At 42.1% G+C, this 60,948-nt stretch overlaps 3 protein-coding genes and 1 long non-coding RNA gene across 6 annotated transcripts in view; 1 reads left to right on the top strand and 3 right to left on the bottom strand.

The window, feature by feature from the left end:
- Positions 1-4,358, top strand: part of rabgap1l (RAB GTPase activating protein 1-like) — a 167,370-nt gene extending 163,012 nt beyond the window's left edge. For both annotated transcript variants that reach the window (XM_078285512.1, XM_078285513.1), the window contains 2 exons: positions 877-1,077; positions 2,237-4,358. In XM_078285512.1, coding sequence (XP_078141638.1) covers positions 877-1,077; positions 2,237-2,401 — 366 coding nt within the window. In that variant the 3' untranslated portion in view covers positions 2,402-4,358. The remainder of the gene's footprint in view (positions 1-876; positions 1,078-2,236) is intronic.
- Positions 4,359-7,311: 2,953 nt separating this feature from the next.
- LOC139928868 (interferon-induced protein 44-like) lies at positions 7,312-24,416 on the bottom strand. 2 transcript variants are annotated; one of them, XM_071921569.2, is made up of 8 exons: positions 24,316-24,416; positions 21,281-21,830; positions 20,661-20,709; positions 19,891-20,086; positions 11,093-11,245; positions 10,788-10,959; positions 9,368-9,468; positions 7,312-8,565 (listed from the first exon to the last, which is right to left on the bottom strand). In XM_071921569.2, exons 2-8 carry the CDS (start codon positions 21,753-21,755, stop codon positions 8,371-8,373), a joined length of 1,341 nt encoding a protein of 446 aa, XP_071777670.1. In that variant the 5' UTR covers positions 21,756-21,830; positions 24,316-24,416; the 3' UTR covers positions 7,312-8,370. The 2 variants fall into 2 exon arrangements, with proteins under 2 accessions (XP_071777670.1, XP_071777671.1); XM_071921570.2 differs by lacking the exon at positions 21,281-21,830 and having other exon boundaries at positions 24,316-24,331.
- A 3,483-nt stretch (positions 24,417-27,899) lies between these two features.
- On the bottom strand, positions 27,900-60,580 carry LOC139928865 (interferon-induced protein 44-like). The gene is made up of 8 exons (XM_071921553.2): positions 60,554-60,580; positions 56,375-56,921; positions 49,352-49,424; positions 35,944-36,139; positions 32,170-32,322; positions 31,631-31,802; positions 30,509-30,609; positions 27,900-28,732 (listed from the first exon to the last, which is right to left on the bottom strand). Exons 2-8 carry the CDS (start codon positions 56,844-56,846, stop codon positions 28,526-28,528), a joined length of 1,374 nt encoding a protein of 457 aa, XP_071777654.1. The 5' UTR covers positions 56,847-56,921; positions 60,554-60,580; the 3' UTR covers positions 27,900-28,525.
- On the bottom strand, positions 44,273-48,296 carry LOC144539656 (uncharacterized). The gene is made up of 4 exons (XR_013505079.1): positions 48,232-48,296; positions 44,734-44,827; positions 44,587-44,628; positions 44,273-44,359 (listed from the first exon to the last, which is right to left on the bottom strand). It is a non-coding gene; the product is annotated as an uncharacterized LOC144539656 (long non-coding RNA).
- Positions 60,581-60,948: the final 368 nt, after the last annotated feature.

The following is a 60,948-nucleotide window of genomic DNA, read 5'->3' on the forward strand; positions in this document are numbered from 1 at the left end:
CAGCAGTATGGTAGTTGTAGTTTGGACTGGAGCAGCAGCGCCACCTGCAGCATCAGAGCAGCATTAACACTGAAAGAGTTCAGTCTGCTGAGGCTGAAAATGAAGGAAGCTGTTCTGTTTGCAGGCAGGTCAAACATGTTGCTGTCTGTGTGGCACACTGAGGAGTCTGTGTGTCTGAGTGAGACAGATGTGGGTTTGCCGACATATTGAGCCAATATTGACCTTTTATTAAAAAACTATCAGCCAGTCAGTGTCGTCCACCTCTGACAGGATGGATCAGCAGTCAGTCTGTAAATCCTCATCCTGCCTGAATGAATTTCATTAGTCTGGGTTTATTTATTAGTTGATTGATTAGTGCTGAAACTATTAGTCGAATAATTGTTTAATTGATTACTAGATCGACAGAAAATTAATAGATTATAATTTTGATTAAGTTTCATCTCATTATAAAATGAATGCTTTGGTTTTTTTGGCTGCTGGTCAGACTGAGGAAGAAATTTGAAGAATCACTTTGGCCTCTGTAACTTGTGATGGCCATTTGTCATTATTTTTCACATTTTATAGACTAAATTATTAATCGATTAATTGAAAAGATAATCGATAGGTAATCAATAATGATAATCAATAATCGTTAGTTGCTAGTTTGGTAGTTTCAGTTTTAGTGTCCCATGGTGGTCTAAATGTTTCAGAGGCTTTTCCACCCTGACAAGTAGAACATTCTGGAGGAAACACTGGATTAAAAAAAAATAAAATGTACATGAAAATGTTGAATTTGAAGATATTGAGTATCACCACTAAATATCAGCTATCGGTAGCTTAAGTGCCGATACTCACACATGCATGCTTGTGTGTGTGTGTGTGTGTGTGTGTGTGCAGAGTAAGGTGCTGGGCTGTGAGCGCTGCAGGGGGGTGTTCAGCACCCAGGGGTCCCTCCAGGCGGCGTCCCCCAGCAGGGAGAATCCGGACGCCGGGCCGCTGGACGAGGAGAAGGACGGGCTGCAGGAGCAGCTGAGGGAGCTGGAGCTGGAGCTGGCCCAGACCAAGCTGCAGCTGGTGGAGGCCAAGTGCCGCATCCAGGTCAGCAGCACCAGATCATATTCAGAATAATAATAATAACTGCTAGCAGGATCCAGATAATATTCAGAACAATAATAATAATAACTGCTAGCAGGATCCAGATAATATTCAGAACAATAATAATAACTGCTAGCAGGATCCAGATAATATTCAGAACAATAATAATAATAACTGCTAGCAGGATCCAGATAATATTCAGAACAATAATAATAATAACTGCTAGCAGGATCCAGATAATATTCAGAACAATAATAATAATAACTGCTAGCAGGATCCAGGTCAGCAGCACCAGATAATATTCAGAATAATAATAATAACTGCTAGCAGGATCCAGATAATATTCAGAACAATAATAATAATAACTGCTAGCAGGATCCAGATAATATTCAGAACAATAATAATAATAACTGCTAGCAGGATCCAGATAATATTCAGAACAATAATAATAATAACTGCTAGCAGGATCCAGATAATATTCAGAACAATAATAATAACTGCTAGCAGGATCCAGATAATATTCAGAACAATAATAATAACTGCTAGCAGGATCCAGCAGCACCAGCATAATATTCAGAATAATAATAATAACTAGCAAGATCCAGGTCAGTATCACTAGGAATAATAATCATAATCATACTCGTAACTACTGCCAAGTTAAATATTATTAATAATGACAATAACAAGATCCAGATCAGTAGGAGTATCACTAGGAAATATTATTAATATTAATAATAACCACTAGCAGGATTCAGGTCAGTATCTCTAGGAACATTTGAATATTATGTAACATTTGCCAATAATTTGCCTCTGACTCTCCTCTCTCCTCTCTCTCCTGCTCTCCTCTCCTCTCTCCTCTCCTCCTCTCTTCTCTCTCCTCTCCTCTCTTCTCTCCTCTCTCCTCTCCTCCTCTCTTCTCCTCTCTCCTCTCTCCTCTATCCTCTCTTCTCCTCTCCTCTCTCCTCCTCTCTCCTCTCCTCTCTCCTCTCCTCTCCTCTCCTCTCCTCTCCTCTCTTCTCTCCTCTCTCCTCTCTCCTCTATCCTCTCTTCTCCTCTCCTCTCTCCTCTCCTCTCCTATCCTCCTCTCTCCTCTATCCTCTCTTCTCCTCCTTTCTCCTATCCTCTCCTCTCTCCTCTCTCCTCTCTCCTCTCCTCTCTTCAGGAGCTGGAACATCAGAGAGGAGTCCTGATGAACGAGATCCAGGCGGCCAAGAACTCCTGGTTCAGTAAGACCCTGGGCTCGCTGAAGAGCTCCACCTCCTCCTCCTCCTCCTCCTCCGGCTCCCAGTCCCAGACCCCCTCCTCCCCCAAGGAAGGCCCCGCCTAGACGACCCCCCACCCCCACCCCCCCAAACACCTGCTGGAGGATGCACTTTCCCCTGCAGGATGCACACTAGAGCTGAGGAACAAGCTGAAGAAAACAAGCAGCAGAGTAATGCAGTATTCCTTTTCCAGTCGGTGTAGAGGAGGGCGAGGGCGGGGCTTAACGGCTTCCTGGGCTGTGAATGGCTGAAAAGATGAGGAAATAAAAGCAGGCGGGGCTTCTGTTCCACCGCCTCCTCTGTCCTCTACATACCGTCCACTGGATCAGCCACCTGTCAATCACTTGTCTCTAAGTTTGATTGGACTAAAATGTGTCTTGTGACCTGCTCTGCTCCACAGGTGATGAACAGGTGAGAGGAAAGCGTCATGGAGTTGATTTGATGGTTCAGAGGTTTTCATTCACGCTGTTGGCTGAGCTAGATATCTCAAACCTCATGATAAGAAAGCTGAATTCATTGATTCAGCTCCACCTTGTGGTCAGACATTGCTATTGCCGAGTTATAGCCAGTTAGCTGTGTGGCTGGGAGATTATGCTATTATGTAGCTGAGAACAAAGTTAAACCTGCATTCATATTCCTCACAATTTGGATGTGATGTGCAAGGATAGAGATACTGCTACTGTTCAATTTAACATCACATTGGGTTATAAGTTTACTGTTTAGAAATGCATTGAGCTACAGCAAGCGTCTTCAGCATAGCCACAGCGCTCTGAAAAGGGATACTGCATTCAGAATCTGAAAAAAAAAGACAAATTTAAAAGACAAAACTTGTATTTCTTTATGGTAATATTAAGTAAACAATGTTGTCATATAAATATGTATAACTAATTATTGATTTTTTAAAATCTTGTACAGTTCTTTAAGAGAAAAAAAAGAAGGAAAAGTTCTTTGTTAAATTTCTTTTTTACCGTTTGGAATTTGAATGTCATCTCTCTAGATGTTGACGTAACTAAGCACAGTGTGTGAGCGGTCCGGTCGGGTCCAAACGCTGAAAAGCCAAAGCGACACCCGTCCTGTCGTCCGCTAAATGACACCGGTATTCTGCTCCGAGTAAGCAGCAGTCAAAGCATCCGTACCGGCCTACAGAAAACGTTTTTCCTGATTTAACTTCATGCCATCATAAAAACCCCACATTAGAAACACAGCAGCTCCCAAGAATGAACTGCAACCGCTGTTTTCTTTTTCTTTCTACCTGTGGTCGCAGTCCATTCTTGGGATTTGTTTGTTCTCCTATGAGAGATTTTTATACAGATTTGATCATTTTTGACAGACCGTTCCGTCCCAATAAAAGCAGTTTTTGTTGCGCCGGCACATCACTTATCAAAAGTAACTTCATACCAGTTAGTGTCGTCCTAAATTCACTGCAGATACTTGCGAGTCAGTGCAGATAATAGTTTGATAGTTTCTACTAAGGTGACGCTGTCGGCTCTACAGTGTCTGTTGAATAGCACAACTCACTCCTAAAAAATCGCACACGGTGAATGATAAGTAAGATACATTTTCACTATTCCATCTCGATCGCCATGCAGCTCTGAGGCCATTTGCACAGCTGTGCCATTACCTTGTTTACCCCCTTCATGTTAAAGGAATACATCAAGTTTTTGGTAGATTGTCCCGTTGGTTAACTTAACTGATGAGAACATAGCCATCAAAATCATCCAAGTGTCCCCGGTAGATCGTTGGCTGTGGTGCTTCATGCTAACACTTTAGCATAAACTCTGTTGAGTGACATTATCTAAAAAATGAGAATTTGAAGTAGCGATAAAGCTAACTGCTAAGTGATCTCAAGTGACATGTGGCTAAATCTGGCAGTTTTGTGTTGAAGATTAGTCAAATTTACAGGAAATATGCTAGAAAAATAACATACTAGCAGGGACTATTTTCCCTGTTTCCATCAGAAGTGAAGGTGGTGGGTGATGGGAGACTGTGCAGTGGATGAATACATGCTGGCTCATCTGAAATGGTTCCAAAAATAAACCCGGCTACATCAGCTGTATCGACTTAATGATGTTTCGTTTTTTAAAATTGATTACTCTACAGGCTATAATAAAAAACAATCACAGCTATTATTACTAACAGGTCACTCTTCTTTCTTTGGATGTTGATATGTTAAAGTGTTAGCATGGAGCCTACTATCACTCAACATAGTGTATGCTAAAGTGTTAGCATGGAGCCTACTGTCACTCAACATACCGTATTTCCCCTAATAGTGGCCGGTAGTCAATTAAAAGCCGGGTCTCCGATAATGGCCGGAGCCGTGGCCGACACGAACAAATAAAGGCCGGCCTCAAATACAGGCCGGGGAAAAAAACAAAGGAAACAAGACTAGGTCAAAACCTAGTATATGGCTGGACCGTGTCCGTCTCCTCTCTCCGCCGCTGCCTCTCCACCGCGCCCACGGCCCGTACCTATCGGGGACACCCGGTGACGCATCGGCGTGGGGACCCCGCCGAAATCACGGCCGGATCACCGGGGACAAATCGGCGAACAGCTATCGGCACTGGCCGGAATCGTGCCCCCGGGAAACTCGAAGCGTCGGCAGTAAGCCCTCGGCGCAGCGAAACCTCCATGCCACCGACAGAACAGAGGGCTGTCAGGTGGACTGAGCTCGCGCATCGAAATAAACGGCGATATGATATAATTGTATAGATTGTACTTTAGCTTCAGTTAGCTTCAGTTAGCTTCAGTTAGCTTCAGCGTACATGCAAACAACGGTGGATACCGGTAAACTCCTGGTGCCTGTTTGTAATTGTAGTTTGTAGTAACGTACAAGTGCCACAGGCCGGCGGAAGTCTCTGGAGCGTGCCGTCGTCGATTACCGTAATTATCGTAATGCATTGCAGTAACAAAAAAATGGCTACCTAACGTACCCCAACAGAAGCAGATCAGAAAATCAAACTTCATACTAAAATATGAGCAAATATACTTATCAAACAGAGGGAATTAGAAATAAAGGCCTGTCTCTAATATAAGCCTGCTTCCAATAAAGGCCTGGTACCCTCTGCAGTTGAGGTAAATAAAGGCCCGGGCCAATATTAGAGGAAATACGGTAGTGTTTGTTAAAGTGTTAGCATGGAGCTACTATCACTCAACATAGTGTATGCTAAAGTGTTAGCATGGAGCTACTATCACTCAACATAGTGTACGCTAAAGTGTTAGCATGGAGCAGTAACCAGTGATCTGCCAGGGACACATGGATGATTTTGGCGTCTATGATGTCATCACTTAACGTAAGTTGGCCAATGGGACAATCTACCAAAAACTCTCTGTATTCCTTTAATATTCATGCATGTTAGCGCTGTGATAGCAGGCCGGGGCAGAGAGCTGCAATAGTGCCAAGAACCTGCTTTGTCCTGCACTGCGGTAGAGCTGGAATCAGCCTTTAGACTTTGACCGAGACCATGTGTACTTGTATGTGTGTGTGTGTGTGTGTGTTTGGATGTATGTATGTGTGTGTGTTCTGCACTGTAAGTCCAGTGGTTCAAGTTAAAATGGTTTCTTCTTCACGTGGCTGCCTTTGCTTTTGTTGTTGGCTGAAGCCGTTGGCTGTTGAGAGGGAAGCCATGTGACTGTTGAAATGCCACAGAGCGTTAGCTGTGCCATAAGTTCCCCTCCGCTCCTTTCTTCCTCACCGACAACCACGGGATCTGATTTTATTTAAACCTTTATTTAACCAGGGAAGATCTGCGACGCCCTGTTTTACATTCACACAGTCCCACACATTCACACTGGGAGCTGCCCAGTACAACCAGTAGGGATGGGACGATCTGTTTATCTCAAAATACGATTTGATACGCGATCTGGGGTTCAGGATTCATTACAACCACGATACGATGTAATAAATAAAAGTTCAGTGACAACAAAGTCTGACTGCAGAATTATTTCTGAGGCACAAATCTTTTTAGAAATGACATTGTCTCGCTAAAATGTAAACAACAATTTAAAAATGTCATTACAAAGTGCAAATAATATAATTCTGCCCCACGATACGTATTGTCACATTTTTGCATCGCGATAAATTGAATTTCGATATATCGTCCCGTCCCTAACAACCAGTCTTCTGCTGGTGGCCACTGAGCAGCTCCACTGGAGGAAAGACATCAATCCAATGGAAAGGGAGGAACAAAGGAAGCCGATTGGCTGAATATCATTGAATTCCAGGTGTGTTTTGTATTTGTTTCCAGGACATTCCTTTATTCGTTTATCGCATATCATTCTCATTCTTGTCCTTTCAAAGTCCTGCAGCCGGTGTCATGTGAACCCGAGCTCCCCCTGTCTTTTATGTGCACTAACACAGCGTCGATATTTTAAACACTATTTCAAGATGTTTGTTTGTATCACAAGTTATCCTGAGCGCAGAGCAGAATTATTTTTTAACCGCTGATTATTGTCGTTGAGAGGACGGCTGCCAAATTCTAATCCGCTCTAATCCACGCTTGGTTTCATGGATGCAGAAGCAGGTGAGGTGAGCCGGACCAGGAGTGTGATGTGTGTTGTGTAGTGTACAGTACGCTGTAATACCACAGTCCTGTTGCACAGGGAGGGACCCAGTCCAGCCCTGGTTTCTGTACAGTAACTGTCTGACCTGCATTAATAAATTTCAGTTTCTCTGTTCACTGATACTTTGTTGTTGCTTTTATTGAATAGCAGCATTTGGGTTGTAGTCACTCGACATGGAATATTAAAGGGCCTGTATTGTAGGAATTCAGATTTTCCTCTGTGTTCATAAATGGTCGAATATGTTTAATGAAGACGTTGTTAAAATTTGATTTTGTTTCAGTGTTTAACTGTAAAGTTGCATTTTCAAAAAATCCATCCTTTTTTCCAGGCAGTTTCAGGCCAGTGAACGCATCACAGCTGGACTCGGTCCTGATTGGCTTCCTCACTTAAGAATGACTGAAATCCGTCCAATAGTTAGTCTATAATTCAGTGCTTGGCAATTTTAGTCTAGAATCACATTTGTTGCACTGATTCTCACCGTGTTAAAATCAGCAATTATGTACAGGAGGAAGGACAAGAATGTTTTATTATCGATATTGTTGACATATTGCAAATCCACTTTCCCAAAGTTTACATGGTGAAACCAAAGCTGAACAGCAAGAGCCTTCATTGCTATTGACAGAACTTGAAGAACAAGATGAAGGTAGGTAATATAATTCAAATAACCCTGATCATTAATATCATGCCATTACAGACAACTGAGAAAGTGGGAAGTTGTTTTCCTGGCAGAACAGAACAATCACACAGCAACAACTGAGCTTTAAGATAAGAGCTTGTTACTATATATAACCCTTATTTATAACCCTTCAAACCTGCAGTCAAGACATTCTAACATGATGCACAGATACAGTTTGACCTCAGTAAGCATGGGTAACACAAGTATGAAATGTGGCATATTTGTGTAATGCTTTACAGCAGCCAGAAAATCTCAGTTCCAGGCTAAACAAGGTAAAGTTTAGATATATTCTACTATATATATATATTTCTGATGTCAACCATTTGAGGGTCAGTTTGCATAATCTTTAAGGAAAATAAGAAAAGCAAAACCTAGAGATTATAGGAAAAATTAATTTGGCAGCGTAAATTACACGACAGGATACAAAATGATCTAACCCCTATTGCTAAAAGGTTATTTCTCTAACAATCTGTTGCGTAGTCCTGCTGCAGTAAAGAATAACCCTGCATCCTCATAGTAACTGATAATGCAATAAATGTAGCATAATGTAATAACTTCTCAATTTGTAATAAAATGCACCACTAAATGTGTAAAAAAATGTAAGAAAACCTGTTAATGGAATAAATTGCCAGATAATGTATTAACATCTGATATTGTAATAAAAGTTACACCCCTTGTAAAGTAATAATTGCCAGTTAATGTAAAAAAGTATTACATTATCAGGAAAAAAAAAATCATAATCATGACTTTATTACATTTTTGACTCAGAGGGTTAGTTATCAGTTGCTAGAAGCCTTCCTATTCTTTTGTCTCCAGGTTGCTGAATCGGTCACTGAGGTCATCAAAGTAGTTGTCGACGAAGCGAAGCATCTGGAGGACGGCGCTGAGCAGCAGGATGTCACAGTTCAGGTCCAACTCCAACTCCTCGCAGTAGTTCTTCACCGGAACAACGCAGGACATCGGCACACCGAGCCGAGAGCTGACCTCCTGCACCTGGAACACAAAACCACAAAACCACCGCCTGGACATTTAGGTTAGGGCAGTTTATGTTGGGGGGCGGGGGGTTTAGTCTATTTATTTGCACATGTAAAATGATAATACACAGGAGGAAGAGAAAAAAAATCCAGTTTGTGCAAATTAAATGGAAAAAAACAAGTTCAGAACTGAATTACATACTAAAATAACGAAAATAACTGACAGGGAAATCAATTCAAACAGAAGTGCCAAGTGCTGAAAAATATCACAAGCTTAGTAAACTGCATCTACAAGGTGCTTTTTGAGAAAAATACTGAAATTGTCAAATTCGGAAGAGAGCCATACAAGGCTTACTTCAGGCACTCCAGCCTGACCAGCAAGGCTTGAATTTATTTAGATAAATTCAAACAGACTTGATGCAGAAAATTAAGTCAATCAAGGAATCAAATATCTCAACAGAGTTTTAAGTGCTGACAGTTCTAATGTCTAGTAATGCCATCCATCTTCAGGTTGGATTATGACTTGCAAAATTATCTTTTAAATTGACAAAACATCATATGTGTAATTCATGGCACAATTCAAACGGGATCAAACAATTATTTGTCTCTCGCCGTTGACTACCGTACATATTTTTTCCGAAATAAGGTCCCATGGTGGTCCACTGGAAGGGGAGGGACTTAGGCTCTCTATATCCCTCCATCAGTGCTTGAACTAATAACACAAAAATCATCAAACAACTGAGATGAACTTTGGGAAATTTAGGGAAAAGGTCTACTTTTTCAGAATAAAATCCTGAAGGTGAATTTGAAGTAGATCTCACCCTGTCCCTAATGTATCGGCTCTTATAAATGTTCCTCAGGTCCTCTGCCACAACAGAGCAGGCTTCATCCACTTTAGTCAGCAGGACCAGCTGGGAAATCCCTGGAAAACAACACCAGAACACAAAGAGTTAATTTCCAAAACACTAAAAAATGCATTACCTTAAGAACATCTTTCTCTATCTTGAAAATGCAGTGTATCTAGTTTGTAGAGGTTATGATTGTCGTGGTGGGTGGTGTTCCCGGTGGGATACAGTTTTGGAGTCAACACTGGTGTTGTTAGCCCCACACCGGGAATACCCTTATTTTGTAATCCAAAAAATAAAAGCACATATTCAGAGCATGTTCAAGTTAGGCTACTAAATGATAAATGGACATACTAACAACATACTGATCACTAATATCTGATCACTAATATGATGGATTAGGATGAATAGGATTCATTCATTGTCCTTGCCTACAGTGACTGTAGTGTTTCCAGTAGAATCCAATGGTAAACAAGGGCAATATGCCAGAATCTGCTCTGCACTCCCGTTAACTAAGAGTGTTGAGCAGTGTTACAAATCTCTGATTAAAAAGTGTTTACAAATACCGTTACCAACACGTGAGTTTGGAGCAAATTGTAGAATTTTAAGTTTGACTTTCGTTTTCGTGACTCTGACTTTGATAGCGCTTAGACCGAAAAGATGAAAAGGCGGTATAACCAGTGCTGAGGAGGGAAGCAACACCGGTGTAAAAATGACAACTCTAGTAGAAGTATTACCATTCTGTCAACCAAGGACTTAAGTTAGCTACTGTCCTTTGTTTGTACCATCATTTGTTTTCTATTGTACACACATACACATTGTGCATCCTACTATAGAATGAGGAAATCTCTGTCCGTCCGTCTGTCTGTCTGCATCCATTTTACTCCTCAACGGGTTGGCCAATCAATCTGAAACTGCACATGGGCATTGAGCATTGGCATAGGCAGGGACTGACGGAGCTGATTTTTCCATTTTCCCACATTTACACTGTTTATGCGCCTTTTTGGCAAGTCTGTGCAGAGTTGTGGCGCACGCATCCCCGGTTATCTGCGCGGAGTTGTGGCACGCGCAACCCCAGGTATCGACTAGTATAGTACTTAAGAGATTCTGATTAGATTAGATTAGCCATTATTGTCTCCCTTAGGAGAAATTTGTCTTGGGCATTCGAGAGAACACAGGTGACATAGCAGCTCACAGCCTCTCCATATACACACACAATTTATCCGTATACATGTACAATCAAACTACAGTTAACATTCAGTAACACACACAGATCCATATACACCAGAACATACACACCAAGAATATTGCCTGATGCCCTACACCAAGATGTTGCACATTCCCCCAATAAAAGCCACAACGTTTCACCCCTGGTCCTTTGGTATGACTGACTGACCCATTAAGTTGACCTTCCTGCGGACAGCAGCCAGCTTCTCCTCCAGCTTAGCGGGCATGATGGAGACCTTGCAGGCGTCGATGACGTAGACCACACAGTGGATCCTGTCCTTAAGGCCTGGAGACTTGCGATAGCTGTGGGCTTCCGGATGCAGAGGGGCAGAGGGGTTGAACTGAGCCGTACACGGGAAAGACAAAGACAATTTATTTCATAGAAACAAACAAGAGCAAATCACCTGCCACATGTTAATAGTCTACTGAAAGCAAGGAAAAGCTTTAATAGAGAAATGTCAGAGGAATTTCTACCTGATAGGTGTTTGGAATGTGACCTTTCAGGATGCTGCTGATGTCATCCACATCAAGCCCCGCCCCCGTGCTTTCCTCCAATCCCATGGAGTCGCACAAGATGATTGGCAGGGGTTTTCCTTCTCGTCCAGCTTTCACAGAGTAGGTGCGAAACTGTGGGGTGCAAAGTGGTGAAGTTTATCAGTATCACAGTGCTGTTGAAAAGGTTTCTGGGGCAGCAGAAGCCCAGAGGTTAGAGAGGTGGCTTGTGGCTGGAAGGTCGCTGGTTTTTCATACCTCTGTAACGTCTGTGTCATTTGCGTTGTGTGTAGGGTTAAGTACACTAGATGGTGTTGTTGGACAAGGTCCATAAATTGTATTTAAATAACAGAGAAAAACATAGTCCACATGAGCCTGACTACTATGAGAATGACTGCATACAGACGTTTGGAGGAGATTGAGGAGGAGGAGCAGGAGGAGGGGGAGCTTCTGCTGATGTTGCCAAATACATATGACGAATCAGGTTCTGGTAGCAGAAAAAAGGGGAAAACTGTGTATGGCAAAAAGTAATCTGATATATAAAACCGTGTGTACGCCGTGCATAAGTTTCCCTTTATAAATCCCAATCAACTATAATTTTTTTTATTTTTTATATTTTTATTGGGATTTTCCATAATACAGTGCAGAAAACAGACTCATATCAGAAAACAAAAACAAACAAAGTAGAAACGAAGGACAAAAAAGAAACAGGGCATATTTAAAGAAAATAATGAATTACACTGCTGCATCATTAGCACAACACGTCTTAGCACAAGTATTCAATGAAAGAGGTGGACGGCACACTATGGATTTTGTTGCTGGTCAGGTTCAGTGTCATATTGAGCAAGGTGATCCAGAAATGTCTGCCATACATCAGAAAATTTATTAAGACTGTCCATCATGCCATATCAAACTTTCTCCATATGTAATATACCAGTGAGCTCAGTTAACCAGGTCTTAAACTGAGGCACAGTATCTGACTTCCAGAGCCTTAAAATTACTTTCTTTGCGATTACCATTCCATACATAATAGTGCTTTGCACGGAAACACTGGTTTAGTAGGGAAAGGGAAAACCCAAATAGTGCAATCTCTGGATCAGGTTCAAACACACAGCCGTACATGTCAGAGAACCACTTGAATATGTCACACCAAAAATTATAGTTTTGGGCATGTCCAGAAAAGGTGGGTCAGAGAGCCTTCTGCAGATTTACATCGATCACATTGAGAGGAAATGGTAGGAAAGATTCTGTGCAATTTAGTTTTTGAATAATGAAGCCTGTGCATCACCTTAAATTGGATTAATTGATGTCTGGCATTAATAGAACAAGATCGGGTCCTTCTAAGGCCCTCCTCCCCAACATCATCCTCAATCTGTATTCCTAGTTCCTCCTCCCAGGCATTTTTCAGAGAGTGTGTGGCGTAATTCACAAGTCTGAGACCAGTTTTTTGGATTCAGGTGGGCCCAACAAAAACTTATAAATCATTCTTCCTTCAGGGAGAGACTCAAAATTAGGCACACACTGACGGACATAGTTCCTAATCTGCAAGTATCGGAAGAAATGTGTTGTGGGAAGAGAGAACTTGTTTTTTAACTGAGTAAATGAGGCAAATTGCTTGTTAATATACAAATCTTCCAAAGTGACTATACCTTTTAGCCTCCAACTGTCAAAAGACACATCTGAGAGGGATGGGGGGAATGCATGATTGCGATATACTGGGGTATGAATAGAAGCGTCTGGTAATCTGCAGCCCTTCTTAATTTGCTGCCATATTTTCAAGCAATTCGAAATTATTAAGTTATCCACCTTAGTATTTGCAGGGGATCTGGGTGCTGAGAAAAGAGCTGTTTTTGACATCACTCTTTTCAATGGCAACCCAAGGGGGAGTCTCGGTGGATACTTCCATTCTGTAACCTTCCTGCCAATAGACAAGGGCCCTTGCATTCGCTGCCCAGTAATAATGCAGGAAGTACGGTAGTCCTAGTCCACCCATCTCTCTTGGTTTATGTAAATGAGTTTTTGATATTCTGTGAGCTTTAAAGCCCCAGATAAAAGGCATAACTATTGAGTCTAATGATTTGAAAAAAGACCTTGTCACAAAAATGGGTAGATTTTGAAAGAGATACAAGAATCTCGGCAGGGAGACCATTTTGATGGCATTTATACGGCCCACCATAGAAAGAGGAAGGGTCCTCCATTTTTCAATGTCCCCCCTCAGTTTTTCCATTTTCTCAAGGAAGTTCATCTTAAAAATTAGTTTAGGGTCTTTTGGTAGAACTACTCCAAGATACTTCAGTTTATCTGTAATTTTCAAAGGGAGATTATGCAGAAATTCAGCACCCAGTGACATAAATTCACTCTTCTGCGAATTAATTGTATATCCTGAAACTTCACCAAATGACCTTATAAGATCTAGCAAAATGGGAACAGACTGCTCAGGTTGTGATAGGAAGAGAACAACATCATCTGCGTATAGGGAAATGTGATGATCCACATTCCCCAATCGGATGGGTTCAATAGAAGGATGATTCCTAATAGTAATCGAGAGGCTCAATAGCAACTGCAAAGAGCAACGGGCTGAGGGGACAGCCCTGGCATGTCCCGCGATGTAATGAGAACAGCGCTGATCTTTCTTGGTTTGTGAGGATGGAGGAAGATGGGTGAGCATACAATGTCATAATCCACGAGACAAATTGACTACCAAACCCAAATTCCTCCAGTACCTTCACCATATAGGCCCATTCCACCTGATCAAATGCCTTCTCCGCGTCTAGGCAGAGGGCAGCCACCTTAGAACCCTTCCTATACCTATGGTACATTATGTTCATTAGTCTTCTGACGTTAAAAAACGAAAACCTATTGGGGACAAAGCCAGTTTGATCAGCATGTATGATGGATAAAATATATTTATTTAACCTGTTTGCTAATAACTTCGTAAAAAAATTTGTGTCCGAGTTCAGTAATGCAATAGGATGAAAAGACTAAGGCTCAGTCTCATCCCTAGCCTCTTTTAGTATTAATGAAATATTGGCTTCATATAATGTGCAGGGGAATTTCCGAATTTCAAATGAATGGGGTAACATCCTCAAAAGAAGGGGAGCCACCTTCCCAGAATATTTTTTATACAGTTCAATGCCAAAACCATCTGGGCCAGTGGCCTTGCCATTGGGGAATGATTTTATAGCATCCAAAATCTCTTGGGTGGTGATATCAGAATTTAAAGCCTCTCGAGCAGCATCGTTCAACTTAGGGAGATTCAGACGCCCCAGCCAATCAAAAATGTCCCCTTTTGCTTTTGACATGTATAACTGCGCATAATATTCCCTAAAACAATCATTTATACCTTTAGGATCTATAACCATTTCCCCAGATTTTGATCTAATTTTGTGTATGGCTCTACTAGCTTGTAAGCCTGTTAGCTGTCGGGCCAGTAATTTATGGGGTTTATCCCCCAACTCAAAATGTTTCTGTCTGATCTTAAACAATTGGTCACACACCTGACCAGATAGGATGGTATTATATTCATATTTCAATTTAAGAATATTTTGTAAGGTGGAAGGGCTGGAGGAAGCTCTATAGATAAGTTCCAATTGTGATAGTTCAGTTTCAATTTCTAAGAGGCGTTTTCGCCTTTCCTTTTTCAGCGAAGATTCAAAAGAAATTATATGGCCCCTAATCACAACTTTAAAAGTTTCCCATAAAGTAGAGTCTGTGACATCCAAATTGTCATAGTTTCCAGGAATTCTGAAATCTTAGTAGATATGAATTGACAGAATGATGCGTCAGAGAGTGGTGATGGGTGAAGGTGCCAGTTATACTGCTGCTTCTTATGATTAAGGTCAAGAACCAAAGTCGGAGAATGGTCAGAAATTAAAATATTGTGATATTTTGAAGCAATCATATTTGATATCAATTTAGAGTCAAGTAAGAAATAATCTATTCTTGAAAAGGACTTGTGCATTTGTGAAAAAAAAGAATAACCTCTGTCCATAGTCTCCAAATAATCAACTAGATTCGTGGAAGTCATTAAGTTATTCAAAGCCGTGGAGGAGGTAGGCGATTGGCTTGTTTGGGCCGACCTGTCCAAACGATTATCAAGCACACAGTTGAAATCGCCACCTATAATCACATGTGTATCAGAAAGATCGGGCAGTAAACTAAATATCTTACGGAAGAAGGCTGGATCATCAAAATTCGGACCATATACATTAAGGAGTGTAACATGAAATGAGTAAATGTAGCCAGTTACCAAAATATATCGGCCGTTTGGATCACTCACAGTAGACACATGTCTAAATGGAACAGTCTTGCGAATCAAAATTGCCACTCCCCGGGCTTTACTGGAAAACGTGGACTGAAAAATCTGGTTGGCCCAGCTACATCTAAGCAACTTTTCTTTTGTGGGTCTAATGTGTGTTTCTTGTAAAGATATGACATCAGCGGACAGAGATTTTAAATGAGAAAACACTTAAGCTCGTTTGAGCACATGTCCCAATACACGCACATTCCAGCTAGTAAAAGTAATGCTGCCACCTTGCGAAGGTAAACTAGGATGCATATCGAGTTTGCATAGTAGCAGTGTACACACATAATGCCCTAGTAAAACATTGATAAGAATAAAAGTAAAACATAAAAAAGAACATCACCCCCCTCCCCCCGTCCCACTTTCCCAAACAAAGTGAGAGTATAAACCCCACATATTCACTTAAGGGTTGCTGGACCATGTAGGAACAACTAAACAGCAGCTAGGTTAACACAGGGGCCCCTCCGCTCCCTCTCCAATAATGTGGACAAATGCTTGTGAACAAAAAAGCGGTTATGAAAATGTCCCGGTTTGAGTGATTACAAAATAAAAGTCGCATACCAAAATATGCCATGTCGGCGAATGGGTGATTAGTGTTCAAGCCAAAGTCCCTGCAAAAGCCTCAGCATCCCGTGGGGAAGAGAACACCTTGTCGGAGGTGCCATGGGTGACACGCAGCCGTGCCGGGTAAATGAAACTGTTCCTCACGCCAGCATCCCGGAGCTGCTTTCGGATGTCATCAAAAGCCTGGCGTTGCTTCATCACCTCCGCCGGGTAGTCGGGAAAGAAGTGAATCGCTTTGCTGTTGTAGCGCAGAGGAAACTGCTGGCGGGCCGGTCGTAATATTTTCTCCTTCGTTTGGAAATGATGAATCCGTGCTATCATTACACGCGGCCGCGTGTCCTCTTCGGGGAGCTGCCTTCCCAGCCGGTGTGCTCGATCCACTTCCAGCGGCTTGGAGAAGTTGTCAGGGATGAACTTCGTCAAAAACTCCGTCGGACGTCCGTTCTCGATCTTCTCAGGTAGGCCGACGATTTTAATATTCTGCCGCCTGGAGCGAGCCTTGAGGTCGATCACTTTCAGGTGAAGTGTTTCGTTCTCCGGCTGCATTTTCGTGCACGTCTGCTCAACGATCGAGAGGCGGCGGTCATAGTCGGAGTTAGCATTTTCCACCTCCTTTATTCGGTTACCGAGACTCACCAAAGATGCCTGGGTAGTTGCCAGAGATGCCCCTAAATCGTTAAATCGGTCGGTCATCGTCTTGCTCATACATCGTATTACAGAGAGGATGTTTGTGGACTCTGCGTCAGGTTCGTTACCCGACTCCGGGGCTGCAGCGGCTAGCTCAGCTAGCTAGCTAGAAAGTGGTTGATCATCAGTCTCATTTGGGGCTTTATCCTGCTTCTTCCCCCTTTCGGCTTTCGGTTTTTTCATCCTGAGGCTATTAGACGAAGGAAATTATGAGGTAAAACCGGCAAATGAAACTAAATATTGGGTGAATGACTGAATTATTTCGAATATGGAGAGGAGCCCTGGAAAAACACGTCTAGGCCTACTCCATACGGTGCTCACTAGCGCCCCCAATCAACTATAATTTTGCGTAGTGCATATACATATCATGAATATTCATGTAAATGTGCTTGTCATTCTATTTATTGTATTTAATTCCATTTATATCCATTCGTTCTTTGGCCAAGTCAGAGCGCAAGACCAAAAAGATAAATTTGAGGCTGAAATTGAGGCGCTTGTTGTGAGGTATTGTTTGGTGGGCTTAGTTCAGGTATCACCAACCATAAAATGTTCGTTGAGTGCCAATATGTCACAGCAGCAGTTAATGCTGCCAGCTCTGAGAGCTGGACTTTCGGAAACAAAAAGAAATGGTTCGATATAAAGTTGGACAATTCCAGCGTGATTTGAGTTTTTGCTAACTTCCTGCATTCCCTTATTGTTTTACATCACCGTAGATGGTTTTCCAGTGTTTTTATCATGTTATGAGATATTTGCTATTTTTTCTAAATTTTTGTGTTTTTCAAAGTAAATATTTTGAAACAAACAATGGTTAAAATTACAAGTTGCCCCAGACTATAGCTGGCGGAAGCGTCTTGCTTCGATTTGTCTGTGGGCTTGAATGGGTTGTGATTGACAGGAGGCTGGCCCTAACATAACCGCAGAGAACGTTAGCCATTGGTTGAAAGTTTTATTTTGGAGAGGAAAAGATGGAAATCAGAGAAGCAGGAAGTGGAACACCCCCTCCTGGCTGTCTCAGCTCTTGCGGTTTTCCCAAATATACCTCTTGCTACCAAGCGCCCCCTAGCGGTAACGCTGGCGTGACAGAAGTTACTAATTAATGATATTTAACTAATTTAATAATACTAGTCCATACCCGGGGAGGCGCGCGCCACAACTCTGCGCAGACACCCGGGGAGGCGCGCACCACAAATCCGCGCAGACTTGCCAAAAAGGCGCATAAACAATGTAAATTTGGGAAAATGGAAAAATCAGCTCCGTCAGTCCCTGCCTATGCCAATGCTCAATGCCCATGTGCAGTTTCAGATTGATTGGCCAACCCGTTAAGGAGCAAAATGGATGCGGACGGAGAGACGGACGGAGTTTTCCTCATTTTATAGTAGGATGTATCCATAGATCACATCAATATTTTAATGAAATATCTCTTTGATTAATGTATTCTTTCTGTCAAAGTTGAGGCCAAAATTTCAAGTTATAGCTTTTTATTTAATACGAAATGGTGAACAGAACTTCTTTCAAAATGCAAAAGTTGATAGCCTGATATTAGTATTCTGCTGCAACTTTGCACAACACAATTGTTGGCTTCTCATTCACAGTGATGCATTACCTTTACCAACCAAATTAGAAGTGTTGGGAGATTAATTCTATGCAAAACTTTAAAATATCTTGAATTGTGGTGCATGCATGTAAAAACAGGCAGAATTAACATTAAGGGGATGAAAATCCTCAAATAAATCACAGGAACTGTCCTTTAAGGCCTGGATGGTCCTCTAGGACATTATTATTAGAAGTCTGTGTAATTTTATATGGAGCATAAATAACTATTTGAACGGTCATTGCAACATTTTTAACCTGTTGCTTTCAGCTGTGGGTTATATGTATAGGTGGAGAGAGAGTGACAGTGATGGCGTTAGTGATAGCATAGTATGAGCAAGAGAGCAAGTTTTTCCAGTTGAGAAAAAGTGAGAGTCACCCTTACTCAAAACGCAACATGTCTCTCTGCTGCAGTGCATTCTGGTCTCTCTCCTGCTCCTGTGGTGGAGAAACTGGTCTCTCTCCTCTTCTACGATGGATTTCTCCCTGTATGATTGTTGAACGTCTCTTGGTGCAAAATGGCGGCTCTAGAAAGAAGCCCTTGCTCTTTGATTCTGAGGGACTGACACCAAAAACCTGATGTTTATTGACAATGTTTTAGATCGCTAAAACATTTTCTGCTATCAAACTTTTGTAGTTGTGCTGGAAATATCTGGACATGATGTCATGTCGTCTACGTTTGGCCAGTTATCCACGGGGATAAGAAAAATATACCACCAAACAATAAAATGGTAGAAATGCAAAGGTTTTAGGGTGGATTTTTCCTTAAAGGTGTATCTTGACTAGTAGAGCGTAAAGGCACCACAAACCAAAATATTGCTGCAGACGGTGACGTTTTCACCTTCTGTTACATCTAGTAAAATGTATTAGGATTCATTTGTAGTTTGTCTCCCGATGGATGGATGGATGGATGGATGGATGGATGCATGGATAGATAGATATTTGGATGGATATTTGTTAAAGGACCAAGAGACTGCTTTATTTGTCTAGAGATGCAATCAGAGCCAATAACGAGAACTCCAGTTTAACAGAAGTTTAACTGCAGAAAGTTCTGAGACATCCTGATCAGCTAAACAGTGATGTAATATGGCTAATCTACTTAAATCATTGGATTTTACTGTGAGATACAGGTGAGAATCGTCGGCATAGCAGTGGATGGCAATGCCATGCAAGCAGATGAGGAGGCCAAGTGTAGCCATGTAAACTGAGAATAAAACTGGACCTAGCACTGAGTCTTGATGGAGATAGATAGATAGATTGATTGATTTACAGTTTGGCTCTTCATCAGTTCAGTGATCTACTTTTATGGTGCCAACATAAACCGTGCTTTATTTGTTACAGGTCCTTCAGCAAGTTTTCGCATCTTCGGATTTTCGCTGAATATTTTATCCATAGTAGGATGTCGGTTTTAAGTTTTAACTTATGTGTATGTTGCAACTAGTTCAGTTGGAACAAACTTTAAAAATTAAAATTTTAGCAATGTGTAAACTTGGACTTGAAGAACTGACATTCAAACTAGCCTATGTTTGAACTTACATGTAACTGGTGCAACAGGCTGCAGGTTTTTCAGATGTCTGGACCCCTTTTTTTGGATACAAACTCCTCAAATGGAAGTCAGTAAGAAGCAGGAACTGACCTGAGTGGTGAGGCTGGTGCCAGAGCTGCCGGCGATGGCCTGGCTGGTGACGTGGCCTCTGAACACAGAGTTGATGGAGTTGAAGAAGCTGGACTTCCCAGCTCCCACCGGTCCGATGAGCAGGACCCGAGCCTGGGACACAGAACTGTGTGTGGGCTTGTACAGTTTAATACTGTCCATCAGCTCCTTCCTCTTCCTGTTGGAACAAGAGCAGATAAATAAACCTGTTCAAGTTGTTGTAAATATACTTATGTCATAACAGGACTCTCAGTCCTGGTCCTCAGGACCCAGAGCCCTGCAGGTTTTCATTTGTGCCGTATTATCAGTGACTGATTTATACCTGGGATGCCAGGTGAATGCAATTAACTAACTGGTTAGATAACAGGATAGAAAACCAGCAGGACTCTGAACCACTGATATATAATACAGACTTTAGATAGATGACATATTCATTTAATATCCGGAGAGAAAACCGCAACTGTCAACTTTCAATCTATGTAGGTTATGTAGGCTATGTACATCCAAGTAGACTATAATAAACAATAACGGATACATTCATTTCATTATAACCGACTGACCGGCCGACAATGCCATCCATAAAAATAGTAGTGTAGATCTCATTCATTATATCATAATCTATTACCATATACTGTAGTATAGTACAGTATTATTTTGTATCACTGTATCGTATAGTATGGTGTAGTGTAGTAAGGTGTACTATGCAAAGCATAACATAATATTGCACAGAGTGGTACATCTATCCAGCTTACTCAGATTCCCAGACTACGGTCCTCCATGGCTTCTCTAGGTCTGTGCATTCTGTTGAAGAGTAAAAACAACTTTATAAAATATAGATTTTACCCAATTTGTCAAAAACATCTAGCTATAAAACTTTATTTGTGTAGGGTTTATATGGAACATTCATAAAAAAATCAGGACATGTTTCATAATATTCATGAATGAGCACTCAGGCATTTGTAACAGTTATGTTTTGTTGTGTTGAAAGGACGTATTTTAATGGCACATTGGATTCAGATTACTGTTGGCCCTGTGTACATATGTGTGTTGGGACAGCAGCGCTCCCGGTGACATGGAGGTATGAATGCTCTACAGTGAAGTGATGAAATTTTCAACACAATCGATGGCAAAAACTAGGAAAATAACCTGAATTATCCTTTAATGTCATCAAGACATTCTTTAGGAGTCACAAGGTTGTCTGAATTTTTGGATTTATTGCCATAAATGTAGTTGGTGGCTTCAAAATATGGTTTCTGTTTAAAGTGATATGTACGGTATGTTTTCCTAATAAATGCAGTACATGTCATATTTATATTGACATGTGGCTAGGAATGACTAAGCATCAAAATTCAGTTGTTTACACTGAACTCACCTTCAACTTGATAGACTTCACACTCAGTTAGCTGGAGGTCGTTGCCATGCATTTCTGCAGCAGTGAAGTTGTAAAACTTTCCTGGATTGCTATAGACTACTGTTGGTTGGCTTCCATGAACAAGAACAAATGCTTCTCCAAAATAAGGACCACAGTTACTTATCATTTTCACTGCATAAGTAGAATTGCTGACTGGATATTTGAGAACATTTGCTCCTTTGAAGGTGAAAAGAAAAGCCCGGTCATCTTGCATGTACTGTCCAGACTGATTAAAAGGTTTACTGGTGTAGCCTCCAAAGACGTAGCCAGAGGCATTATAGCCCACCGACACTGTGGGACTCTTGTTGTCACATCGCTGGTGGAAGGCTGCGCCGGTGAAACCATGGATGCTGGCCTTGTATAGCAGCTGCAGCTTGACATGTCCCAGCTGGGAGCAGAGCGCTGTCTGCTGGCTCTTGGTTAGACTGGGGTTCATGGTGGATGGTTGGTCTGCTAAGGTTCGTAAGGATCCTGACTGTCTGGAGCCTCTGAAGTTCACTCACTGTGGTCTCTGAATCCAAAACAAACAGAGTTGCATTAGAGAGAAATACTGGTTCAGCTTTCATTGCTAACATTGATTCATTCATTCATTCACTCAGGGTTAGCCTATCTGCCCCCTTGTGGCCGTTAGGAGGCTTGGCAATGTCTACAGATGGCACACTGAACCAGGATCAGACACTTGCCTTCTTTCTGCAATACTGCTGAACTGTTTAGTTTACTTCGCTCTGTGACACTGTGTGTCCTTGTTTTTAGATTAAGTGATCACTAAGTAAGTATTGTTTTAAGTGTATTTGGACTCTAGAAAAGTTGGTAAGTGTGTCTTTGTTGGTTTGTTATATCTTATTGCTTTAGAAATGCTGATGGTATTTGCTACACTGTTGGCTTAGGCCTGTGCAGTCACTGTGGCAGTCATCGTTCTTTGTTCTTTAAATGCATGCATGTTACTCAGCTGTGATGCCTGCCTTTACTTATCAGTTTAAACGCATGTTAATTTACTGTTCACTACCTCTTTTTCTTATCTCACAGAACCACATAGAACTTCTAGTCTGGCATTAACCCTCAACTGAAATCCTTTTTCTCATAATTGAGTTTCTTGGATTCTACATTAAACTGTGTCAACCTGTTTGTCTCATCTGGGGTGTGACTTGGTATATTTCTTTTTATCTTGACCCTCCCCGGAGCTACAAATATTTTTCCTCGAGCCTCCCTGAGTGACTGGGGGAAAATGCATGACCCTCCCTCCACCATAAATAACCATATTTTATTATATTCACACCAAAGGTATTGGAGAAAATAAAAAGCAAAGGCTGACCTTTTCCAACCATTACGTTTAATAGCGAACCGTGACTCTTAAACCTTGGCCCTCTGACCCCGCTTCCCTCGTCGGGAAAAAAAGCAAACTACCAGCCCAACTTACTGTGTCCTCTCCTATAGTACTGCGAAAGTTACCTATGACAATTCCAGCTCTGAAACAAAAATAAGACGCTAGTCCAGCCTTAGCAATACAACGAGCCAACAGCACGGAGGGAGTGAGAGTTATCAAAACAAACAGCTACTTTCTTAAGCAAAATGCAAATCCTCCTTACAAATAATCGCATCATCACACAAGCTGTGTGCACTTCAGCAGAATATGGGTGCATGTCAGCCACCCCTCCTCCCACACAAAACCAACAAAATGTAATAAGCCTACACATCACACATTAAATTTTCCTTTGTTCCAAGTGCAATAAATGCGCTTAATTTGCACTAAACCTTGACTGCACTTTATTATAGCTACCATTCCAATGGTTTGATACTTTTAACGGACTGATTCATTTTTTTTAATTTTTTTTTTGGTTGTTTGCTGTAACTGTTGTGATTAATGTACCATGTCCTCTTGTATGTTGTGTTTGTGTTTTTGCCCTCTACTGCAAATCAAATTTCCCCTCGAGGGACAATAAAGATCTGAACCGAACTGAACTGAACTGAACACACATTACAGGGCGCACACAGCCAACATTAGCGACATGTGCATATTAATGACCATTTTCCCAAATAAACCGTAACAGTCCCGTTGGACGATATGGAGCAGGACACTTTGCATGGAAGCTGTGCCATCATTCAGCACTAGGAGCTGCTCACCTGCATGCAGGTTGAACAGCACCACAGGTATGCCGTCCATCAAAACATCCCGGAACCACATTCTTGGTGGAAGCGCGATGAAAAGGGACGAGGATAGTTCAAAGGCATATTCATAGTCCAGCCATCCACTCGGCTTCCTCTCGCCCTCTGGCCCAGAGTCTGGCAGCAGTTTTAGATCGTCTCTCAGAAAACGCCATGATATTTCAATATATACGGAGTTCGCGTCCAATGGGCGGTTAAGGTGGGCCGTGAGGTCCAAAGTTAAATAGAACCTCCTTGGTCCAATCATGGATGTATTAAACTAGGGTCCAATGAGGTTAAGGTAGGGGTGGGAGATACCAAGTTTAGTGAGTCCCGTCACCATACAGCGGTAAAACACGTATTTTGAAAAGAAAAAACGTATTTAAAATAAATACAAAATACAACCATTTAAAGTTGTATGTCCCTCCCTTAAAGCCAAAATAAAAAAACATAAGTCCCTCCCCAGTGCTTAAAAAAATATTTGACGTGCCTCCCCCGTTTTGCACCACACCCCCTCTCATGAATAATGAACAGTCCCTAAATAAGACTTGATCAACTGGTTTTTAGGTTGTAGGCTTGTCTGAAAGATCCCAGCGGGACTGACTGGTTTCTCTTTCGTTTTTGACAAGATTTATCGATGAAAAATTAATATAGTTATTTCAAAAAACTCTATAGGCTAAAGCCAAGAGTTACGTGGCTGTTTTAGAAATGTAGAGAAGTACAAAGTAAAGATAATCGATTTGAAATGTAGTAAAGTTAAAGTTGAAAGTCTCATAAAATATAAATCTTCAAGTACTTGAAAAGTAAGTGGTCTCCAGATGTAGTCTACATGTGAGAGCAGCATCAATACTCACACTCAAACCGGTTTCTGATAGTTGAGTTGAGGATGAAAGCAGGGAAACAGCAGCAGGTTCATCAGCAGCTTCTTCCAACATGGATCAGATCTGGAGCTGATGTGAAGCAAATGAGGAAACTAGGAAACATGAAGCCTCTGACTGTCAGGATCCTCCCCCTGTTATAATGAGGAGTTCAGTCTGAGTTTTGTTTCAGTTCAGGTTTCTTGCTTTAGTTTCTGTCTTTCAGAAATGTTTCACTTTTAGCAGCCTATTATGACTGTCATAAGCACTTTTCATGTATCCAGTGTTAAAATCAGCACAGATCCTGTACAGGCCCATACACGGTGAGTGTGTTCAATTCATTAAATAATTCCACTATACTTAAATACCACAAGGTAATAATGTTACATACGTCCAAGGCAAATTTTCCCACGGGGACAATAAAGTATATCGTATTGTAAGTTACTATAAGGAAGTCTTACATTCAGTCTTACATTCTGACAGCCACAAAGCACTGTTTCAACAACAGTGATCAATATGTTGGAAATGTGATGCAGGTTGGTTGTATCAATTCTTTTCTATTCTTCTTCTCTCTGTCATATTGATGCTACTTCAGCATTACCTCTCAATAAAGACTTAAAGCAAAGTACTGTCTCTTTCTATTTACTGATCACATCACTGTTGTACTGCTGTTACACTCATCTCTCAGTTTGGCTCAACCGCTACCGGCTGGTTCAAAACTAGCTATACAATTAATACTAATGAAGAACAAAGTTGTATAATTTAATTTAAAGAAAATAATTCAACATTCAATTGATAATAATAATAAACATTTAAGCATTTATTCATACTACAAATTGAACTTATCCACTGCCTACTTGAAACTAGAAACAGGCTGTATTATCAACACAGTGATGAATCTCTAATAAAATTAATTTATTCTGATTTATCACAGATATCACAATGCATAAACATAATGCCAAGGTAAATTGGCATTTTAAACCCTCACACTGACAGCAGCATCTTCACACACAGGAGTGAATCAGTGGAGTACATGACAGTTTCATGTAACATGTAAGCACCAGTGCAGTTACAGTGACTGATCTGGCTTTATTGAGCGAGAAAACATGTTCTCCACCTCAGAGGCCTTGATGAGCTTTGTGTCAGTCTTGCATCTCCAGCAGATACAAGCGTGTCATATGAGGATGCTGATGAGCAGCAGGTCCTGCAAGCCATGTACAAAACTGTTGTCTGGAGCCTCAGTCGCCTCCCGCAACCCTTCACCTTTCTGCAGGCTCAGAGACAGATCTGACACTTCTCTACTGCAGTGAAAGCCTTTTTACAGGGTTTGACTTCTGCACTCACGGACCGTCCCAATGTCTCATTTAGTCCTAGGAACTCAGGAAATTCAAACTACAACAATTCCCTTGAGCAGTGTCTATTCTAGGACTTTTTAAATAGGGGGACCAGTGGGGGGGGGCATCACTAACTTATGGGGTCCAAGAACCATAATGAACTGATAAAAAATGAACTATGCAATGTAGTTTGTTTTTAATCTATTGTGTGTATTCAAGATTCAGCAAATAGGTTTAAATATGCTCAGAAACAAAATATTAAACAAATTACCTGCAGGACAAAGTTTCTATCACTGCATGGACTCATTTTACTTGTATTGTCCAATGAGGTGAAAAACAGACTCTGGACTGGACTGTTAAAGTGAAGCCTTAGTAACTTCAAAGAATGCAATCTCATCAGAGTTAAACAGCCAATGAAGTACAAGAAAAGTCAGATTTCTTTTTTTTTAAAGATTTACTACCGGCTGACAACGTTGGCAAATCAACAAAAGCCGTCTTAGATGCCTTTAAGAGAGTCAATTGACTCTAAAATATATTTCTAATGAATAAATTTTGTATATTTTTTTTAAATCTGTGTGCTAAATTGTAAATTTTAAGAACCAAATACCGATTACGCACAATGCGACCTTCATGGGAAAAAAACGACACGAAGAAGACCAACTTCCGCTGCTGAGGTCACGTGATTTCCTGTCAACTGCGGAGGTGCCTCTTGCGGAGGTCCAAGATGTCTGCCTCCGTGTCCGCCATTTTGTCTGCAGCCAGGTACTCTCATTTCACGTGTTTGTGTGAGATCATGTTGGATCAGTCTGGTTGTGGAGGTGTGGACAGGACAGGCTCTGACTTCCGGACAGGACGGACCTCAGTTTCAGAGTAAAAGCGTTAAAAGCGTGTTTGTCTGTTTGAACCAAGTTATTATAAGAAGGGAGGGAAATCAAACATACATCTCTTTATGTTGGTGTTTTTTTTAACTAATCGACTAGCAACACCTAGTCGACAATCTGAGTTTCAGCAGTTCGAAATGGCGAACAGCCTTTTGACAGTAGGCCTAATTACAATAAAGCCCCAAACGCAAAAATAAACGGGTTGTATAAGATTCCGTTGTTGGCACCGAGTTTCTTCAAATATCCATTTCGGTAAAACATTCAGAGTCTATTTCCTATATTATAACTACTGACAAGGAACATCTGAAGTCAAATCCAGAGAAGGGCTGACTGCAACACCACTGGCAAAGTCAGAGTCACATCAGCGTCATTTCAATTCACTAATATCTAATCAATATCAACAGTAAATCTGATGAAGGCAGAGGAATTCACACACTTATGCCGCAGCATTTCTGTGTTGCTCTGAGTTCCAGCTCGTTGGAGCGGGGACTCGAACCGGCGGCCTTCAGCTTACTGTCATCTAATGCAGTGGTTCTCAACATGGGGTCTGGGGAGCACCAGCGGTCCTTGATGGACAAGAATGTTTTATTATCGATATTGTTTGACATATTGCAAATCCACTTTCCCAAAGTTTACATGATGAAACCAAAGCTGAACAGCAAAAGTCTTCATTGCTATTGACAGAACTTGAAGAACAAGATGAAGGTAGGTAATATAATTAGAATAACCCTGATCATTAATATCATGCCATTACAGACAACTGAGAAAGTGGGAAGTTGTTTTCCTGGCAGAACAGAACAATCACACAGCAACAATAAACAACTGAGCTTTATGATAAGAGCTTGTTACTAAACAGCAAAACAGGACATGAAATGATTTATCTCAAAAATCCATGAATATCTTCAGCTAACAATAGTACGGATGGCAGCAAAACATGCTACACGTATGTAAATAACTGTATTATAACCCTTCAAACCTGCAGTCAAGACATTCTAACATGATGCACAGATACAGTTTGACCTCAGTAAGCATGGGTAACACAAGTATGAAATGTGGCATATTTGTGTAATGCTTTACAGCAGCCAGAAAATCTCAGTTCCAGGCTAAACAAGGTAAAGTTTAGATATAGTCTACTATATACACTACCAGTCAAAAGTTTTGACACCAAATTTTTCTTTATTTTTTACTATTTTCCACATTTTAGAATAATAGTAAAGACATCAAAACTGTGAAATAACACAAATGGAATTATGCAGAGACCAAAAAAGTGTTAAACAAATCAAAACTATCTTATATTTTAGATTCTTTGCCTTGATGGAAAGGCAAAGGCTTTGGAAAGAAATTCATACATAGGATCAACTTCACTATTTGTCTAAGAAACTAATTTCAAGCATTTAAGCAGAAGCCTTTAGATCAAAATGACTTTAAGAGAATAAAAAACATAGAACATTCAGTCAGGTGGGTCCAAACTTTTGACTGGTAGTGTAACTATTTCTGATGTCAACCATTTGAGAGTCAGTTTGCATAATCTTTAAGGAAAATAAGTAAAGCAAAACCTAGAGATTATAGGAAAAAACTAATTCTCCTAATTGAAAGGTATTTGGCAGCCTAAATTATACATGATAGGATACAAAATGATCTAAGCCCTACTGCCAAAAGGTTATTTCTCTAACAAGCTGTTGCGTAGTCATGCTGCAGTAAAGAATAACCCTGCATCCTCATAGTAACTGATAATGCAATAAATGTAGCATAATGTAATAACTTCTCAATTTGTAATAAAATGCATCACTAAATGTGTAAAATGTAAGCAAGCCTGTTAATGGAATAAATTGCCAGATAATGTATTAACATCTGATATTGTAATAAAAGTTACACCCCTTGTAAAGTAATAATTGCCAGTTAATGTAAAAAGTATTACATTATCAGGAAAAAAAAATCATGACAACATCTGGCTTTATTACATTTTTGACTCAGAGGGTTAGTTATCAGTTGCTAGAAGCCTTCCTGTTCTTTTGTCTCCAGGTTGCTGAATCGGTCACTGATGTCATCAAAGTAGTTGTCGACGAAGCGAAGCATCTGGAGGACGGCGCTGAGCAGCAGGATGTCACAGTTCAGGTCCAACTCCAACTCCTCGCAGTAGTTCTTCACCGGAACAACGCAGGACAGCGGCACGCCGAGCCGAGCGCTGACCTCCTGCACCTGGAACACAAAACCACAAAACCACCGCCTGGACATTTAGGTTAGGGCAGTTTATGTTAAGTCATTAATATTCAAGCAGTATTTCAGTCCAGGACTCAAGTACTACAACACTGCTTACTGTAGCTTAGTTTAGCTTAGTTTAGTTTGGCTTAGTCTATTTATTTGCACATCTGAAATTATAATACACAGGAGGAAGAGAAAAAAATCCAGTTTGTGCAAATGAAATGGAAAAAAATAAGGAAACAAACACAAACAAGCACAGATCCTGTACAGACCCACGGCGCGTGTGTTCAATTCTCTGCACTGAAGCACTGCGACACGGTTCAATTACCTAATTCCACTAACATTACTTAAATACCACAAGATAATAATGTTACCTACCGTTAAAGTTTGTAGGGCAGCAGAAGACGTGTTACACAGGTGAGTTTGGAGCAAATTGTGGAATGTTAAACGTAATGAGACGTAATGATATAAACAAATAGCCACACACGGGCCAGCTGTGTTGTTGTTTTCACCTCTTTTCTAAAGCTTGTTGTCAAACTCGGACCGACTCGAAGCTCCTCCCGACCCATTCAGCAGCTTTTCATTTTTTAAAAACTAGCTCTCCTCCCTCGCTGTTTAAAAGCGGCGCTCTCCCCCTCCCATTCCTGAAAAAAATTCTCGTTCATGGCAGAATCGATGAAGCGAGGGAGTAAACTTGTTCAACTAGTAAACTTGCTACCTGCCTCTTCACTTGTCATTGTGGGACATGTGACCTTCAGCGGGAGGAAAATCTGGCAAAGCGAGACTGGTAACCGGTGACAAGTCTCCGTAGGTACATTTATTTTAGCTATTAGCCTTTATGCACGGTCCTTTGCTAGGTTTGTCTTTTGGGGCTTCTGTAGTCCAGCAGCTTTGCTGTGGGTTAGGTACAAATGTGTAGCACCCTCTAGTGGTCGGAAAATCGCTTAGTGTAGCTTTAAGTTTCACTGTTGTTTTCACACTGGAGACTCTGTGGATTGAGTTCAGTGCTGCAGGTCTGCTGTCTGTGCATCTCCAAATGACAAACATGAGGTGATGCGACATCAGGCGCATTAGCGATCGATTTAGATCCATTTCTATACACTGACCAACTTTTGATTTTGTGCCTCTGTATGGGAAACACTGCATCTCACAGTAAAAGACGCCCTCTGGAGGCCATCTGAGGAAGCGCATCATCTCACAAAGCGACAGGTGTCTGTCTGACTGACTGACTGACTGACTGACTGTCTGACTGACTGACTGACTGACTGACTGACTGTCTGACTGACTGATCTGAATTGCCTCGTGTTGCCCTCGGCTGCGCTGTGGGAAAACCTAGTTCAGAGCTGAATTGCATAGATAACAGAAAATAACTGACAGGGAAATCAATTCAAACAGAATAAAACAAACAGAAGTGCCATGTGCTGAAAAATATCACAAACATAGTAGACTCTAGTAGACTCCAGGTACAAGGTGCTTTTTGAGAAAAATACTGAAATTGTCAAAATAGGAAGAGAGCCATGCAAGGCTTACTTCAGGCACTGAAAATGAAGTTTATCAAGGAATCAAATATCTCAGAGAGTTAAGTGCTGACAGTTCTAGTGTCTAGTGATGACAGCTAGCTTCAGGTTGGATTATGTCTACCTATCGCTTCATCAGTGCCAGAACTAATAACACAAAAATCATCAAACAACTGAGATGAACTTTGGGAAATTTAGGGTAAAGATTTACTTTTTCAGAATAAAACCCTGAAGGTAAATTTGAAATAAATCTCACCATGTCCTTAATGTACTGGCTCTTATAAATGTTCTTCAGGTCCTCTGCCACATCAGGACAGGCTACTTCTACTTTAGTCAGCAGGACCAGCTGGGGAATCCCTGGAAACAACACCAGAACACAAAGAGTTAATTTCCAAAACACTAAAAAAATAATTACCTGAAGAACATCTTTCTCTGAAAAAACAGTGTATCTAGTTATGTAGAATTATTACCATTCTGTCAACCAAGGACTTAAGTTAGCTACTATCCTTTGAAGTGTAACATCATTTGTTTGTTTTCTATCGTAGACATATACATACTGTGCATGTATTGTACTTAAGAGATTCTGATTCTGACAACATACAGACTCATTCTGATATTTTGTAAGAGTATACATATATGTCTTTTGTAAAAGTATGTGGGACTTTTTTCAATTGTTTTTTAATGATTTAAACATAAAAACAAGGATCAACAGAACAGTTCTGTTTGGTATACCTTAGTACATAGCCGTAGACATTACACCTTCCCCAATATACACCATATATTACTTTCCTCCAGCATTATTCAAGGTGATAGTATGCAATATTCAAGATATACATACATTAAACAAAGCAACAAAAAACAAAATATATATGAACTACACTGTCTGCAACAATGCGTTATGGAGATGTAATCTATGGACATATATGAATGTGATACATGCTGGTATGTGTATATGATTTATTATCATTACACCCAGTAAAGAAATGAAATACAAATTTGATCACAAAAAACAATAAACAAAATATTAGTGAGGCAAGACTAAAGAAAAAGACAGATGAGAAGAGCTAACATAGGGGAGTGTTTCTAGCTGTGTGCCATTTATTTAAAATTTTTATTTCTTGGCATACCGAGCGCCATACCGCAAGCGTGTTGTAGACGATGGGCCCGAACTTAACCAATAATATAGTTGGAAGTTTGGTACCCCTTGGCCCCCTGATGTCTTTAACCTCTGTAAAGTAGAAATTTTGATTTGTGGCCGCTTCTGCTGCCAAATAAATGTGTTTACAACTGCATGCAACTTCTTCCAATATCCAGAGACTTTTTTTTCAAATGTTGACCGAACTCTGTGGACTGTGGTCCTTTGGTATGACTGACTGACCCATTAAGTTGACCTTTCTGCGGACAGCAACCAGCTTCTCCTCCAGCTTAGCGGGCAAGATGGAGACCTTGCAGGTGTCGATGACGTAGACCACACAGTGGATCTTGTCCTTAAGGCCTGGAGACTTGCGATAGGCGTGGGCTTCCGGATGCAGAGGGGCAGAGGGGTTGAACTGAGCCGTACACGGGAAAGACGAAGACAATTTATTTCATAGAAACAAACAAGATGATTTCTGTGAGCAAATCAACTGCCACATGCGTAGGATAAGCAAATAATCAGTGAGTTGAAGGAAGTCGCCCGCACACTGACAAAAAATACAGAAGAGGCTCCTTAGATGCAAAAAAAAGGAAAATATTTATTTACATAGTGCCCAACAAAAAAGTGGCAAAAGTTTGACTGCACTTGTGCACTTTTTTTTTGCCACTTTTTTGCCTCTTCTGTATTTTTTGTCAGTGTGCAGGCTGCTTCCTTCAACCCACTGAATATTCTGTTGAAAGCAAGGAAAAGCTTTAATAGAGAAATGTAAGAGGAACTTCTACCTGATAACTGTCTGGAATGTGACCTTTCAGGATGCTGCTGATGTCATCCACATCAAGCCCCGCCCCCGTGCTTTCCTCCAATCCCATGGAGTCGCACAAGATGATTGGCAGAGGTTGTCCTTCTCGTCCAGCTTTCACTGAGTAGGTGCGAAACTGTGGGGTGCAAAGTGGTGAAGTTTATCAGTATCACAGTGCTGTTGAAAAGTTTTTTGGGGCAGCAGAAGCGGAGAGGTTAGAGTGGCGGGTTCGTGGCTGGAAGGTCGCTGGTGAATCTCTGGTTTGTGGGTGGGGAAAGTGAATGAGTAAGGCCTCTTTTTATAACTCTGTAACGTGTGATTTGATTTCATTTTTTTAAAACTAGCTTGTCTCCTCCCTTGCTGTTTAAAAGCGGCGCTCTCCCCCTCCCATTCCTAAAAAAAATTCTTGTAATGGCAGAATCGATGAAGCGAGGGAGTAAACTTGTTAAACTAGTAAACTTGCTACTTGCCTCTTCACTTGTCATTGTGGGACATGTGACCTTCAGCGGGAGGAAAATCTGTCGAAGCGAGACTGGTAACTGGTGACAAGTCTCCGTAGGTACGTTTACTTTAGCTATTGGCCTTTATGCACGGTCCTTCACTAGGTTTGTCTTTTGGGGCTTCCGTAGTCCAGCAGCTTTGCTGTGGGCTTATTTACAAATGTGTTGTGGTTTCTGTCACCCTCTAGTGGTCAGAAAACCGCTTAGTGTAGCTTTAAAGTACAAAATGCACATAACTTGTCCAGAGCACGTAAATCACGTTTCAGATTTCTTCCTTGCTCATTTCACAATTTTTTATGAGATCATGTTGGGTGGGTTGCACAGAGCACATTTTGATGTTGAACAAGGTCCATAAATTGTATTTTAACCACAGAGGAAAACAAAGTCTTCATGAGCCTGACTGCTATGAGAATGGCTGCATACAGCCTGTTGGGAGGTGGAGGCGAGGTGAGAGATATTGTTTGGTGGCCTTAGTTCAGGTATCACCAACCATAAAAAGGTTGTTAAGTGGCAACATGTCACCGCAGCAATGCTGCCAGCTCTAAGAGCCAGACCTTTCAGAAACAAAAAGAATTGGTCTGATGAGGTTGATGCCAAGAAGCACAATGCTGCAGTGCCAGTGTCAGTGCCAGTGTCAGTGTCAGTGCCAGTGTCAGTGTCAGTGTCAGTGTCAGTGTCAGTGTCAGTGTCAGTGCCACTGGCAGGGGCAAGGGGACACCGGAGCTCTCTCCCCTTGACAGATGTCGAGAAAACATCTAGAAAAGTATATAAGGCATTATAGCAGTCGAGTTGAGAGGATATAACAGCATGTATAATTTTCTTTGTCACTGACAGAAAGGACTGATCTAATTTTGGCAATATGACTTAGCCTAACATGACTGAATTAACTGTTTGGAATTTTGCTTAAGGTTTAAACTTGGATTGAAAAATTGAAATGAAAGTTTTTAGATGCAGCCTTGATGTTATTTGTTAAAGAGATGCATTCAGGGCCAATAACAAGAACTTCAGTTTTGTCAGTTTACCAGCAGAACGTTCTGAGGCATCCAGTCCTGTATATCAGCTAAACAGTGATATAATATGGCTAATTTATTTAAGTCATTGGGTTTTATTGACAGATAAAGTAGACTATCGGCGGTGTAGCGGTGGAAGGCAATGCCATGCAAGCGGATGAGGAGGCCAAGTGTTACCATGTAAACTGAGAATAAAATGACCTAGATTTTAGCCTTGATGGACATAGATAGATAGATAGATAGATAGATAGATAGATAGTATTTAGGTTCTTTATCAGTTCAGTGATCTACTTTCATGGTGCCAACACAAACCGTGCTTTATTTGTTCCTCTGTGTCCTTCAGGTTTTCCCATCTATCAAATCAACTTTGCTAATGGCTACTTTACAGAAGACTTTACAATTAGGTTCACTACATGGCCAAAAGTATGTGGACACCTGCTCGTCAAACATCTCATTCCAAAATCATGGGCATTAATATGGAGCTGGTCCCCCCTTTACTGCTATAACAGCTCCACTCTTCTGGGAAGGCTTTCCACTAGATGCTGGAACATTGCTGCAGGGATTTGCTTCCATTCAGTACGGCCCATTCTACTGCCAGTGTTTGTCTATGGAGACTGCATGGCTGTGTGCTTGATTTTATATACCTGTCAGCAATGGGTGTGGCTGAAATAGCTGAATCCACTAATTAGAAGGGATGTGCGCATACTTTTGGCCATGTAGTGTAAGTGTAAGTTTTATGTTGTAACTATTTCAGTTGATGCAACTATTCAAATTTTAGTAAGGTGTAAATTTAGGAAGAATTTACGTTCAAACCAGACTATAGCCATCTTCAGATGGGATTAGTTTCTGTAGGGGAGGTCAGGTAATTTATTGTAACCTTACCCAAACACCTGCTGTGTCTTGATGAACTCAAGGGTGCTCTGATCATTTTAGTCCCGTCTGGATAGACATCTTTGTGATATTACAGACTGTTAAAGCAATATTTGGTCTCTTTGGTCATACAATGTTTATTTAAAATGCCACAAACCCTGATTTTCAGTATTCATTCATGCCAATTTACAGCCCAAATGCTTCATAACCAGGCAGAAAGCGAGAAAATTGTGTTTTTGCCGGGCCTTTGGGACCAGTGGCGTCAAGACCTACACAGTTGTGGTGGTATACGTGATATTGCGTTGTTTGCACTGTTAGTGTTACAATAAAGTTGAATTGAATTGAATATCAAAATGTTTGTTTACACGCACTCAGGAACCCTTAAAATTGTACACAGTGCCACTTATATGTGTGGTGGTCTGGGAAAACCAAGGAGGTTGAGAACCCATCGGATGTCGCCACACATTGTTGGCAATGAGCCAAAATAGATCAAAAATGAGTTTTGCAGGCATTTTGAGATTTTGAGTGATTTTGTTACTTTTATCCCTGTATTACATCATGGTGAATAATTATTATCAGACAACAAAAAGGTAAGTATTTATTTTTGTGGTTTTGTGATGGGTACTGTCTGTCCCTCGTTCTGATTCTGACTGCTGACCGCATCACACCAGGGCATGAGAGGAGTGGACTTAATGTTACTAACTAAAAAACACAGGCTGCCAAACAGACTACAAAATGACTCATTAGGAGTGTTAGCTAACAAGCAGTAAGACAGAGTGAAGCTACAGGTAGCTGCTGATCGTGTCAGATATCCATCAGTCATGTGCACAGACAGATGATCGCTACATCCACTCACATTATTCCCCAGTTACTGATGTCAACAACTTATTGCAAAAACTAATGAAAAGCTTTACTACAAGGCACAGATAACTGATCCCTTTTCATTTCAACATAATTCACTTTGACTTTATAGATAGCCGCACTTGTTATTCCATTCTATTTTTGCCTTCTTCCTGTTTACCTTCTCACCACTAAAGCAAATATAGATAAGTGTCCGATAGGTGTGAAGGACATCCACAGACGCACACTTAAGACAATCCTATGATTTCAGATGCTGTAAGGAAGCCACCACACTTATAGTATATCACTACAATGCAGAGGGCAGTACAGAACATGTAGGGCCTATTATACTATGGTGTGAAAGCCAAGAGGAGGCCAGACATCAGTGGTCACCTTGCACTAGGTCTACCTAATCTTGTTCATTGAAATGGACATTTAAGTTTAACTGGTGCAACAGGCTGCAGGTTTTTGAGATGGTGAATTCTCATTTTGAAACCAAACTCCTCAAATGGAAGTCAGTAAGAAGCAGGAACTGACCTGAGTGGTGAGGCTGGTGCCAGAGCTGCCGGCGATGGCCTGGCTGGTGACGTGGCCTCTGAACACAGAGTTGATGGAGTTGAAGAAGCTGGACTTCCCAGCTCCCACCGGTCCGATGAGCAGGACCCGAGCCTGGGACACAGAACTGACTGGGGGCTTGTACAGTTTAATACTGTCCATCAGCTCCTTCCTCTTGCTGTTGGAACAAGAGTAGATAAATAAACCTTTTCAGCTAATATAGACTTATGTCATATGTGGTTCAATCCTGGTCCTCGGACCCAGAGCCCTGCTGGTTTTCATTTAAGCCATCTAATAAGTGTCACGATGAGGTGTGGTGAGGACCCAAATGCAGGACAGCGAGGCAGGTAGTGATCAAACCCCAAGACTCAGTGTTTAATATAACGGGTGCAGGAAACAACAGGTAAACAGAGACGGGAGCACTTAACAGACACATAACAGAAAATAATGAACCGACAGAGACTGACTGGGGAACAAGACTAATACCGTATTTCCTCTAATATTGGCCCGGGCCTTTATTTACCTCAACTGCAGAGGGTACCAGGCCTTTATTGGAAGCAGGCTTATATTAGAGACAGGCCTTTATTTCTAATTCCCTCTGTTTGATAAGTATATTTGCTCATATTTTAGTACGAAGCTTCCTTGTTTTCTGATCTGCTTCTGTTGGGGTACGTTAGGTAGACGTTTTTTTGTTACTGCGATGCATTACGATAATTACGGTAATCGACGACGGCACGCTCCAGAGACTTCCGCCGGCCGAGCCGTCTTGTGGCACTTGTACGTTACTACAAACTACAGTTACAAACAGGCACCAGGAGTTTACCGGTATCCACCGTTGTTTGCATGTAAGCTGAAGCTAACTGAAGCTAACTGAAGCTGGGCGCCGATGTGTTCCCGGTGATCCGGCCGAGATTTCGGCGGGGGTCCCGATGCTGATGCGTCACCGGGCGTCCGGGGCTTGGACCGGGAGGATCAATGCGGGCCGTGGGCACGGTGGAGAGGACAGCGGCGGAGAGAGGAGATGGACACGGTCCAGCCATACACTAGGTTTTGACCTAGTCTTTTTCCTTTGTTTTTTCCCCAGGCCTGTATTTGAGGCCGGCCATTATTTGTTCGTGTCGACGACGGCCCCGGCCATTATCGGAGACCCGGCTTTTAATTGACTACAGGCCACTATTAGAGGAAATATGGTATACACATGAGGGGAACTAAAAGAACTAGACAGGGAAACAATACACAAAGAAATACAAAACCTAGACAATGAACAAAGGGACTGAAAGACAATAAGAGGCCGATTTACACCTGGGACGCCAGGTGAATGTGTGGCCCATAAGGGGTTTCAACCCCCCCCCCCCCCCCCATTTCAAAACGTATAGCCTAGACATTGTGAGGATTTATTGTCATTTGCGCCAGTGGCAGAAAAAAGACTATTATATGTGTCTGTGCTAGGACAGTAAAAGGGCAGCAGAGGGCGCTCTGAGTTTAGCCGTTAGCACGCATCGCTTTCGCGGCATACAGAGTTCAGAGGTCAGAGATAGAGCTAATGCCACGAAGAGATGATGAGCATTGCTGACCACTTTGTTAAATGTTTTGCACAGGTAAGAACTGCTATGGTGACAAAAGTAAACTCTTAAGTGTTATGGACATTGGATTGGGGTCGGATACAAAAGGAATTTGAATGTGTGGGGCCGGGATGTGAGTATGTGCGGAAAGTATAAGTGAATCGCGCTAGCGATTAACATTAGCAACTCGCGCTAGCGGTTAGCATTAGCGATTCACGGGCTAATATTAGCATTGACGATTAGCAGGGTTAGCGCTAGCAGCCATTTTGATTCGGTAAAGTCTGTGAAATGTTCATGTGTTTTGTTAATAGCATTTTACTGTGTCTTGTAGATGTTATTTGTGTTCAGAGTGTTTAAAAGTAAGAATATTGCTAGAATACAGGCAGTTAGCCAGCCAAGTCAGACCTGTAATGTTAAGCCTGTAGAAACATAGGTTGGAAAGCTAGGTTTACTGTATTTCCCTGCCAGCAGATATAATGGGTAGCAGGGCTAGTTAGACTGGCTAGGTCATCCTGTAAATAGAGGTTAATGTGTAATGTGATGTTTTGAATTAGTTAACTGAGCAAGATACATTTATGGAACTTAAAATGTGTTTATTGATATATATGTTCAGTGTTGTTTCTGAGTTATGTAGAAGATGTCAAGGTGCAGCCTAAACATGTAAATGTTGGTAGCATGGCGTACTAGATGGCTAAAATAACTGAAGTCCATTGAGTGTATGTGTAAAGCAAGACTCTAAGCTCAAGTATATACAGGGAAGTTCAGAGGTCAGAGATAGAGCTAGTGCCACGAAGAGATGATGAGCATTGCTGACCACTGTGTTAAATGTTTTGCACAGGTAACCCCCCTATAAATAAATGTGTTGCACCAGTTTGGGCCCAGTGCTTCATTCAGGACCTGTAACAAATGCAATTAATTTGCTGGTAGGATAAAAAAAACAGCAGTACTCTTGGCCTCAAGGATCAGGTTTGAGAACTACTGATATATAATACAGAGGTTAGAAAAAAAAGTAGGCTACTGCTTCATTTAATTTCTGAAGAGAAAACTGCAATTGTCAACTTTCAAACTATGTAGATAACATACATACATCAAAGTAGGCTATTGCATACTATAATAGACGCACATTCATTTCATTATAATCTAAACTAAGCTAGGCTTGGCTTTCAGGTGACGTAACCTCAAAACTGAAAGCTGTTGGATGTTATCTCCGGGGCGCTCGCATACAGGTGCAACTCGGGGCAGCTCGCTAAGTTGTTTGTTTGTTGCGTTCGCGATCGTTAACATTTTCTTTAACATTCTTTCGGGAAGCTTTCGGCAGCGTATTGATGTCACAGTGAAAAAAAAAATCGTCTCAGTATCTCGTTATAACAAGATTTTTTTCTCGTTATAACAAGATCTTTTTCTCGTTATGACAAGATATTTTCACATTATAATGACATCTTTTCTCGTTATTACGACATACCAACTTATCTCATTATAACAAGAAACGTTTCTCGTTATAATGGGATACCAAGAATCTTTCAAATGTTGTTATAATGAGAAAAAGATCTATAGCCTAATGAGAAAACAGCCTATGGACATAGGAGAAATTGAGAATGGCTCATTTACACGATTTAATCAAGTTGACTCAGACTCATGGAATGAGACAACTCAGCAACAATCAGACTCACTCAACTCATCCTGACTCAGACACAATCAATATCTCGTTATAACGAGAAAAGTTGACATCTCGTTATAACGAGAAAAGTTTCTTGTTATAACGAGATATGTTGGTATGTCATTATAACGAGAAACGTTTCTGGTTATAATGAGATAAGTTGGTATGTCGTAATAACAAGAAAATATGTCATTATAACATGAAAATATCTTGTTATAACGAGAAAAAGATCTCGTCATAACGAGAAAAGTTTCTCGTTATGACGAGATACTGAGCCTATATTTTGCTCCCACTGTGACATCAATCCGCTGCATCAAGACTTGCCTTCTTGATTTCACGGAGACGTGGCTGCGTCAAGTGGACCAATATGGGGATTTATTCGTTAGTAATTTTGGCCACCCTATTCGGATGGACCGGTCTCCTCTCATCACAAACAAATCCACTGGAGGCGGGTGTGTTTTTATTAGGGGTGTCATGATTCTCCAAATACACGATTCGATTTGACTTTCGATTTTAAGGTCACGATTCGATTTTCGATTTAAACATTTTTTTTTTAGCACTGACAGCCATGCCATTGTTAGACTATCGAGTCTTGATTCGTAAAGATCAACAGATCATTGGTTTTATGCCCTGACAAATGTCATTTACATTTTCAAATTCTTCTTTAAAAAGATGGTATCAAGTGTGATATAACTGCCATATTTTTATTTTATTTTTTTTAATGTACCACACTAAGGCCAAATGTTTTCAAAGTTTTTCCGTTTAAAAAACACAACTTTCCCTTTAATTTGGTACCAAATACATGGCAAGGCGATTCAGGGCGTCTCCTCACTTCAGTGTCAACATTCACAGTATGACAACAAAACAGATCCTTCCTATCTTGGCTAACGATAAGCTTTCAAAATGCATACAAAACCTCCAGCGCTTCAGCCCACACAGTAATAAGATCAGACAGTAATAGTCGCCAAACAAATATGGAAAAAGTCGCCAAACTTATATGGATAAAAGTCGCAGCAACCCGGCCAGTCCTCCTACCGACTCTTCGGCACTCTGCCTCCTGGAAAACAGCGTCCGTCTCCAGCGGTGAGAGCAGGTAGGTCCCGCTGTTTAGTGAAGGTGATCTTGTGTCTTGTTTTATCGAGCAAGAACAAGCGATTTCCATCAAAAGACTTCCGACTCACAATGTCTTCGTAACTTTCCACTACATACGGCGGGTCAGGTTCTGTCTCACAGCACAATCTGACAGCTTCCAGAAGGTTTTAAAAGCGTGACGCTTAGCTGGCGAAGCCATTTTTAGATCTAACGTTACCGGTGGAGGACGACTAAACCCGGGGAAATCAAACGTCTCAGTGTCACCGGATATACAGTATTTTCCGGTTCCGGTTCATCGATGACAACTTGAAGTATATATAAAACAAAGCTGATAACTTGATTTTCAGTTTTTGGTACATTTTAAACGATTTAAAAATGACGGGCGCTCTTGGGCGCTATAGTGAAATATAGAACGGGCGCTCTCTAGCAGCTACGCTGTGCCGTCATTGAAGTGTTGTTTTTTTTTCTTCAGACGCATGCAAGTAGGCAGGGGTGGAGAGAAAAAAAATACTGGGAGAATCGCGAACCTGCTTGTGATTTTGAAGGTCGAAATCGAACGCTCATTTCGATAGATTTTCGATTTAGAATCGAAATCGTGACACCCCTAGTTTTTATGTTAATCAAAGGTACTGTAACACCGTTGTGGTCCGAGAAAGGATATGTACCACCGATCTCGAATTACTGTCCATTTCGCCCCTTTTATTTGCCCAGGGAATTTCCCCAGCTTTTTTTTTTGATTGTTTATATTCACCCACGGGCCAACATTACCACAGCCACACAGCTGATCGCGGATGTGACGCATAGCCGGACTCACTCTCTCCCGAAGCTCCTAAGTTTATTCTCGGCGATTTTAATCATTGTCAACTAGATAAGACATTGAAAACATATGAACAGTATGTAACCTGTGCCACAACACAAAGGAATACGAGGATTGATGTATGCTATGGTATGGTGACTGGCGCTTATAAGTCTGTTCCCAGCCCTTCATTCGGAGCATCTTACCACTATAGCATATTCCTTCTGCCCTCCTACAAGACTATCTGCAAGTGCCTTGAGCGCACTGTAAAGACAGTCAAGTGCTGGACAGACAATAGTATCAGCAGATTGCAGTCTTGCTTTGAGTGCACGGACTGGAGCGTTTTTTATGGTGCATGTAATGACTTGAATGATCTGACTGAAGTGATGTCTTCCTATATTTCTTTTTGTGTAGACACTATTATTCCTTGTAAAGAGATTGTTGTTTTTCCCAACATTATGATTATGAGATTATGATTAGGGTTGGGCATCGAGAACCGGTTCCAAATTAGAACCGGTTCCAAATTTCTGATTCCAAAGGAATCATTAAGACATTTTAATTGCGATTCTGCTGATCGGTTCCTAAACAAATTTCACTCGCGCTAGTTTCAGTTTCCGTTTCCGTAGTGGCGGCATGCACCTTTGGTTTGTAGTCCGCCAGTAAAACCAACGAAGAAGAAGAAGATTCCTGTTTCTTAGTTATGCTAAGTTTAGTTTAGTTATGCTAAAAGCGTTAGCAATCTAAAAGTCCGCTAGCCGTGATGCTGATTTTCGCTATGTTCAGCTCCATTGAGTTATGCTAAAAGCGTTAGCAATCTAAAAGTCTGCTAGCTGCAATCGAGTTTTTACTAAAAGTATTAGCTCTCTGAACTAATTATTTTGGTTGGTTATGAATGAAATTGTGATTGTGAAACTTAAGTGAACTGCCTATGTTGTACAACAGAAGTTTGTGAATTGGAGCATTAAGTTGATTTCGTAAGCTTTACTCTATGATCAGGAACGCTCAAAGAATTAGCATAAAGGTAATTTTATCTTGACGTTATTCATAGGTCAGGTTTTTTGAGTTGGAGTCAGAGATTCCAGAGAAACCCTTTTCCAGTACTGGATGGCGAGCCCAGCCCACAAGATACAGAACCTGTTGCCTGCAGTAAGAAGACTGTGAACTAAGGGACACTCACGTATTCCACACCTACTTCAAGTGCAGTAGGATTGAACTGTACACACACATACAGCTCCAGAGACAGACAACATACGTACCTTTCTTCATACTGGCCATACCGGAGTCGGAGTGAGAACTGTGACTCTTACAAAGACTGAAAAATACCCGGGTCTTTATTGTTTTTTTTTATGTGCGCACAACTTAGAAGTTTCTGAATATGACTTGTGTAAAGGTTTTTAAAAATAAAAGTTTTTTCTGTGAAATAAGCATGTGACCTGTTTTGACCCCGCCCGTCAAAGAATCGTAATCGAGAATCGTTAAGAACCGGAATCGATAAGCAGAATCGGAATCAGAATCGTTAAAATCCAAACGATACCCAACCCTAATTAGGATATCAGAGGACTGTGTAATAAGGTTGTTGAAGGGCATCAGTGTAAGGCCTGATGGCATTTGTGGCCGTATATTGCACTACTGTGCTGAACAGCTTGGTAGTGTCCAGTGTTGGAAATTAACTTTTTCTTCCACCAGCCAAAGTGGCTGGTGGATTCTAAATTCTACCAGCCACTCATATTTTTTACCAGCCACCATTTTGTAATCGCACTTTTGTGTGTAACTAACTTTTGTGTAACGTTTGTCTTGCTTTGAAAAAAAACAACATAAAAAGTATTAATTTAATATATATTCACCTATGGTTAAACATTTTTAATTCTCTCTCTCCCTCACACTACACACACACTTCAAATGCACAAAAACAAAATAGACACCCAAACAGCGGTGCACTGTAGATCCATTTTAATAATCCATTTTTTTTTTTAAGTCAGAACCTTAACAGTCTTTTAACATCAAACTTTAACAAACTCATAACAATCTACCACACACACACACACACACACACACATTAGTTTGAGCCCCAGTGGCCTGACTTCGCCCACAATGCTGACAGACTGGCCACAATGTGACTCAGGCTGGTTCAGACAGGTAGACTAGAGACAGACTGCTGTGGTCTGCTTAGGCACATGGAGCCTTTTAATCTGAATAGTAGCCCAATCAGAATAAAAATGCCTCATATAAACGCCTCAATCAGAATAAACTGGCCGATCCGAATGAAATTTCATTCCGCTTGAGAGGGGTGGTTTAACCCTTTCATAATCCGTTCGAAAAATTTCGTCATGTAAACACTCATTCCAATCACTTTCTTTATCTCGCCACATGCTCGTGCATTTAATGCAAGTAACGTCAATTACATTACCCTGTTTTTTCCGGGAGGATTCGAATGGATGTGCTTGTTATTAACCCCGGGGCGCTCGGGCTTGATGTAGGCGGTGCAGCCCGTTTTTATATCAAGTCCTGACTCCGCCTCTCCGGGCCAGTTTCGGTTTACAGCGGTGAAAATTACAAATGGACACAATCACTGCGGGGGCAAAACAAAACGTCTTTTTCTGACACTTATGGAGCTAATACATCCATGTTATGGAGTCGTATGTTTTGATAAAAACTGTTGCTTCATCAGAAAGAACAGCAGTAAAGAAATAACCAACGCAGGGCACTCGAGGTAGATGCAGTAGACTGTCCAGGACTTGAGGTAGATGCAATGGACTGTTCAGGAATTGAGGCGGATTCAGTGGACTGTTCAGGCTCAGTAAGGTTGGTTTGTATGGGAGGTTCGATCATGTTCTGAAAGAAGAAAAAAAAAAAAATGAGAAACCTGCCTGACTCTGGTCAGGTACATAGGAACACCCGCACACTGCAATTTATAGGAAAAAATTCCTTAACCGAGTGTCCTGTCACACAGAAATGGCACACCTCTAACCTGCAGGTCCACTAAAACTGAAGCTTTGACTTTTTTGACATCTATGCACATGCTACCTATTGCATGAAGGACTGAGAAATACAGGCGCAATAGTATCTTTGGACTAAACCTGCCTGACTGAAATGTGATTGTTGCTTTCCTGCTAAACTTACCATAAGTAGTGTTGTTGCATCGGTATTTGCAACAAAAGATGCCACCAAAACAGGAGGCTCAATTGAAGGTCTGGCACCCAAAACCTCATGCATATCTGCATAAAACTGCCAGGTGGCAGCTGTGACCTCTCCATTTTCTGTTCCTGAGCCAGTCTTGGGAGTTTTCAGCTCCTGCAATAAAAATCACACAAACGCGCGCGCACACACACACACATACATACACACACAACTGAATATTACAAAAATGTAGTAATGATGACAACACCATTACTTTAGAACAGAAGGAAGATGTTTTACATACATTACTTTTTTTTTATGCAGCAGCTCTTTCCCTAGAGACAACATTGTCCTCTGATTACCTTATATTTCTTTTTTAAGTTCTCCCACTTTTTGGATACCTGTTGTGGAGTCACCTCACGCTCAGTTGTTTGATCAGTGTCCTGTAACAGATAACAAACAGTGATGAAGATAAGTAACGTCATGGTTAAGAGAATTATCACAGATATTTATACATTGGCAAGCAAATAAACAGTCAGGTCACTCACCCCCACAGCTGTTTGGCGGCATATTTCTTCTTGGTAAATTGTTCCTCGTTTTCTGCTCGAAATGTGATTAGTTGCCTGGTTTGCTCAGGAGTCCCTGGAATGTTACATGATTATAACATTATAGTACTATAGTACTACACATTTTATATTAAAGCCTGTTGCTTGCTACCATTATCAACTAGTGACAAATCTGACCAAATTAGCAGGACAGAACAAGAATAGGCGAAAATAACACATTACTGCATGCAAAAAACTGCATGGTTTTTGCCCAAAACTGCATGGGATTAACGTTAGCATAAATGGGTGAATAGCACGTGAATAGCGATTTTTCTGAAATGCGTGTTATAACGATCCAATTACATATTCCTTTGCATCTACAGTAAGGTTTATTTTGTATATACTTTGTTGTATCCATTGTTTATTTTATACATTATTCAGTTATGTTTGGCTGTGATGCAATACTTTTTGTGCACAAAATAAGACAGACACAGAATTAACATAAGTAGGAAAACAAGGATGCGGTGTGACCCTCCTGAGGGAGTCGGGGCAGGAGGCTGAACATATGATGTTCAGATTTGTGTTGTACTAATGTGTTTTCACTTTAAAGCACTTTAGAGCAATAGGGCTACATTTTAACCTCAGAGCCCCGCTATCCATTATTGTTTATTTAGTTTTAATGTTGAAAATAAAAGTCAACATGACCACTGTCTTTGACTGCATTAAATGTGGAAACTGGGCTAGATCATTAGAATTTCAGATGACTTGACTTGTGACTTGCTTGACATTTAGCTCGACTCGACTTGACTTGCTTGATTCTAAACACTGTAACTTGGGACTTGACTCGAGACTTGAAGGTTAAGACTTGAGACTTGCACATGTGTGACTTACTCCCACCTCTGCGGCTAGCACAGCATGTTTATCGGTTAAATTACCTATTCCACCAACGTCATATACCATAGGTAATAACGTTACCTACTGTTAAGGTTTGCAGGACAGAAGAAGATGTGGATGTCTGTAAATAGATTGCGAAGACTGGCTCTGTGTGAGATCCAATATGGCATTATCAGTGTGGGACTGAATGTGGAATTTAGCACATAGGCGAGAGGCCATCTCTTAGTCAAAGACGCCCTCTAGAGGTCATCTCATGAAGCAACATCTCACTAAGCGTTACCTGACTGACTGACTGGCTGACTGAATGCATGACCTGAATTTGCCTCATGATGCCCTCGGCTGCGCCGTGGGAAAAACAGCATACAAACATCAACATCATCATGATGATTACATGACAGGGTGAAAACAGCTTCATTTGTGAAGAACTGGCTCAGGGGCGTGGATTGGGTATGGCAGTGTATGGCAGTTGCCATACCTTGGCTTTATGGAGTCATTCAGAAAAAATTCTATAGTAATTAAAGCTGCAAGCAGCGATGATCGGGCCCTCGCACTTTGCGCATGTAGGGATGTGCTGCAGCCGCCGCATCGTTACTGGGCACTGACCGATGGACGCGGCTCAGAATTTTCACTATAGAACGTGTCATTTCCTGTGTTGCCAGTAGGTGGCGCTATGACTATAACTGAATATTGGCATGTAGGTGTCTTCAGGCCGGGACTGTCATCAAACATGTGAAGTTTGGGGCAGATTTGACCACGCACAGCCGAGTTACAAACCACTTCCTGTGTTGGCAGTAGGTGGCGCTATGACTATAACTGAATATTGGCATGTAGATGTCTTCAGGCCGGGACTATCATCAAACATGTGAAGTTTGGGGCAGATTTGACCATGTACAGTTGAGTTACAAACCACTTCCTGTGTTGCCAGTAGGTGGCGCTATGACCATAAGTAAATATTGGCCTGTAGTTGTGTTCAGGCCGGGACTGGCATCAAACATGTGACGTTTGGGGCAGATTTGACCACGTACAGCCGAGTTACAAACCAGTTCCTGTTTTGCCAGTAGGTGGCGCTATGACTGTAACGGAATATTGGCCTGTAGATGTGCTCAGGCCGGGACACTTATCAAACATGTGAAGTTTGGGGCAGATGTGACCATGTACAGCCGAGTTCCAAACCACTTCCTGTGTTGCCAGTAGGTGGCGCTATGACTGTAACGGAATATTGGCATGTCGATGTGCTCAGGCCGGGACTCTCATCAAACATGTGAAGTTTGGGGCAGATGTAACCATGTACAGTGGAGTTACAAACCACTTCCTGTGTTGCCAGTAGGTGGCGCTATGACTATAACTGAATATTGCCATGTCGATGTCTTGAGGCCATGACACTTATCAAACATGTGAAGTTTGGGGCAGATTTGACCATGTACAGTCGAGTTCCATAGCACTTCCTGTTTCATGGCGAAACATGGAAATTCGACGCCTCGCCACGCCCACGCCGTTGGACGAAAACTCAAGCTTATATTAACTTTTAATCGTCAAGGTCTGTTATATACGCTGAGCAAGTTTGAGGTGGATCCGATTAACCTCCTAGGAGGAGTTCGTTAAAGTATGACCCCTGTAAATGGCCAAAAATGCCACAATAAATGCAAAATGGCTGACTTCCTGTTGGGTTTAGGTCATGGCACCCATTGACCTTTTTTTTAAGTCTGGACATGATACATGTGCCTGGCAAATTTCGTACATGTAGGTGAAACGTAGCCCGACGGGTATTTATTTGAAATTTTGTAGGGGGCGCTATTGAGCCATTTTGCCACACCCATGTGCAAGACCCATAAAATATAAAATTTTTCAGCACTTGTGAGGCATGTGCAAAGTTTCGCAACTATCCGAGCACCTTTAGCCCCTTAAAAATGCGATTCATTGGAGGGAAATACAATAATAATTCCTTGCATTTCAATAGGGCTTCGCACCGGTCGGTGCTCGGGCCCTAATTAAACAAACAAAGAATTTAGCAGTTCACATTTTCTCTGATCATCCTTTCTCTAAATAAAAAAATAGATCAGCCCAAAAGAAATTACTTTCATTCCCTTCACCACAATTAATGCACAATTTCCCTGCAATAATGTACTTCTCCAGTTACTTTCTGCACACGCAGACAGATTTTTTTCAGCCGTCACGTGACTCGCGTTGGTCGTCATTGTAATGTAGGCTATTGAGAAAATAGGTGCAACCTTGCAAATCTGATAATGAAACGAAAACAAGTATCAATTGATGGATTTTTACAGACGTGCCTGCTACAGCACAATCAACTTCAGGGCCAAGCGGGGCAGTATTACCAGCTGTTGGTGGTCTCGACCCACGGGTTAACAACAACTCCTCCTTATCTCCTCAAGCTAGCTTGGAGTTAGCCAGTGCCAGTTTTGTAATTGCGTTGTGTATTGAAACTGATTTACGAGGCACAGAGGCAGTTTTGTAAAATTAGTTAATTTTGGCGTGTGCTGAAACATCGCCCCTGAACAGGCTCCAGTAGAGCGAAAAAGGTGCTACCAAGTCATTGCTGTCTGTGACTAATGTATCAACCATGTCAAACTCACATGTCACACTGCTCACCTGGTTAAGCATGAGTAAAACCGCAGAGCCACAGGCTGCCTGGTGATGTGTGGCATGAACTTGAGTCCCTGTAAGAAACACAAAATAACGCTTAACACAAAATAAACCAGACTGGGGGACAAATCAAATGCAGAGTTTAGGCTATGATCTAGCGAACCTATCTATCTTTAACTAAGTTAATTTGCCTAACATTAACCCATGGATGTGTTAGCTGACTCCGGAATGTTATGCTAACGTTATTACCAACATTAGCTTAGCTCAGCTTTATCTAGACTGAATCACTTCACATCGGATGTAAGATAAATAAAAGCATTGTTATATGGAGCAAGATCAGGAATGTTACATTGTTCTTGAATAAATGATAGGGTCATACCTGGATCAGATAGGATGGTTTCTCTGAAGAGCTCGTCACGGTCGCTACGCGAACGCCTCATCCATAGTTTAATACATGCATGGGCTTGACCCACTGAAAACGTAGGCAAACCGGCACATGCGCACTTTGTGGAATCGATGCATCTTCTGCTTGATGCGTTTTGCCCGTGACCCATATTGACAGTTGTTTAACACTTTTCAATTCGTATTCATATTGAAGAAGTCGTAGGCGTAAAAATCTATGTCACATCCATAAGTCATAGCTTTTGGAATTGTACTCTCACAAAAAACATACAATTTTACGACTTTATGTTTTATGTATGACTTGTACGAGGGTGTACTAAAACACATTTTTGTATACAAGAGATGTATTTATACACAAATATAGATAATCATGCACAAGTCTTTTTTGACAGCGGCCTTACTCCATACACAACAATTGTATTAAGTGGAATCTAGGTGCCTCTTCCCCCTGCTGTTCAAGAACCAGATAAAGTGCATGAACTGGAACTTTTGCTGTCTCTGTCTTGCTTCTTACCCAAATTACACCAAGTGGTTGAGCAGTAAAACCAACCTAGTTTGCATTAGTTTTCACAAATACAGTATAGTAAACTTAACAAAGCATAGCAGCATGGAATGTCATGGTGCATGGAACATAGTATGGCATAGTGTAGTATAGTAAATTGTAGTATATTAATAGAAAAGCATAACATAATATTGCACAGAATGGTGCATCTATCCAGCTTACTTAGATTCCCAGACTATGGTCCTCCATGGCTTCTCTAGGTCCTGTCTTTCTGGCTTCTCTAGGTCCTTTTTTTCTGTTGAAGAGTAAAAACAACTTTTACAATAATAGATTTGACCCAATGTGTCAAAAATATCAGCATCCAGCTATAAAAGATTATTTTTGAGGGGTTTATATGGCACATTCATTAGAAATCAAGACATGTTTTGTAATATTAATGAATCAGCAATCAGCATTTGTAACAATTATATTTAACAATTATGAAACATTGATTAACATGATCACATGATGTGATCTCAAAATAAAAATCCCTCAAACAAAAGGCAAAAATCACTTTAACCCTTTGTCTGTCAACAGATTTTATAAAGGACAGTCCCCTCCATTCCTCTTCATGCAGTTTGAGGGCCAAACAAGGTCAAATCTTCTATTGAAAAGTAGCACTTAAGACAGAAAAGCAAGGAGAGAGCAGAAACAACACATTCAAAACCATCAAATCACAAGTTGGCCTACATCAGGGCTTCTCAAACTCCAGAGCAAGGTCCGGATCCGGACCAAACTACAAATCAATCTGGACCGGACCTTGTGTCACATTAATGTCCGACGCGTTGTGTGATAGAACGTGCATTTACTTGTGTGCGCGAGGCCATGAGCACATGTGTGACACACATTGCAGAGCGCAAGTTAACCATCCTTGATTTTTACTCATGGAGCCGCTTGTGTGTGTGTTTGTGTGCCGCGGATCACGGATTTTTCCACAGTGTTTGGTCGCGCAAAGAGTTGAAAATAGTTCAACTTGAGCGGATAAAATCCGCGCGTCATGCGTAACTTCTCAAGAGAACAACTCAGCGCTACTTTGGTTGCCTGGCAACAAACAACAAATTACCCCTCCGCTTTGTTGTCAAAGCGAGACGGGTCGCCGATTGCGTTACTGCAGCAAATGTTCCCCAGCTTCAGAAGGCGGCCATTCATGTGCTCACCATGTTTCGTTCCACGTATCGATGTGAATCTGGATTTTCCACAATGAACATTGTTAAAAACTCCTACAGCAGCAGTTTGACCAGTGAACAATTGGGTCAGTGCCCAAGTGCCCAGGTTCAAGGCATCGGTTACAGGCAAACAGCCATTTCTCCACTGATTCAAGCCACCACACTGTAGTATTGAATGTGTGTTGGCTACTTAAAGTTATGTTTAAGTTACGTTTGGACAAGTTATGGATGTTGATTTATGTTGGTGCGTTTTACTGGTGTAGGCGCTGGATTGAACAGTCTTCGATTGGTAATGCCTGGAGCGAGTAGGCGCAGGCTTGTGACGTCAGAGTGAAGGCGACGTTGTGTTGTGTTGTGTTGTGTTGAGAAATAAATGGAGGAGGTTTTCCTGACGCTCCAAGAGTACAAGTTCCTGAGTTTTTGTATACATAAGAGTATATTTGAAGCTTTCCTGCAGATGTACAATGCGATTACGAACGTATGAAGGAGAAGTTAAAGGAGGCGTTTGGACAGAAACAATTCCTCCTATATTTCCAGATGTGTGTGTCTGCGCGGCCCCGCCATGTGAACGAGAGTTTGGAGGTTTACGCGGCCGACATTTCCAGGCTCGTGGCTGAAGCATTTCCTGATTAATACCGCGCTGCAATGAATGGGGAGAAATTCAGGCATTTTCTTGCTGGCCTTGACCCTGCTCTCCAAGCTAAATGCCACGAACAGGGGGCAACTGATATGGAGGAGGTGTTGATAATAGCGGGCCGTTGTGAGCGTGCCAGGCAAGCTATGAGGGCGAGCACGCCTGGTTCACCCTACTCTCCCCCACATCCTGCCGTTGTGGCCACTCTCGATTCGCCACCGGGTACTGTTGTGGACTGTAATGCTAACGCGACGGAGAAGCTCATCCATGTCGTTTAACGCCTCACTTTAAAGATGGGCAACTTACAGACAAGTGAGGGACTTGAGAGCATGTAGCCATGGGACTGAGAATGGCAGACGGAGCTCCCCCTTTCCCGGGGATCATCTGCATGACCCAGGGGTGCGCAGAGAGCAACGGCGTGCCTGTCGCTGTGACTGTGGCGAGTTTGGCTGCAGGTCTACCGCCGGGGATTTCCAGATGGACGACCGCATGAGGGGCCGTTCTCCACGGCGCAGACCACTGGGAGGATACAGCACCAGGGAATGGTCTCCACGAGAGCGAGGGACCCGAGACACCGCTGCTGACTTCTCGCCGTGCCGACCAGACAGAGAGAGGAACAGCAGCCAAGGCGTGGAGTGAGGTTTTTATCTCCCTCCCGACGATCACCATCTCCATCCCCGCATGGACAGGAGCGGGGAAACTTCCGGTAGCTGGCATCGAGACCCGGATGCCAGTTTCGCCACCCCAGGGTCAAAATGGCAGCTCGGCAGTAGTAGCTCCTGATCCCTCGATGGGCTCATGTTCGGTGGGTGAGTCCAAGCCTACAGCGTATGTTAAAGGACTGCTCTACCTTGGAGACATCGACATTCCTTTCATGCAGGCCACAGACTTCATACCAGAATGTTGTAACATCTCTATGTCTGTTGATGCTACTATTCTGCCTTTTAGCCAAATGATTGTTCAGGTAGAGCCCCCCCCCCCCGCACTACCGGACCACCCATCGACTCTTATCTGGGCTATTTGGAGCCTGAGGTGCGTGATAACATGGGCCTGGTGGTCACACGTACAGTGGCGCCGGTGAAGAATGGGTGAACTGTAGCGCGGCTGCTCAACCCGACTGACCATGAACTGAAACTGCACCCTGGCTCCCATCTGGGGGTATTTTACCATGTTGATGAATGTGACTTACTCACCCCTGCAGAGGTTTTTGATTCTCAACAGGTGGCTGCTTCTCTGCCGGATGTATCTGACTGTCCGTTGTCTGCTGAACAGAGGCAACAACTGCAGGCCTTGCTGGGAAAACATCAGGGGGTGTTCCACTCCGGACGGGGTGGGGCAGGAAACCCCAGTCTGATCAAACACCGCATCCAAACAGGTGACCATTCCCCGATAAAGCGACGGGCCTACCGTACTTCCCCCAAGAAGCGGAGGGAAATAAACAGACAAGTGCAGTGCCTTTTGGAGGACGGCATCATTGAGGAGAGCTGTAGCCCTTGGTCCTCTCCCGTGATGCTCGTCAGGAAAAAGAATAATACATGGCGATTCTGCGTGGACTACAGGGGTCTCAACTCTGTGACGATAAAAGACTCTCATCCGCTGCCGCGAGTGGATGACACGCTGGACGCCCTATCGGGGGCCACCTGGTTCAGCACCTTGGACTTTTCTGACAGCTACTGGCAGGTGGAAGTGGCGCAGGAGGACCGTAAAAAGATCGCTTTCACCACCGGCCAGGGCCTGTATCAATTCAAATCCATGCCCATGGGCCTCACCAATGCACCGGCGACCTTCCAGAGGGTCATGGAGCTGGTGTTAAGGGGGCTGCCATGGCACATCTGCATGGTGTATCTTGACGATATACTGATCTACAGCAGATCGTTTGAGGCCCACCTCTCTGCTCTGGGGGAGGTCTTCACCCGGATTGGAGCAGCTGGGCTGCGATTGAACGCCACGATCACGTGGTCTTCCTTTGTCACGTCATCACGAAACACAGACAAGGTGAAAACCTGGCCCGTCCCACGGTCCGCTACGGAGGTGCTTGCCTTTCTAGGGCTCTGCTCTTATTACAGGAGATTTGTGAGGTGTTTTGCCCAGTGCACCGCCCCCCTCAATTATCTCACGGGAAAGGACATCCCGTTTCAATGGACAGCGTACTACCAGGAGGCGTTTGAGTTCTTGCGAGACGCCCTTTGTGCTGAACCCTGAACCACCCAGACTTCACCCAACGTTTCACGCTGTACACAGACGCATCGCAAATCGCTGTGGGGGCAGTGTTGGCACAAGAAATGGACGGCCTGGAGAAGGTGGTGGCCTATGCTAGTCACTCCCTCACGGCGGCCGAACGACGATGATCTACGTACGACAGGGAGTTGTGGGCGATAGTGTGGGCTGTTGGGCCCTGGAGCTGGACCCATACGACTGGGTGATCGTGCACAAGAGTGGGGCCCAGCACACTAATGCGGATGCTCTTTCATGCAGGCCTGACCCCTATGCAGTGCAAATGGACTGTGACGCACCTGGTGCCACCCACACTCTCGTGAACACAGGTACCCAAACGGTTATGGACAATGACCCCAGTGCTGTGCGCGCCGTTGACACTCCTACCACAATCCCTGCCGTGGACCTCAGCTCCAGCCCCCGTTCTCCTCCTGATCTCCAGGCTCCTACGGACCAGGCCTTAATCTACACCCTGTCACACAATGGCTCCAGTGTCAGGGAGCTCCAGCAGAAGGACGCAGACATTGGGCAAGTTCTGTCCTGGCTGGAAAATGGTCAGAGACCTCCTAGGTGGAGGTTGAAGGGTGCTAGTTGGGGTCTGAGGAGACTATGGCATGAGTTTCCCCGGTTAACTTTCATTGATGGACTGTTATGCAGAGTTGTTTGGCTGTCTGATGCAGGGCAGTCTACTCAAATTGTTGTCCCTGCTGTCTTGGTCCCGGAGGTCCTGGGACATCTGCATGGGGCCCCTCTGACAGCTCACCTGGCCTATGAACGGGTCTTGGCGAGCGCAAGAAGTGTGTGTTATTGGCCCTATATGTACAGTGACATTCGAACATGGTGTGATCAATGTTACGCCTGCCAAAGGAGGAAGTCCCCGGTACCCCGACACCATGCCCCTATGAGAACCTCACAGGCGGAGAGACCTTTCCAACGTGTCGCGACCGACATACTGGAGTTGCCAGTCACGTCTAAAGGCAACCGGTATGATTTGGTTGTTGAGGACTATTTCACCAAGTTTGTTAACCTGTATGCCATCCCTGACCAAAAAGCCACCACAGTCGCCGAGTGTCTCTTTAAGGACTACATCCTAGAACATGGGGTAATGGAAACACTGCACACAGACATGGGTAAGCAGTTTGAATCGGACGTGGTGAGACATTTGTGCGGGATGTTGGGTGTGAAGAAAACACACATCACACCATACAATCCAAAATCTGATGGTAGAAAGATTTAATAGGACACTTATCGATCAGTTGGCAAAGACTCTCCTGTCTTGTGAAGGGGAGTGGGACTCTTTTCTGTTGCAGGTCGCGTTTGCGTACAACACCAGTGTCCATTCCAGCACAGGGTTCACACCTTACTTCCTCACACACGGCAGGGAGGCTCGGACACCTGTGGATGTTGTGCTGGGTCCACTGGTGCAGGGCGACCCGGTGCGTGGCCCCCCGGGGGACTTCGCTAGTTCTCTCCTCAAGTGCTTGGACACAGCGTTTGGTCAGATGAGGGACAACAACCTTGTGGCGAGCAAAAGACAAGACTTACTATGACACCAGGCTAAGGCACAACCCTTACGAGGTTGGGGATCTTGTGTGGTTGAACGATCCCACAGAGAGCCGCCGTAAACTGGCTCCCCACTGGAAGGGGCCTTACTTGGTACAACGACGAATGGACAGGGACGACGAGGTGGGGGTCACATATCAGATTAGTAGCCCATTTGGGGATGAGCCCCCTCTCCAAACCGTTCATTATGACAGGCTGCGGCACTACAACCTACCTGTGGCCTTTCCTTTGGCAGGCCCATCAAGGACTCTCTTCACCCTTTCCCCACCTGCTGCATTGCAGGGGGATGCTGCCTCCCCTGGTAGCCCCGCCGGCTCGTTCGTTTCTAACACGGACATGGACTGTGATCTTGAACCGGATGCTGGTTCATTTGATTCCCCTGAGCACGCACTTGCCCCACCTAGGATCTCCCGGGCTGGGAGGTCAGCGCGACCCCCTGTACGCTTTATGGACTATGTGATGGGCTGACTGTCACACGTATACATGCTCATGTGTTTCTGATTCCCTGTGTTCATAAGGGGGTAGCGTGTGAATGTGGTGTAAACTGCTGTTATGCACTTCTGATGGGTGTTGTTTGCTGCTATGTTCTGTTACTTTTAATATATGTATGTTCAGGGTAACTCAGACAGAGTCTGACATGTTTTGTTACTTGAGTGCCTATCACATGGCCTATTTATGTGTTGTGTTTACATGCGCACTTTTCCACGTGTATTCTGTTTACATGCATATGTTTATCTTTGTTTTTGTTTTGTTGTAATCTATTTTTGTGCATAGAAATGGGGACATTTCTTTCAGTAAGGGGGGACATATGTAGGCGCTGGATTGAACAGTCTTCAATTGGTAATGCCTGGAGCGAGTAGGCGCAGGCTTGTGACGTCAGAGTGAAGGCGACGTTGTGTTGTGTTGAGAAATAAATGGAGGCGGTTTTCCTGACACTCCAAGAGTACAAGTTCCTGAGTTTTTGTATACATAAGAGTATATTTGAGCCCACACACCTCGGACGCTACATTGGCATTGTTCCGGACCTTTGAACTTGTGTAAAATTCATAAGTGGACTTTCAATAAAAAAGTTTGATTACCCCTGGCCTACATAGTGTTGAGAAGTCTAAGTCTACTTGTCATCTTGTTTGTTTATTTATGCTTGTCTGAAGAAGATAGTCAAACGATCACACTGATTCTGTCAGTCCTGACGGTGAAGGACCGGTCTCCTTTAGTCTGAAGTCTAGATGTAGGAATGACCAGACGGCCCGGCCCAGGAACCTAAGGCTGCACTCACTCACTTCTAATGGGTTAAGAGGTCTAAGATATAACTCTCTTTACATGAACATCAAAGGCAAGGTCAGCATCAAACATGACTCATATGTTTTCTGGCAGTTGACATTATATTATCTGATGGAGTGATGGACTTGATGTAAGACACAATGCCAGTTGGGACCGAGGCAAAAATGGGTTCAAAATGGCTAAATTCAGCAGAAATTGCCCTACTAACAAATAATTTACGCACTTTAGATATTAAAACATTTTACATAAATGTGTATTGAAGATGCATAAATGTTCATATCATATTTGCATTGACATTTGGCTAGAAATGGCTAAGCATCAAAATCTGGTTGTTTGTATTAAACTCACCCTTGACTTGATAGACTTCACACTCAGTTAGCTGGAGGTCGTTCCCATGCATTTCTGCCGCAGCGAAGTTGTAATAGTTTCCTGGATCACTATAGGCTACTGCTTCGCTTTCATTAACAAGAACCAAATCTTCTCCAAAATAAGGACCACTGTCACTTATCATATTCACTGCATAAGCGGAAGTGGTGACCGGATATTTGAGAAGATTTGCTTCACTGAAGGTGAAAAGAAATGCCTGGTCATCTTGCATGAACTCTTCAGACTGATTAAAAGGTTTACTGGTGTAGCCTCCAAAGACGTAGCCAGAGGCATTATAGCCCACTGACACTGTGGGACTCTTGTTGTCACATCGCTGATGGAAGGCTGCGCTGGTGAAACCATGGATGCTGGCCTTGTATAGCAGCTGCAGCTTGACATGTCCCAGCTGGGAGCAGAGCGCTCTCTGCTGGAGCTTGGTTAGACTGGGGTTCATGGTGGATGGTTGGTCTGCTAAGGTTCGTAAGGATCCTGACTGTCTGGAGCCTCTGAAGTTCACTCACTGTGGTCTCTGAATCCAAAACAAACAGAGTTGCATTAAAGAGAAATACTGGTTCAGCTTTCATTGCTAACATTGATTCATTCATTCACTCAGGGTTAGCCTATCTGCCCCCTTGTGGCCGTTAGGAGGCTTGTCTACAGATGGCACACTGAACCAGGATCATTCACTTGCCTTCTTTCTGCAATACTGCTGAACTGTTTAGTTTGCTTCGCTCTATGACACCTTGTTTTTAGATTAAGTGATCACTCATAACATGTTTTGTCAGTTTTAATAGTTTCAATCAATGCAGATTCTCTGTAGCTGTGTGGATTGCGACTTGTCATCCTTAGAGGGTGTTTGCCAATCAGGCAGGTCATGCTCCAGAGCTGCACCAGCTGCCAGATAGCCAAAATAAGACTGGAAGTATCACAGTTTTGCCTTCAAAATAAAAACCTAAAATTCCTGAAAAACAAGGAAAAAACTGAGAAAAAAAAAAGAGCTTTCTGTCAGCAGTTATTTTTGGAGACATTGGCATTCTTCTGGCTCTCGTGGACGCTTACACCGGCTTAGAAGGTAGTGCGTCTTTGAGAAAAAATAGTTCCTATCCAAATAGAACACAACTATTGACAGAAAGCTCGGGTTTTTTACAATTTTTCCAAGATAACAAGATAACATACATACATGATTATACTGTGAGCATTGTGTTTTGCAAAACAACGTTTATCATAGTTTTCAAAGACTGTTGCGTATGTCCCTAAGTTTCTATTGCAGTAGAGTGAGAGGGGCAGTGTTACCAGACGGTAACAATGACAAAAATTGTATCAAAATACATTTTATATATTGTGTGTGTGTACACAGAGGCATGTCGTATGCACAAGTTGGGACTTCCTTACCATGAAATACTTTTTTCCCTACACACACACACACACACACTCACACGAAGCACTTCAAATGCAATTTGTATGATGTTAAAGCTGCATTAAGCGATTTTCCGACCACTAGATGATGACAGAAACCACAACACATTTGTAAATAAACCCACAGCAAAGCTAATGGACTACGGAGGTCCCAAAGGACAAACCTCGTGAAGGACCGTGCATAAAGGCTAATAGCTAAGATGAACGTACACATGGAGAAATGATGCCGGTTACCAGTCTCGCTTTGCCAGATTTTGCTCCCGCTGAAGGTCACATGTCCCACAATGACAAGTGAAGAGGCAGGTAGCAAGTTTACTAGTTGAACAAGCTGCTGTGTGGATATTGGTCTATATCATTATGTCTCATATAGCACATGTTAGTTTCAGGATTGGTTAGAGGATCTGAAATCACTTATTGCAGGTTTAATATATAACTTTAGAAAAATAATCTTCCAACTTGGAAATATATGTGGAATTGTTTCGCATTTATGCAAGTTTCCTGCGGACAGGAAAATACATTTGTGACCATCCTTGTTTATTTATTTATGAGTCATGATATACTATACATTTGTGTTATGTGCATTTATTTATTTTTTAGACAAATCTGGCCCCATAGCAGGCAGACCGGCAAGAAAATGTGCGGTCACATTGCCTGCATAGTCAAATCGATTATATTGTATTGGTGTACGCTACAATATTGAAGGGAAAAATTAGCTTTCTTTGAACATTAAGGAGGACCCGACCCCCCGTTGCCCCTGGGAATTACACTTCTGCCACTTTGATGTTGAGCGTTTAGTTTGTTTTGCGATCTAATACCTTATCTGTTAACGTTAGGTCAGGAGATGCCACGGCATTGTGTAGCCATGGGCTGCTCCAAGATTTCTCTCTCTTCAGCTTTCCAAAAGATGTAGACGGATGTTAACTTTAGCGACCAGTAGCATCAACACATCCATTACAGGATAAGTTCAGCGATTTTGGACCTATATATAATTTATCTCTTATATACCTGTAAAAATACAAACCTCCAAAAAAGCCAAAAAGGTTTAAAACTGCGTTTAACTAGTCACTATTTCAGATTTTGAACTTTTCCATTGACACTGATTCATTATGGACTTACTGCCTCAAGTGTCACGTCTGGCTAATCAGGGAGTGCTTTCCCTTCTGCTACACCATCAGACCGTTCAGACAGAACTCTGACTTTGACTGTTAAGTTTCGTTTCCTGACAGACTCAAAACACATGTTGCGGATAGAAATGATTTACAACAACCTACATTATTACTGACTGCAGTCTATTGAACAAAACAGGCAAAATGTAAAAACTACAAAGTTACGATGCCCAGTAGCATCTTGAGGTTTTTAATTTTTAAGTTTCCGTCTTCTACTGTTGGCCACTTACCTGCTATCATTTAAAAAGTCCCATAATTTGTGTTAATTTTGTGCATTCCATTATTAAGTGTAATGTGACTTTTTTCAAATGGTGGAAATCTAACTAGAACTAGATTGAACGAGCAAAGCAGTTTTTTGCGTTTCAGGTTTTTATTAAGTTTGGGGAATGCCAATGAAACGTTATGGCTAACAAGTTACTATAATACTGAAAGATATCTGTGTAGTAGAGTGGGTCCATTCTTCTTGACAATACATTGGGTGAATGATGTGGTTACCCTGATTATTCCAGGACTGTAGTAACTTCAACTACAGTGCTGTGGGACTGGACAGCATCTGTACTTTCTCTGGTATTCGCTTTCGTGCGAACAAGTAGAGCAATTCAGAGTGAGTCCTCTTCCTGTTTTGGTTGGTTGCGGCTCTGTCTTTGTGCTGCATGTCAGTCCTGCACATTTCCGCCAAATTGTACCCAGAGAGAAATAGATTGAGCAACACATACACTTAATCAATTTAGACCACGATGGTCTCATTTTTCTACAGCTATACTATGCTATCAAAATTTATTTGAGAATGATATATTGAGGTTAATATTCTACACATAAGGCTGTTTTGTTTTTTTGTTTTTTTTTATCTAGTTGCCTGATGTCTCTTTGGCCTAACATGTTGAAACATTATTTGCCCAACAGATGGACAAGTAGGTATATTTACATAAATACAGCAAATATGGATTCTTGAATCTTGATGTTGTATCGTGATTAGAATTATCTTGGTGATTTTGAATCAGTTTTTCAAAAAAACATCAGATAGGATCATTCTGATCCAGATACTTCAAGATGAAGAATCAGAATCCATATTTACAGTCTTTAAATAGAAAAAATAATGTTACATGTTAGACCAAAGACACATGAAGCAAATTCCCAAATTGTCATTCCCAAATGACTTCAACTGGTCACTATTTCAGATTTTGTACAACTTTTCCATTGACACTGATTCATTATGGACTTACTGCCTCGTGCTCAGGGAGTGCTTTCCCTTCTGCTACACCATCTTTGATTCTACCTTGACACTGGTTCAGATAAAACTCTGACTTTGACTGTTAAGTTTTGTTTCCTGACAGACTCAAAACACATGTTGCGGATAGAAATGATTTACAACAACCTACATTATTACTGACTGCAGTCTATTGATCAAATAGGCAAAATGAAAAAACTACAAATTACAATGCCCAGTAGCATCTTGAGGTTTTTAATTTTAAAAGCATTATCAAGCTATTGCTACATCATTAGCCACAATATGTAATACCATTATAATATCACCATATTAAAGGTGTAGTCTAAATGTGAGAGCAGAATCAATACTCACAGTCAAATGAATGCAGGGAAACAGCAGCAGGTTAATCAGCAGCTTCATCCAACATGAATCAGATCTGGAGCTGAGAAAACTAGAAGATATGAAGCCTCTGACTGTTAGGATCCTCCCCCTGTTTTAATGTAGCCTCCCCTCTTTCTCTCATAGTTACACTGTTAACATCTTCCCTTCCTCTGCTGTTGTTTATAACAGAAGTTTCCTGCAGTTTCTTTTTAATTAACCCTTTAATAATCCTGGGAGAGTTGACTGAGCTCCACCACTGCTTCACATACAGTTGAATACATTCACACTGTCTGAGCAATGTGTCGCTTTTCATGTGTCCAGTGGCAAAAAGGAAGGCACAATTATCTCTAGATGGAGAATTACCTTTAGAGTTTCATAGTATGTAT

Source organism: Centroberyx gerrardi, chromosome 9 (genome assembly GCF_048128805.1).
Source record: "Centroberyx gerrardi isolate f3 chromosome 9, fCenGer3.hap1.cur.20231027, whole genome shotgun sequence".
Classification (NCBI taxonomy): Eukaryota; Metazoa; Chordata; class Actinopteri; order Beryciformes; family Berycidae; genus Centroberyx; species Centroberyx gerrardi.

Excerpts from the sequence above, each read along its gene's own strand:
- LOC139928868 (XM_071921569.2), bottom strand. The coding sequence starts at position 21,755 with ATGAACCCCAGTCTAACCAAGAGCCAGCAGACAGCGCTCTGCTCCCAG. Across the intron at positions 20,087-20,660 it reads ACCGTAGTCTGGGAATCTGA|GAAGAGGAAGGAGCTGATGG; the intron begins GTAAGCTGGATA and ends TTGTTCCAACAG. Across the intron at positions 8,566-9,367 it reads GCCGATACATTAGGGACAGG|GTGCAGGAGGTCAGCTCTCG; the intron begins GTGAGATCTACT and ends TTTGTGTTCCAG.
- LOC139928865 (XM_071921553.2), bottom strand. The coding sequence starts at position 56,846 with ATGAACCCCAGTCTAACCAAGCTCCAGCAGAGAGCGCTCTGCTCCCAG. Across the intron at positions 32,323-35,943 it reads GCACCAGCCTCACCACTCAG|TTTCGCACCTACTCAGTGAA; the intron begins GTCAGTTCCTGC and ends TGCACCCCACAG. Across the intron at positions 30,610-31,630 it reads CAGAAAGGTCAACTTAATGG|GGATTCCCCAGCTGGTCCTG; the intron begins GTCAGTCAGTCA and ends TGTTGTTTCCAG.